Below are 61,916 nucleotides of genomic sequence, written 5' to 3'. Positions count from 1 at the left end.
TGCTCTGGGTGGACCTGCTCTGGCAGGGGGTTGGACTGGATGATCTCCAGAGGTCCCTTCCAACCCCATATCATTCTGTGATACTGAGTTTGTCAAATAATGTGTCCAGCCCAGGCAGTGGGTACAAGGATGGGAGACCCTTATGGAGCTTTTTTGTGAAGGGCGATGGGGGAGAAGAGCCTGTGAAAAGGAGATGGTGTTCACCACAGCATCTTTCTGGAGGAGGATTCCCCCCCACTGGGGCTGCACTGGGTGATGCTGGTACAGACCGTTACCGCATCTGGTTATACCTGTTCACCGACGTTGGTGGTGGATGTCCCTCCTTACGACATCAGGTAAGTTCTCCACGATAATGCTGTGTCTCCCGCCTGTCCCAGCGCAGGGCCGAGGGGGTGGTGGGGGCTCAGCCCTGGCTGGGGATGGAGGTGAGCACCCACTTGGCACCGCCGCCTGCCCCTTCCAGCAGAGAATGGGGCTGGAGCGGGAGGGGAGGTGGCACCGAGAGGTGTGGGTGCAGGTGTGAGGAGGAGTTTTAGTGGTTTTAGTGATCCTCATGTGGGGGTGACCAGCACGGAGTCCTTCAGCGCTCCCTGCCTGCCTGGTTGGTGTCCCGGTGCTGGGCTCAGAGCCCTGGGCACAGCGTGTGGCGACGCTCCGGGCTTCAAACAGCAGCAGCTCAGCCCCGCTGCTTCACCAGGCTCTTGGCGAGGCAGGAGAGGAATTTCGAATGCAGAAATTTTGGCTTTTTCATTTCTTCCTATCCCTAAGGGAGTACCTGCTGCTCCCGTACACCAGGGTTGGGGGTGCATGAAGGTCTCTGGTGGACGCCTGCATGGCCACCTTGGGCTGATCCCATTGCCCAAGCGAGCCCGTACCGTTCAGGGCACCCGGCCCAAGCCTCTCCCTGTATAAACTATCTATATAAACCGCTGTGGTGCAGCTTAGCCGAAGCTGTTCCTTTGCTTACATGTGACTTTGTCGCTAATCCTTGCAAAAAGCCTCGATCTGCGCGCGCTGGGTTTGCTTTTGAACGTTTGAATAAACGCCTGGAGCTTTCACGTGCTGTTTGAGCTTGACTGAAAGCCTTACTGGGAACAGACATCCTGCTGCCTCTGCCTACGGGTATTTATTTTGTGCCTCGAAAAGAATGTGCCCCTTGAGCTTCTTGGTCCTCCGGGGGTGTCTCTTGGACGGCTCTGTTTGGGGAGCTTGGGGTTGCCTCCCCTCCTCCCTGCCCAACTTTTCATTTGCTCCTTATTTGCTTGAAAGAATCTGTTTGCCTTTAGGGTTGCAACCCGTGGAGGTTCGCCAGCGCGGGACAACGCCGTCGCACCTTCTAACGCTGTCTCCCGAGCGGGCAAATAACTCGAGGGATGGCTATAAGGGAGGTTGTCCCCCGCCCCCTCACCGTGGTCCCCGCAGGGTGACAAGGCAGGAGCCAACTCAAGCACCTCTGAACTGCTTGGGTTTGCTTTTTCTGCTTGTTTATTATTTTTAGGGGAAGCAGATCGTTGGTCATGAGAAGTTATTTTTATAACTTTTTTTTTAAGCAGCTCTTTTTTGCTCCCTGAAGCCTTGCGGCCGTGGGCGGGAGGATGTTCTCTGCTGTGTGTGTGATGAGTTGCTGTGAGGAAGGTGTGCTCAGCGTGAGGGGTACTGCCTGGGACTGACCGGCACCATCCCACAGCCCTCACTGCTCTGCCAGTCCACCTTTGCCCAAAGAGCAGGATGTGCCCCAGAACCTCCCCAGCCTCACTCCGCGTCCTCCTAGAATCAGAATCACAGAATGGTTTGGGTTGGAAGGGACCTTAAAGACCATCTTGTTCCAACCTCTCTCCCTCCTCCCTGCAGGTGGGGGCTCGGGGGCTCCAGCACCGTGTCTTCCAGGAGCAGCAGCTGTTTCTGCAGCAGGGAGGAAAAGAGCAGGGTTTTGTGATATTATTATATTTTTATTATTATTTTTCCCCCCTCCTACCTTCTATGTCCGCTCATTGGCGTGGCACGCAGCCCCCAGTGCTCTGCAGGATGCTCAGGGAGGGATTTGTGCTTCTCCTCTTCCTTCTCCGCAAGTCCTTTGGGGATGCACAGTGGAATATTACGGGGCCGAAAGGGAAAGCAGGACGTGCTGGCAGGGGGGGTGCTGTGAGGGTGTCCTTTGGGAAGGATACGGGATGTGTGTGGGGTCAGGAATAACTTTCAGTGCAGGCTTTCTCTGGAAGCTTTCTGTCACCTCTAATCTCGTTGGAGCGCTCTGCCCGTGCGTTAGTTGGAAAATCCCCAGTTAAATTATTTAAGGAAATCTAATCTCAAACGCTTCCTACCCCATTCATAAACCAGCTGAGCAGTAAAAGCACACGGCGGAGACCTGGGGAGGAAGCAGATGGTACGCGTGGGGAAGGACCGGCCCTGTTTGCCCCACGGGAGGCTGAGGGCTCAGCTCCCCAGGGCTGGCGTAAGAGCGGTCTCACCTGTAGCCTTGCCTTATTTTGATCGTGTCATCCCTGCGGCAGTGGTACCTTCACAATAACTTCAAGGGCTTAAGTGGAGGGGGGAAAAAATAAAAAGTACTTTTTCCACCTATTTACAAGTGGAGTAACTGGTGCAGCAGCCTGCGAGGCAGCTCGGCTGTGCTGCGAGTCGGTGGCACCATAGAAATCGTGGCTCTGTCTTCTGCCACGGGGACAGTGTCGGGAAAAGGGTGATGCTGGGACCTGGGTGAAGGGGTTGAGCTGGACGGGGTGTCTTCTGGCTGGAGGAAACACGGCTTGGCTTTTACACTTCAAGAGGTTTCCTGGAGGCAGCAGTTCTGGCTCCTGCCGGTCAGGGCTCTATGTTTGAACACCCTCTGCATAAAACCAGTTGTGTGACCAGTTTCCCAGAGGCTCCCATGGGCTGCTTGGGCTCTTCTCCCAGCTGAGGTGTGCTGCCGCTCAGCCTGAGGGTGTTTGAACAAGCCTGAGGCTGGAGATGGGACGTGATTATTCTCCTTCAGTGAGTGGAGTATTTTTTCCAGCAGTCAAGTGCCAACTCTTCATCTCCGGGGCTGTGCTAGATCGGCTGTTCATGGGAATTCATTAACGAGCTCTACAAATAAGGATAAAAACCTTCTCGAGAGCTTTCCTGGCACTGGCAGGGCTCAGCCCTGGGCTGGCTCCACGTGCTGGTCGAGGTGTCCATGCCGCCTGCAGGAACGAGCCAAGAGATGCTGATGCACCTCTGGGATCGCGGTAAAACTCTGCAGAGCCAGCGATCTCTTGGGGGCAGCTGTTGAGAACACTGTTAAAGCGTCCCGTAAACTCCAAGCAAACCCCGAATTTGGATGGCGGAGAGGAGAGCAGGTGCGTGGGTGGGGAAGGCCATGGAGATGTCTCGCAGAGCCGCTGGTGGCTGCAGTGTCTCCATAGCAATCTCCCTTTATTGACTTAAAAACAAGGTTCCTGCTTCCCAGCTGCCGTTCTGCAGCGTGGCCGCTATGGGTCGAGCAGGGAGGGATGGGGCTGAGCATCGTGTCCGTGCACTTTCCCCTCATCCCCATTAAAGCACAGGCAATGACGTGTGTTGCTGGTGGGGTGGTGGCAGCCGAGGACGCTGTACCCTGACGCTGTACCTGGCCGGGAGGTTGGGCTGCTTCGTACCCGGGTCTGTTCCCAGCAAGGCCAGCGCTTGCTCTGTTTTAGAGGTGAGAGAGGCTGAGGCAGCAGGTCCTGGATCCGCATCGAACTCTTTGGCTGGGGAACCATCCGCTGTCCCACAAGACTCGTTTAATATCAGTAAGAGCCCGTCAGCACCTTGTCTTTGCTTCCCAGGGCTGTGGCTCATCCCTGCTGCCCCAGCTCATAGAATCATAGATTATATTAGGTTGGAAAGGACCTTAAAGCCCACCCAGTGCCACCCCCTGCCCTGGGCAGGGACACCTCCCACCACACCAGGCTGCTCCAAGCCCCCTCCAACCTGGCCTTGAACCCCTCCAGGGATGGGGCAGCCACAGCTTCTCTGGGCAACCTGGGCCAGGCTCTCACCACCCTCACAGCAAAGAAGTTCTTCCCCACATCTCATCTCCATCTCCCCTCTTTCAGTGTCAAACCCTTCCCCCTCCTCCTATGGCTCCCCTCCCTGATCCAGAGTCCCTCCCCAGCTTTCCTGGAGCCCCCTGAGGGACTGGAAGGGGCTCCAAGGTCTCCCTGGAGCCTTCTCTTCTCCAGGCTGAATCCCCCAACTCTCTCAGCCTGTCCTCCCAGCAGAGGGGCTCCAGCCCTCCCAGCATCTCTGGGGCCTCCTCTGGCCCCGCTCCAACAGGTCCATGTCCTTCTGATGTTGGCCCCAGAGCTGGAGGCAGCACTTTGGGGGGGTTGGGGGGCAGTCTCCCCAGAGCAAAGGGGTAGAATCCCCCCCCCCTTCAGCTGACCCTCATCAGGCAATTTCCAGGAATAAATACACTAAGCAGGCTGGACGGACAGACTGTGTGTCTTCTTCTTAACAGGCTTCTTGTGTGTGGCTGCAGCGTGTGGCAGGAGCTGGGGAGCATCGGGTGGGTGGCACCGTCTCCCTGCGGGAAGGCGCTCGGAATTCTTATTTATAACCAGGGTTTGCTGGGGAAGGGCCTGGCCTGAAGCAGGTGCCAGCAGAGGGAGCTGAGGCTGTTTCTCGTTTACAAAACCCTTCAGAGCTGCTGGATGTGGCTTTTTCAGGCTTGTGGACCTGGTGGGGACACCAGCTGGGTGTGAACTGTGTCCCCACACCTCTGGAGTAGTTGCCGTCCTGCACCGAGCACAGTGTGGGGCTGGGGAGGGGGTTGCACGTTTCTGGGTGCATGGGGTGTGTAGTCCATACTGGTCCCACTAGGCAGGGAGGTGGCATTGTGTCACCTGCCCTGTCACCGCCACTGCAGGGCTGGGGTGATGCTGCTGAGCTGGGCGGCACCGGCTGAGACGTCCTGAAGGCAGAGATGTCCCATCAGTGGGCACAAGGAAGGTGTTTGAATGCCAGTGGGTCCAGGTTTGGAGGGTGACGTGCTGCTGGGGAGCAAAGGGGGTCTGGGTGACACCACCTGGAGCCAAACGTTGCTCCCGTGGGGAGGCTTGGATGTGGCCCGCTGAAAAGGGGTTTCCCTGTTGTTGGGACCCTGTACCTGTCACGGTGCAGTGGGGACAGTAATTCTGTTGGCTGGGACCCTGCCTTGCCTCTCTCCGCCAGGACGAAGCAGCAGGTCCTGTGCCCCCTCTGGTCGCTCCCACCTACCCCCGTGTCTCCTCTGGCAGCGATGGGGAGTGGGGGACCCTGCTCTGCTCTCGCTGCCCACTCCAGGGTGATGCCTGGCTCTGTGGGAGAGAGGGGAGACCCAAACCTCGGGTTTGGGGTACCCCAGACCCTTTTTTAGCAGAGCTGTCCTGCAGAAGGGGTTGCAGCCTCTCCTGGGGCTGGTGAGGAGCAGCCCAGGCTCAGCAGGGTCTGTGCCCAAGCAAGTGGGCAAGAGGGGGAAAATAAGGGGGGAAAATACAGCGAGAACCTCACATTCCTCATTATCTAATCTGCCCCATTTTCCCTCCTCATTGTTTGCCGTGGCTGGGTTTCCTCAATTAATTCTGACAGCTGCAGGCTGGGCATGACGTCAACCTGCGGCAGCGAAGCCCAAAACCCCGGGGTGGCCTTGGAGGGGACCCCAGGCGGTGACACCGTGGACGAGCCCCTCTTTAAACCTCTCTTGTAGGTGACAGTGAGAGATGCCTGTGGACCAACACTCCCGAGTTCGACAGCAGAGAGGGTCTCTGTCCCTAGCGAGGCTTCGGGGATGTCCCTGTCCATGCTTGTGGGATGCTTGAACCCATCCCACCTTCACCTCCAGCGGCTCTGGGTGCTGCTCTAATTGCTGCTGTTAATAGCCCAGAGCAGTGCTCAGCTGGACTTTGCACGGAGGAGTGTTGGGCAATCATGGCCGGCTCCTGCCGCTGCCTTTCTGGCTACCTGGGCGAGTGCCCGTCGCGTCACCCGCCCCAGGGCACCGCAGGCAGTGAGGGGAGGTGGGGGGAAAAGGGGGCTTGGGCAGCGCTGGGCTCCTCCTTGCTCCCTCTGCTCCCTGGCAAAGGCCTCGTGCAGCGACTCGGACCTTCCCGTGGTGGGCAACGTAATGTCATCTCCCTTCCCCACCCTCTCCCTGGTGTCCCCCCACTGCTCCCCGGAGCCCCCCAAGCTTGGCAGGACTTGCAGCAGCCCCAGGTGGTCCATGGTGGGATGGGGAGAGGAGGAGGAGCTCTCCAAACCACGGCTTTTGGGGCATCCCGGTTTGTCCGTCTCGGAAAGGAAGGGGGTAAGCGAGGACTCGATGCTCCCCACGTCTGTCCCGAGCACGGACCCTCCTCCCGGGACCGGCCGTGCAGCCTGGCCCGCTCTGCCTTGCCCGCGGGGAGCAGGGCGGGAGGAAGCGGGTGACAGTGCCTGAGAAGCAGGTTTGTCAGAATTTTAAAGAGATCTAAATAAATAGCGATAAGGAAACAATTATTTAAAGAGCAAACAAATAGAAACTGCTAAATGCACTTTCTTTTCTTTTTTTTTTTTTTTTTTGCGGGTGAAGGGTGCAGGGCCGATGCCGTCAATTGCCGGGAGCAAGTCCCTGCGGGGGCTGGATCCTGTGGCCGGAGCTGGCCACGCTCAGTGGCCAGGATGGACTGGAGGAGCCACCCCGGGGTGGGCAGCGAGGGGAAGTGCCATCTGCTCAGCCCGCAGCTCCAGCCCCCTGGAAAGGAGCCTCGCTGGGACAAAGTTTGGGGTTTTCCCACCAGGAAAAAGGTTTTAGGGACCGCCTAAAAATGCCAAGCCTCAGGTGAGCCCATTCGTGATGGGCTCACGGTGTCAGAGCTGCGTGCCAGGTCAGCAGGACGTGGGACAGGGATGTGGAGGGGACATCTGCTGTGTGGATGCGTGAAAACCCGCTGGCGTTAGCTTGCTCAAAGAGACAAGCCTTGATTTGCCGCTGGTGCCAGGCAATCACTTCAGAGCAAGGACCTTTCTTGCACTTCCTACGTGGTGCTCTGGGTCCCGTTCATGTTTATAGACGGTACAATGATTTGAGGCCGGGCCAGGCTGGAGCTGGAGAGCTGTCCCCCCCCTTCTCAGCCTCATTGCAAGGTGCCTGCAGGGACCGGGATGCTGGTGGGGGACCCCATTCCCCTCGTGTCCCCAGCTGCACCAGCACCGCGTGCCCTGGAGACGCCGTTCCCCCCTCCGGGGCCGCGGCTGTCACTGTCAAGGCTTTGTTTCAAAGGGCAGCTTATTCCCATCCTTCCCCCCCCATGGCTTTTTTCATCAGCTTTTGGTTGGGGATTAGGCACGTGTTGACAGAACAAACATTTTGCTGCCCTCAAAATCCACCACCGAGGAGAGAAGCGACGTCCTCGCTCTGCCGAGCCAGCGCCGGGATGGGGAGAGCCCTTCAAGGGGAAAGCGGAACCATTTCGGGTCACGTCCCGCACCGGGGCTGGAGCCTGGCTCCCGCTCTCTTGCAGAGCATTAATCGCTCTCTGCTTTAATATCCCGTCCTGCGAAACCAGGGATGCCACCGAGGAATGCTGCCCGTCTCCAGCGGGGCTTTGGCGTGTGCTGACGGCCCAGGTCTGCTGAGAGCTCTGTGTCCCCCCCTGCCCATCTCCCAGTACCGGTCACAGTTTTTTTCCCTCCGAGCCAGGCTCTGGGAACCAAGATTCCTCGTGGGAGCTGCCGAGGATGCCCATGAACTGCCCCCAGGAGCTTGTGTTTGCCGGGGAAAAGCAAATTCCTCCAAGCTTCAAGGCCAGCCCAGTGCCTGGGAGGGGGTGAAGGCAAGACACGCTGCTGCCAACCCCTGTCCCAAACCACAGGAGCTTGTTTGGGGTCCTGCCCCCCCCCCCCCCCCCCCCTTTTTTTGCCTACCCGACCCCCCGCAGGGCCTGGCTCCCTGCTGAGCCCCCGGGATGGGGGTGCCTGACCCGGGCGATGCTCACCGGGAATGGCACGTTTCCTTCGGAGCCGGGTGACTCATGGCTGAGTCACAGCTCGCTCTGCGGCAGCTCGGCACAATCTTCATCCCCAGCCTTCCTCAGCCCCCTGGGATTTTCCCCGCTGTGGTGAGCAAGATGCCGGGGGACTGGGAGAGTTGGTGCCTTTGTCCCAGAGCCGTGGCTCTGTGTGATGCTGCGGGGCATGGAGCAGCCTCATCCCTTGAGGCGTCCCTGTCCCCTGAGCACGGGGGGCAGGGGGTTGTCCTCCCCTCTGCTCCCCTTGGGAGCAGCAAACCTGGCTCAGTGGGGTTAGGGCTTTGTGATCCCAAGAGTGATGGGAATGGGGTGGCTCTGGTCCCTGCTGACCCACCTGCCTTCCCTTCCCCATCCTGCCCGCTTACTTTGGGGCTGAGTTATGGATTTTAGGGTTATTTTTAGGGATTTCCCCCCTGGGACAAAGCCTTCTGGAGGCTCTCCTGGGATGGAGAGCCCAGGACCAAAGGGGAAACAGCGGCCAAGAACCTTTCCTGCTCTCCGGGGCATTGCGTGCTGCCCTGGCCCTCCTTGCCTTTGAGACCATTGGAGCTGCTCGTGCCTCCTGCTCCCACCCGGGAGGGGTTTCCCTGCCCCGGCAGCTCCCACGCTCTCCGGGACCGCCGCTCCCGTGGGGCCGTTATGCCCGAGGATCGTTTTGCATGCCGGGGGGAAACAGCAGATTGAAGGAGAAGAATGAATTTGCATTTCTTAATGGCAACCGGTGTGGGAAACAAAAGCCGCCGAGGGTTTCGCTGCCGCTCGGCCCTGCCACGGGTGCTGTGTGAAAAGACAACATCCCGTCTGCTGGCACGGGGCCCTGCCCGTCTCACCTGGCTGCCTGTGTGTGCCTGGGAACCGCCGCCACCAAATGTCCCCGAGCCCCTGGCACGGGGAGGGGGTGCTGGCCCCCAACACCCAGCCACACCGGCTGATGGTAAGAAAACGGGGTTACGGTGCTTGTGTGGGTTATTTTGGGGGGTTTCTCCCATCCTGGCTGGGATTTGGGGGGTCTGTGTGCCAATGTAGCAGCCGTGGGGCTGGTACATGGAGAGCCCGGAGCAGGAGCCATCCCCACACATGGGTTTCCCCCCAGTTCTGCATCCCAAATCGATGGTTACGGTGGCAGGAGGTGGCCGTGACCTTTCCTCATCCTCCCGCTGCCAGGGCTCACCCTGCCACCGAGCCCGGCGCACCCATGCCACCCTCAGCCCTCTCTTCCTGGCACCCGCAGCCATTTCCAGGTTTTTAATCCCGAGAGACAAAAGCGGGAGTTTAAGGCCACCGGAGGAAGAAAAGAGCAGGGCTTTGAGCAGGGAACAGCAAACACGCCGGTGGATCCCACTGCTTCCAGCCCGGCCCGGCACCCTGCGACGTCCCTGCCTGCGTCACCCGGGGTTGGCACTGGAACCATCCCCGTGGGGTGCCCGGGGAGGGAGGGGAGCAGGGAACGGGTGCTGCAGGCAGGGGGAGAGGCAGGGCAGGCAGGATGGTGAGTTTGGGTGATGAGCTGGTGGTCCAGGAGCTGGACTCGGGCTGAGAGTCCAGGGTTGCGCCAGCATCACGCTTGTGTCTTCATCCCCCACCTGGTTTGTCCTCCCTGGCGTGGTCGGATGGAAGGAACAGGGCTGTGGCACCCCAGAGCCAAACCTCGGCACCTCCTGCTGCTGTGGGGGTGTGAAGGAGCCTTTGCATGAGGCCAGGTGAGCACCAACACCTCCGTGCTCAGCCGAGGGGTGGCTCTGGGACCTCTCATGCCATCCGTGCAGTGCAGACCCCTGCCCCTCCACCCCTGGATGGAGCTGGGTTCTTCAACACCTCCCATTTGCACCCTCGAGGGCTGCCCTGAAATGCAGGTGACACTGTTTGCGTCACGGTGCCATTAACCCTCTTGCTGCTGCTTTTCTTCTATTTTTTTATTATTTTTTTTTTTGCTCAGGTCTCCCTGCCGTGGCACGGGGACACCAGGAGCCGCCTCGTGCAGAAGGGACGGAGCAGCAGCCGTGGACGGGAGCCCCGGCTCTTTTATCAGGGTGGGCCCCGCAGGCGGGTGCCAGCGGCAATAACCGCGGCTGTTTGCCCCGAGCACACACGCGTCCCCCGTAAATCGGGTTTATGGCAGCATCTGTGAGATGGGGAAGCCTGGAAAAGGCGGCCTGAGGAGGTAATAAAGAGGAGCGGCCCCGCTTGGCCCCGGGGCTGCTCGGGAAATGGGTGTATTTGACTGGGGGGAGGAGGAATCGAAGGGGATTCGGTTGGTCTCTGCTCTGGAGCAACCTCGGTGGTTCGAGGGCTCTGAAGATGCTCCCTGGTAGATCCGCACAGGGTCACTGCGTAAATCAAAAGCCTGCCAGCTTCTCCGTGCACGCCTGAGAGTTCTTTCCCTTGCACTCTCTGGCCCTTTGGTTAACTTTGGGGTTGCAGTTCTGCTGGAAACCTGCGGACTCCCTGCCCCAGGTCCCCTACAAGGGTAGTTTGGCCGATCTCCAGCTTACTCCTGGACACAGGAGGGTTTTCTTGGTCCCTCTTTGCGGTGGGGCACCAGGAGCCGGCGCCTGGCTCCTTCTTCCCGTGGTGGCAGCTATTTGTGCCCTTCTGCAGGGGGTCCCTGGGGGCGATCCCAGGGAAGCATGAGCAGCAGCTCAGCTGGATGCCAATGTCACGCTTCCTGATGTTTTCTCCAGTTTGGTGGCACGGGAACACTGTGCAGACACACCAGCTGTGGGACCTGTGACCAGAGGATGCTGCTCCGCACCGACACCTCTCACCAGAGCATCTCCAAAGCTCGTGTGCCAAAATCAGCCTGCCCGGAACACCTTCCCGGAGAGCAGGACACGCAGTGGGACCGGTGAGCTGTGCAGGAGCAAGGGGGAGTCTCCAAGGGTGGGCACTGAGTCAGGACTGCAAAGCAGACGGGAGCTGGGATGGAAAACACGGCTGGTATTCCCACCTTCTGCCAAGCCCGCTGCCCTTTCTGGGGACAGAGGAGCTGGCAGGTGGTGGGCGAGATACGTCTGAGACCCGCAGCCTCCCTGCTCCGCTCCTGCCATCCAGACTCTTTCTAGGATCGCAGGGAGCACTCCAGGCTCTTGACCTTCCCTGCATGCGTTAGCTTGAAATAACACGGGAGTGAGAGTGATAAACCCTCTCGGTGCAGGCCGGGAGGAAGCGAATTGCTGTTAGCAAACAGGCAGCAAAGAGCAATTAAGATTACGGGCGGCAGGAGGGGAGTGAGCAGCCGCCGCTTCCCGCTGGGACCTCCCTCCTCACCGGTGGCTTCAACCCTGGGATCCCAGGCTGTCCCTCATCCTGAGCAGGGACTCCCTGTGTCCTGGTGCTTTCCCGGTGGTTATGGGTTAATTTGGAGGCTGGTTTCTGCCTTGGTCTCAGCCCAGCACTGGAAGCATCCTCCAGTGGGAGCCCCTGCGGGTACCGGGGCAGGGGTGATGGTGCTGGGGAGGTGGAAGCCCAAAGGATGCTCGGATCACCTGGAGCATCCCTCCTCGTCACACCACCAGCCGGGAGCTGTGATGTGCTTCTAGGGACAAAAATACCCTAGATCTGGTGTGGGCTGGGGCGCTGAGCGCTGCAGACGTGGCTCCCATGGGTTCGCAGCTGCAGGACTGAGCTGTTAAAGGAATCTCAACCATTTCACAGAATCATGGAATCAGGGAATTGTCAGAGTTGGAAGGGACCTCTAGAGATCATCTAGTCCAACTCCTCTGCTAAAGCAGGGTTGCCCAGAGCACATCACTCGGGACGGCATCAAGGAAGGTCTTGAAGATCTCCAGAGAAGGAGACTCCACGACCTCCCTGGGCAGCCTGTTCCAGGGCTCTGCCACCCTCACCGGAAAGAAGTTTCTCCTCATATTTGAGTGGAACTTCCCATGTTCCAGCCTGTGCCCGTTTCCAGTCTCCTCGGGTAGCAGAAAAGCCTGAGAGTGCCCATCCTGCAGCCTGGGAGCGGGGATTCATCTCCTCTCTGAGCATCGCCCAAGGGCACGGACACGGGGTGCAGGATGAGGCTTCTCGGAGGGACCAAAGCTTGTGGGGTTGCTTTTCATGGTGACCGCTGCTGTCCCCAAAGGCCACGTGGGAGCCGGAGCAGAGGAAACCTCGCTGCTGCGGGGGACCAGGAAACGCTGCTCACCTCGAGGACAAGTCAGCCTCGGTGGCCTCTGTGGTTTTTGCAGTGACATCAAGTGCCTTCAATAGTTTTATTATATATTATATGGCTGCTTATCTATTATTCTTGTGATGGAGCCAGAGATTAGCTGCAGGCAAGTGGGCAGAGAGATTCTTCCAGGCTGATTCATGAGCAGTTTCTCCATCCCTCCCCTCGGGCCCTGTTCCCAATGGTTGAAGTTTCAGCTGTGGCAAAAGGCACCGGAATCGGAGCCGATGGGTTGATAGGGAGGACAAGGAAAAAGCATCAAAAACTGTGCACACGGGGCAGAAAAGCCAGACTTTATTTCCCCTCTTTTGTTGTTCCTCAGGTGTCGCAATCTCTTCTTTTCCTGGTTTGCATATGCAAGCAGAGCTGTGCCGAACGCCGATTGCGAAAGGCAGCGGGGAGAGCGTGGCAGGGCCGGTGACACCGGGCGGCCACAGCCACCAAACCTGCTTTGGGGAGGAAAGCAGAGATCTCGTTTTGAGGCCTTTTTGCCTGTTTTCACAGCTCCCTGTGCTGCCCTGGCGGTCGGTTCTCCCCCAGCACAGCAAAGCAAGTGGTGTTCCCTTTAATCTCTTTTGCTTATCGACATCTCCACTTAACTACTGCTAAGAGGAGCAGGGAAAGCTTTTTCAGACCCAGATATGAGTCTGGCAAGAGCTTCCCAGACAGACCGGGATGACCCGAGGCCGGGATGCTCTGGAGCAGGGACACAGCACCAGGCACTGCCAGCGCATCCCCTCTGCCTGGTGACCCCCTGCTCTCGCCCCGTGTCCCCGATCACCCTCTCCTCCGCGTTGCTCCTGGCTCCTTCAGGTGCACTGTTTTGACGTTGGCTCTGGTAACTAGTAATTAAATCTAATAAATGAGGGAGACCTGGGGGTGATGTCAGAGCAAGGAGGTGCAAATCCACCTCGCACAACCCCTGCAAACCGTAACCTGCTCAGCAAACCTCCCCCCCGAGCCGGCAGCCAGACTGAGGGGCAGCAGCATGGAGCTGCCGCAGGGAAGTGCGGGATCATAGAATCGTGGAGTGGTTTGGGTTGGAAGGGAACTTAAAGCCCACCCAGTGCCACCCCCTGCCCTGGGCAGGGACACCTCCCACCACACCAGGCTGCTCCAAGCCCCCTCCAACCTGGCCTTGAACCCCTCCAGGGATGGGGCAGCCACAGCTTCTCTGGGCAACCTGGGCCAGGCTCTCACCACCCTCACAGCAAAGAAGTTCTTCCCCACATCTCAGCTCAATCTCCCCTCTTTCAGTGTCAAACCCTTCCCCCTCCTCCTATGGCTCCCCTCCCTGATCCAGAGTCCCTCCCCAGCTTTCCTGGAGCCCCTTTAGGGACTGGAAGGGTCTCCAAGGTCTCCCTGGAGCCTTCTCTTCTCCAGGATGGCCATGGCAACTCCCAGCAAGGCTCGTGTGTGCCTAGGTATAGATGTTATATATGGTTTTATTCTGTATTTTAAGTTTCCACAGTCGAGGTGCCTCTTTCCATGCTATGATAAAGGTATCTGTGCATGGAGGGCTGTGGCCTCAGCTCCGGGGCTGTGCTGGGATGCTCCTGCCCCTGTTTCCCACGTGGGGATGCTGGGATGGGACACGGGAGCAGGTTTGGGTGCTGTGCACCAGCCCCTGAGCCAGGCAGAGGCACGGCATGGTGCCCGCTGTTCCTGGCTTCCCAAGGGGCTCTGGCTGGGACCCGGCGTCGTGGGTCAAACACACACAAGAGCAAGCCGGGGGGGCTGGAGGCTGGCAGCCCAACCTGCTGCAGCTCTCTGGGGCTTTGCAATGGGCTCTGGGTGGCCGGGACCCCCCTCCTGGCTGTGCCATATCCCCATCCCACATGCCCACCCCACAGCAAAGCCTGACCGGGGGCTGGTGGCTTCCCCACCACAGCCACTCATCCCCGCGTCCTCCCCAGCCCGCATCTCCCCCAACTTGCTACCACGTCTTACAGGCCCGGCTGTGTTTACCAAAACAGGGGAGAAAAGCTCCCCTCGGACGGCAGGAGCCCTAATCTGGGGGGAACAGTTTCCCCACCGATAAGATAACATTGAGGCTTTTCAGAAGGGAGGCAGAAAATCCTGGTGCTGCCGATAGCGTGGTGAAGCCCTTTGCCAACGCGCTGGGCGGGCCGGGGAAGCCATAACGCTGGGGTCGCCTTCCTGGGGGGGGGGTATTTTCCCTCCCGGCAAACATTTCCGACGGAGGGCTTATCGGCTGTGCCGTGCCGCTGCCGCGCACCGGCCCCGGGTTCAGGGCAGCTGAGGGATGCTGGCTCCGCCGTGACACTTTCTATGGGCCGGGGATGCAAAGCCCAGGCGTGATGGCCACTCGGCTGCCAGGATGCGGTGACGTGGGTCCGACCCGGGTTGTACCATGGGTGTTTGTGGCCGGGGTTTTGTCTGACGTGGGTTTTTAGGGCATGGGGGAGTTTTGTTTCAGCAGCGCTACGTGCGCAGGAGAACCTTGTGAACTGCCCTGAGTTCTTCACGTGTTAAAAAAAAATGACAGTAAATACCAACTCGGTGTCTGTCTCGGTCAAAACAGCTTTTTCCTGCTTATGCCGGTGGGGACAACCCAGGCCCGGAGCGCTGCACGTTCCGGCCGTGCCCCTGGTGCCCCGTCCTGCCCACAGGCAGCAGCAACGTGGACCCTGGGGAGGAGACAGTGCCATATCCCTAGTGTGAGGGGTGGCTTGGTTGGTGTGAGGGTCTCCTTTTGTCCTCCACGGGCTCCGAGCATCCTTGCTCGCAGTCTCCGTCGCAAGCCCCACGTTGCTGCAGCACTTGTGTTGGGGATGCTCCCAGGGAATCAGTTGGGGATGCTCCCGGGGTATCAGTTGAGGATGCTCCTGGGGTATCAGCTGGGGATGCTCCTGGCCCCAGAAGAGCCCAGCCCGTGCTGGGGGAGCGATGTCGTGCTGCAGGGTCCAGTCAGGAGCTCTCATATCCAACAGGTCTGTGCTGCAGAGACGAGGAAGAGCCTTCGGTTTCGCCTCCTGCGGTGTCCCCATCTCTTGGGTGGGTGTCCTGGACGAAGGTGTGAAGGGGTTAATGGTGCCCAGATTTGCCCCACTCCCCTGCAAGGGCCCATTTGGGTCCCGGCCTCGACCCACCCCTCAAGGGTTAACCTCAGCTCGGGCTATTCAAACACCTCCAGCTGAGGTAAGCACCCAGCTTGTTTGTTCAGGTAAATAAGGAAGGAATTAGATATAATGGGCAAAGGAGGCATTCGGTGAGCACCTTGCACTCGGCTTGGCTGCCGGCTTCACTCTCACATTCCTCGGCACGGCCGCTGGCTGGCTTCATCCCTCCAGCTCCCTCGCAGCCGCTTGGGGTCCCCTGTCCTCATCCCTGTCCCCGTCCCACTGGTGCCCACCGAGAGCCGATGCGGCTCAGCCCGGCCGCCCTGCTGCCACGGGGGTGGCGTTGAGCCGGGCAGGGTGCTGCTGACCACCCTCCCTGCCGGTGCCGGGGCACCTCGCTTCGAGTCATGCTCGCCCCGGCCACCGTGCCGAGCCACGCGGGGACAGCTCTTCCCACCCTACGCCAGGACCCATGCGGTTTCTGAGCCACCCGAGCACCCTGAAGGTAAGCCACGTGCTCCTGTCGTGACCCTCCTTGGCTGCCTCATGCTCCACCAGCACCCACCTTCCTCTCTCCTGAGGCTCCTACGGCCCTTTTTGGCACCGATTTGGGGTGGACACGGTGCCATCCCCTGTCTGTGAGCATCCCACCCCACAGGTCCTCGCACCTCCAGGTGCCGTTAGGGCCAAACAGGGACAGGTTGTTCCCCAGCGTGAGGTTCTTGGCACTTCTCAGGGTGGTGTCACCTGAAATATAATGGGATTTACCAACTTACGTCTTCGCAACCCCCTCCTGCTCGGGTGAGGAAGGTGGGAAAGGAGACAGGGCTCCTGGGGATGTCTCCTCCTGAGCCCACCCAGTCCCAGCAGGGACACTGGGGAGGGTCCTACGAGCCTCTCCATGGTGGGAGGCAGGGGACGATGTCCTTTGGGGCACCGTGTGACCGATAATAATTCAGGGCCCTTTATAGAGCGTCCTGGGTGGCCATCCAGGAGCTGCCAGCTCAGGGGTGTCTCTGTGAAGCACATTGAACCCCTTTACTGAACCTGCACCGTCTCAGCGCTGCTCTGCTTTTCCGCTGGGTGGTTTGTTGGGTTTTTTTGTTGTTTGTTTTTGGTTTTTGGTTTTTGGTTTTTTTTTGTGCCAGTGCTAAAGGCACGTTGGCTCTAGGTTTGATTTTTGTGGTTCTGCTCGGTTAGTGAAACACAAACGCCGCTCGGCTGCCAAATCCCCCACAATACGGGCTTTCTCATGGGCAGGGAGCTGGCGGGAGAGGAAGGTGCCGCTATAAATAGGGGCTCCCTGGCCCTGCATGGGGAACACCAAGCTCCGCTGCTCACCTGGGGGACACCGAGCACCGGGGCTTTGCTCAGGCCACCCGGTTCTGCCTGTCCCCCCCCTGCCCCGCTGCTGTTTGCCTCCCTGTGCCGACGGAGAGGGCAGCCTGACCCGGGGCGTGGGGACCCGTGGGGACGCTTGGTCCCCGTGCCAGCACCCATGCAGGTAATGGCAGGAGGAGTTGAGGAGGGGGGGGGTGTCTTGGTGGTGTTGGGAGGGGTCTTGGTGGTGTTGGGAGAAGGCTGGTGTGGGGAGCTGGGGGTCCAGGACCCCCTGGGATGGGCTGCATCCCTCCTGGGCATACATCCAACATGAGCCCTGGGCTTGCACTGGCCCCAACCCCATCACCACGTGGGTACCAGAGCCAGACCCCCGGGCTTGTCACATCCCCAGCCCCCCAAGCGCCGTCCCAAGCTCCTGCCCTGTCTGTGGGGGAGATTTTGGCCAATCCCTCCTCCCTCCACCCAGAGATAAAGAGGTGCGTGGCACAGGCAGGGTTTGGCAGCCAGGAGGGACGTGGCACAGTGAGGTTGGCAGGGTGGGTGGGACAGGCTGGCAGGACCCCAAATTGTCAGCAGCCTCTGAGCACCCGGCTCGTGCAGGGACCTCGTGGTCCCTTCACCTGCTTAATCTGTGCCCCATAAAATGTCTCGTGTCTCCTCCTGGCCACTAGCCTTCTGTCTCCATTGCCACTCTGTGCCCCGGTGCGGGTGACTGGCCCCTCCTGAAGGACTGAGGTGGAGAGCTGAGCCCAGGGAGGTGGTCAGGGCAAGAGGTGCCAAATCAGACCAGAAAACAGGGAAAAACCATCCCAAACCCAACCCTAGATGGGCTTTTGGGCAGAGCGGATTGCTGGGCACGTGGGGTCCCCATCCTCTCCCACCCCTGGGGTCCCAGTTTGCTGTGCTGAGCCACATGGGGTGGGCGAAGCTGAAAGGATCGGATAAAGACAAATCCATGGGGCTGTTCCAGGAAGTCTGGGACAGCTCTGGGTCCCACACATCTCTGGTTCAGCACAGCACATCCCTGTCCCTATCCCCAGCCTGGGGGCTGGAGGTGACCCCGGAGCCTGGGCCACCACCCCGGCTGCCCGGGAAGAGCTTTCGGAAGCACCCGGGGATTTGGGAGACATCCAGGGTGCCGCGGGCAGCACCTCCTCCCGCAGCGGGCCAAGCTCCGCCGGTCCCACGGAGCTTCCCAAGCCATGCTCCGGCACAACCTGTTTAACCGCAGATTTAAATTTAATTAACGAACCCATTGTTTGAGAGTAGTGAATGGGTGGATTTCTTATTTTTTTATTTTTTCTTGCTCCCAGGGGCTGATCCCAGCTCTCCCCCATTGCTGGTCCTGGTGTTGCTACCTTGAGTAACGGTGGGTTGCCTTTGCCAGGAGAGCTCGGGGTGACACAGGAGGTCCTTGTCCCCATCCTCATCCCCCTGGGCTCTGGCATACGCTGCTTCCCTGGGGTCCGGATAGGGCTGAGCTACTGCAATCCCATGGTGCTGAGCTGTGACCCTGCACCACCCAAAGCCCTGGGCTTGCTTCTGGCCCCGTGCCACAGGAGCCCTGTCCCAGCCCCACCGCCCTGGGCTTTCTGCTCGATGGGAACGTCTGGGTTCATTTTCTCAGCTGCTGTTGGGGCCATTTGGGGACGGGCTGTCGTGGTGCCCCTTGGCAGCCACCACTGCCTTTTCGTCCTTGTGCCACCATGGGGAATGAGCCCTTGCACCGGCAGCTTGTCCCTTTGCCACAGCATCCCTGAGGTGCTGTTGCATCCCCACGGTGCTGGCGAGAGCGGGGAGCAGGGACACCTCACCCCTGTCCCACCTGGTCGGGGTGTCCCCTCCCTATCCGTGGGTAACACCGGGGAGTGACGCAGGGTCACTCATTGTTTTGGGGCTCAGGGATGGCAGGTACCTCCCGGTGGTGCCCCAGTGGTGGAGCTGTGTTGTGGGCATGGAGGAACCCTCAGGGAGACTCGATGGCTCCATCCCGGTTTGGGATCTGCTCTACACCAGCGCCTTGCCTGCCCATGATGGGGTTGCAGACAGCACCGTGGGGTCGGGAGGGGTGGGTGAGGGTGCCGGGGCAGGGGTGGGTGTCCTGCAGGCAGCACCCCACTCTGCCTGGCACCCCAGGGATGGCACCGCTCACGCTCGGAGCCTCCCCACGGGCTGCTGAGTCCCCGACACCGCACCAGTCTAGTGGGAGATGTCCCTGCTCAGGGCCGGGGGCTGGAGCTGGATGATCTTTAAGGTCCCATCCTATGATTCTGTGACCTTGGCCCCTGTGTGTCTATGGAGGCAAAACCCTGGGGGCCTGGCGGGCTTTTATAACTTGGTGGCAGCTGTTTAAAGTGCTGTAAGGGCAAATTCCCTGATGGCTTCCCTTTTGCGGGATGAGCACGATGCTCCGTTGGTGTGGCTTTGCCATGGGTGAGCTCTGGTGTGAAGCCCATGGGACCAGGGCCGTAGTCAGTGCCATCAGTGGGCACAAGCCAGGGAGCGTTTGCCAGGGCTGATGCAATTACCAGCACAGCCCTATTTATCTCGGATGGGGAACATGAAGGTTTTTGGGGTGCTCCCCATGAGCATCTCGGTGCACCTCAGGCTGGCCCTCCAGCTCTCCTTTTCTAGGGAAAAGCGATAAGGGGGAGGAGAGGGAAAGAGCTGCCCAAAGTGGCTTCTCAGAGCAAACAGGTCCCCACCCAGCCCGGCCGCCTGCGTGCCAGAGCCGGAGAAAGTCAAACAAAGGCCCCCGCCCTGAGAGTACAGCACCGTTTGGCAGGTGATTGCTCAGGCTTTTGGGGCCACTTGCCCAAGGGATTGGGTCCTTCTGGTCCGGACCGGGAGGAGGTGGACAGGATGGGGATGGGGCCATCCAACCCGCCGTGTGCCCAGGGATGGCTCCACAACCCGGAGGCGGGATGGATGGAGGATGCACCACGACCCCAGAGCATCCCGGAGGTGTTGGGGATGAGACCCCTGTCCCCTCCTCAGAAAGCCCCCAGGGCCAGCACCGTGCAGTGAGCTGGAGCCGCACAAGCTGTTACCGCTTCCCTTTGTGCCGGGAGCAGCGTGAGGCTGGATTTAGGGCTGATCTCCTAAAGCTCTTCTTTTAATCCAGAGCAAATCAAGGAGAGGTTTGGAAGCCGGCGCCATCTCTCAGGGAAACTGTTTGGGTGGCACGGGCACCCCTTTTACCCTCCTCCTCCTCGCTTCAGTGCCACCAAAAACCCTTGGGGACGTGGGCTCCAGCTCCCAACCCTGCAATCCCGACGGGTCCCTGTGGGGTCAGGCTGGTGTGGGTGCTGTTTGGGCAACCATGGTTCCTCCATGCATTTTTCCAAGTTTTTTTTGGGCTTTGCCAAGGCTTAAATGATGGGCAGAGCTTCCTGGCGCTGCAGGTGATGCGGAGCTTCAAAAACCGTATTCTGAGGACATCAAAATCCTCAGTGAGTGCATTAAACTCATCCCCACCGGTCTCACTGCGGTTAACGGGGCCACAGCGCGCGGCTATTAATGGTGTTTAATTAACGCCTCGGGAGCAGAGCGTGGAGCTGCGCAGCGTTTGGCAGGGCAGAGCCGGGGGACGGTAACACGCCGTCCTGGGCACTTGCGTCCCTCCTACACCAAGCAGCCCCGTCTGCTCGGGACCTGATGGCGTGTTTTCCTTTTCAGTCTTTTAAACCATTCCTCCCCCCACCCCCCAGCTGGGATTTAGAGCAAACAGGGTCCCCCTTTCCCTGGCCACTGTCCCCCGTTCCCCTTTGGGGGCTGCCTGGTTTCCTTAGGGGTGGTTGAGGTTGGTTCAGGCTTTGCACACTCCTTTTTTTTTTTATTGCAGGTTCTGTTGCAAAAGCTGCTACTTTTTCCCTTTTTAAATCACCAATTTGGGTTGGGTTTTGGTTTTTCTTTTTCTGATAAAAAGCAATGCTGGAGGCAGGCAAGGAGCCTGGCAGTGCCCTGGCCGTGCCCGTCGCCAGCCTCTCCCCTGGCAGGGGCTTTCTCTTCCCAAAGCCTCCCATGGCTCTTGGGGAGGTTTCTGCACGGATGGAGTCGTTCCCTGGTGTTGCCATGGAAATTCAGCAGGCTCATCCTCTTCTCCACGGCCTCCAGGACTCCCCACGTACCAGAGACAGATGGGGATGGGGTGATTTTGGGTAGCTTTTCCTTGCGTGAGGGTAAAAGGAAGGTTCTCATCTGGGGGTTGGCAGCAGCAGCCAAGAGCTGGGTGCTGCGGTGCTGGGCTCGGTCCCCAGCCTGGGAGAGCCGGGTTTGGGTACCATCACTGCTGGGGCATCCTCGGGTGAAAGCAGCAGGTGATGTTTCCCATCCACAGAAACGTGCCCGTGGGGTTCAGGCATCTCACAGCCCTTCGTGGCCATGGGCCACCCTCCATGGGTGCCTTGGAGCCCCTCCAACGTGCCCCGCTGCCTCCTGCAAGGGTGCTCAGCCCCGGCTGGGACTGAACTGCTGCCAACCCGGTGAGCAATTCAGAGGAGGACCCTAAAAGTCCATGGTGGTGGGGACCCACTCGCCCCCCGGGCTCCTTCTCCCTGCCGGCTGCTGCGTCTGGTCCTCCCAAAATCAGGAGAGCCCCCCCAGCCCCATGGCTGACCCTGAGCCCGCATTCATCCGGGGGCTCGTAGGGCACCGTGGGTCTCTTTGGAGGTTTTTTTTCCCCCTCTAACAGGCTTAGTTCCTCCCTTTGTGCCTGACCGCTGGGTGGGAAGGCAGGGATCGGTGCCGGGGTGAGCCTCCCCTCTTCTCCTCTCCTCTCCTTCTCTCCTGGCAGGTTGGGAGCTGAGCAGAGGGATGGGCAGCACCAGCCCCGGACTGACCAGTCTGCCCCACAGCCGCCTGGCCCGGCCGGACCCTGCCCTGCTGCCCCCCCCGCGGGACCCTGACACCCGGAGCTGGGGCTGCCCGGAGAGCCCCAGCCCCCCCGCCACCCCCGAGCAGCCCCTGCCTACGTTCTGCCTGCACTACTTCGACATGCTCTACTCGGAGGACATCGCCTGGGCCACCAAGGGCATGGGGGAACCATCCCAAAGCGGTGCCCAGGGGGGGCGAGGGGAGGCGCAGAAGGAGCCGGAGCAATGTCCCATCATCGACAGCCAGGGCTTGGGGTTGGGGACCGAGGGGGGGGACCTTCAGGCCAGCCTGCACCTGGAGGAGCACTCGCTGGAGCAAGTGCAGAGCATGGTGGTGGGCGAAGTGCTGAAGGACATCGAGACGGCCTGCAAGCTCCTCAACATCGCCGCAGGTTGGTGACCCCCCCCCAGCCCTCCCCGGGGGGCAGCGGGTAGGGTCGGCCCCACCGTGGGGTGCAGCGAGGGAGGGCTGTGCCAATGTGGGGGCTAAAGCCACGATGCGGGGACTAATGCCATGCTGCAGATTGGGGTTTGCAACCAGGAGCTGGGGTTTGGGGGAGCGTGGATGCTGCTGCCTGGCTCCCCCCGGGTATCACTCCAGGGCAGGGCTGGTCGGTAACACTCAGGAATGCCAAAAATTACCCCTTTGCCCTTGCTGGCTCCGAGTTAAGCTGAGGCAGGGTTAGCAGGGCTTCACTCAGAGCCCTGTGCCGGGTGTGAGGTGCCGGTGTGACCCGGCCGGTGCCACAGAGCCAGGGAGGTGCAGGGACACAGTGACCTGATGCTGAGCCCATCCTCTCCCCAGAGGTTGGGGGTTCCTTCCCCTCCCGGGGCATCATTATCGAGGTGCTTTTCAGACCTCTTGGGGAGGGTGTGCAGTAGAAAGGAGCAAATGGCATGACTTTTATTATCCTTTTCTCTATCCCGTTTTTCCTGGGACATTGGGAACAGGCAGATGAGTGTGTAGGGTTGGGGACAGCCTGGGGCCAGCTGGTGTCACCCATGCTGGGCATGGGGATGGGTGCGAGGGGAGTAGAACAGCCCAGGACTGAGTTCTGTGGGGTATTGGTGCCATGGGGCATCTCTGGGGGATTCTCCTTGGGGCATCGCTGCCGTGACACAAGCAGCCTCGGGATGTGCTTAGGTTCTTGCAGGCTCTGCCACCCACTCCCTTGAAGCACTTGGTGTCACCTGGGGTGGTGCAGGGAGCAAGCGGGGCTCCAAAAGGCTGGATGAGGCTTCCCAAAGGAAAAAGGAGGTGGCAAGGGGACAGTGTGTCCCTGGGTACCAGGGCAGACTGGGAGCAGGGTGCTCCCACGCTGGTGGGTGATGTTCAGCAGGGCAGGAGGCACCGTGTTCTTGGGGCTGCTGTGGGGTGAGCTGAGTTTCCCCGGGCTTTGCCCCCATTGTCACTGGCCGGGCTCACCCTCTGCCTCCAGACCCCACGGACTGGAGCCCCGGCAACGTGCAGAAGTGGATCCTGTGGACGGAGCACCAGTACCGGCTGCCACAGATCGGGAAGTCCTTCCAGGAGCTGTCGGGAAAGGATTTGTGTGCCATGTCCGAGGAGCAGTTCTGCCAGCGCTCGCCCACCTGCGGTGACATCCTGCATGCCCACCTCGACATCTGGAAGTCTGGTAGGTGCGGGGGACCGGGAGGGTGGGCGATGCTGTGCAGCAGGAGATACCTCTCTGACCACCCGCTCCTCCCTTCCAGCCGCCTGGATGAAGGAGAAAGCTGCCCCGGGGGACGTCAGGTATTGCGGTGAGTTCTGCACGGGCTCAGCTCCACTGGTCTCGCTTCTGCCTCAGACAGGTCTGGGGTGTTTGAGAGCTTGCTCTCTGCTTAATTGCAATTATCCGGTGCCTTGGAGTGGTTGCAGCAGCATCCATGTGGCTGCACTCCTGCCCCAGAGCAGCCCCTGGGCTGTCTACAAGGTGCAGCGAAGGGAAAATGGTCATGAGACCCTCGCCAACCCCATCCCACACCCCGTGCATCCCAGCAGGGTTGCACAAGGGCAGGACCGAGCTGTTTTCCCAGCTCCAGGATGGGGAGGAGAAAATGGCACTTCCAGACCCAGTGTGCCTTGACTGAGTCTCCAGAGACCCACAGGCATTGAGCTGGGATTTCCTGGATGAGGACTCTTGTGGGTCCCTGGGGCAGTAGAAAGAAGCGAGGCCTCTTTCCCCAGCCCCATCTCACCCATCCCCATCCCTTCCCGTGGCAGGAGGCGATGCCGGCTGGGCAGACAGCGAGGTGGACTCATCCTGCGCCGGCCAACCCATCCACCTCTGGCAGTTCCTCAAGGAGCTGCTGCTGAAACCCCACAACTACGGCCGCTTCATCCGCTGGCTCAACAAGGAGAAAGGTGGGTGGGTGGGTGCTCTGGTGGCCCTGGGGTGGGTGCTGGCAGGGATGGGGGAGGGGGGGAGCAGGCGAGGCTGTAACCCCCTCCTGTGTCCCGCTCCCCTCCCAGGCATCTTCAAGATCGAGGACTCGGCACAAGTGGCCCGTCTGTGGGGCATCCGGAAGAACCGCCCGGCCATGAACTACGACAAGCTGAGCCGCTCCATCCGGCAGTATTACAAGAAAGGCATCATCCGGAAACCCGACATCTCCCAGCGCCTCGTCTACCAGTTTGTCCACCCGGTCTGAGCGGCGGCAGAGGGACAGGCTGAGCCCCGGGAGGGACAGGGGACCTTCACCGCCTCCCTCTGCCTCCCAGCCACAGAAACCATCTTCCAGCGCTAAGGACCACGGCTGGGGTGCTGAGAGGCTCAATCCCCCCCAGAACCTGCTGGCAACAGACTGTGGGACCCCCTTCACCCTTCAGCCTCGGAGGGGAGGGACGAGCCCCCAGCTGAGGGACCACCACCCTCACCTCCTGCGAGTGCTCGCATTGGGGGGTGGACGCGGACTTTGGGGCTGGCGGAGAAGGTGTGGGGTTGACTGGGGTGAGATAAAAGCAGATGGATCTATGGGTGTCACAAGGGCTCCCCACAGCCTCGGTGTCCTTCGAGCAGGGATCAAAGGTGGGTGCATGGTCACCCAGGGGAGGAGCTGGGGGGACACAGGTGTCCTGCCCGCAGGTCTCTTTCCCCCTGGCACGTTGTCCTCTCACCCCATGGCTCCAGGGCATCGTCAGGACACAGGGGCCAAGGGCACATCCCAGTGGGAGACCTCAATACCCCCATGGCACCATGCTCCAGGGCTGCTTTGGGGTGCGAGGGGAAGGGGATGACATCGTTGGGGTCCTTCCAGACAGTTCCTGTCCCCATGCCACCACCGGCCTGGCTGTGGGACCGGCTGCCCTCGGTGCCCATCAGGAGCGACCCTCTGCACTGGATTTGCCCCAACAAGCAGCTTCTGGCCCTCAGCCCTGTCCAGGGTGGGGGGCGGTGTGGCCTGGGGGGGGGGGGGGCTCTGCTGCACCCCAACCCTCAGCTGCAAAGAAAGGGGCTGCCCCAATTTCAGGCGCAGGGGACAGTGGCTGGGGTCATCCCTCCCTCTCTCCCTCCCGGGCGGGCACTGGCTGCGGGTGGCTTCACCCCGGCCATTGTTCGGGGAGGACAAAGCCCAGGCACGTGAGCAGGGACAATGGCACCCGAAGGGACAATGGCACCCGCAGGGACAATGGCACCCACAGCTGTTCCTCAGCTGGGCTCTCTCTGACCCGATCTGTGCGAGAGCAGCCTGGCACCAGTGGCACCGAAGCACCCAGGGGTGCTGCCAACCGCGGGAGCTGGGTAACTGGGGACCACGGGCATCCCCTTGGGGTGGGTGCATCTCCCCTCTTTGCTTCCTGCTCGGCTTATCCCCTCCGCAGGGATTTGGGGCTGAAAACAGGCGTTTTGCAAAGGGAGTGGCTGTAAAACGTGGGTGCGGGGCCGTGCACACTGGGGCATCCCTGCAGGTGTGAGGGGTCCCCCAAGCCGGGTCCCCCATCCTTGGACATCGGGCCACCCAGCGCCCCCTGAAGCCCCAAGGTCCTTGGCCCTGGCACCGGGCACTTCCCTTGATTTGGATTTTGTTTGGACTGCCTGATTCCTGAGTTTGGGAAAAGGGAGATGGCAGCTCTGCCGCTTCCCTCTGGATGGTAAATCTGAAACGCAACGCGCTGAGCCCGGACTGGGACGGAAAACTGGGGATTGCCTAAACTGGACAGTTCACGAGAGTCTGAGTTACCTGGTGATGTTCATCTTTTATATTATAATTTTTTTTTTTTTTTTATTTGTTTATTTGCTTTTTGGTTTTGGCTGGCGGCAAGTTGTGGTTTAGGTTCAAATGATGAGGGTAGACAGGCAGCCTGGGTACCCACGAGATGCTTTGTGGGAGGAAAAAAACCCACCTGGTTGTTGGTCTCTTTGTTTTTAACTTAAAATAGCTGCCTGTAACAGCTCCTGCCTTTTTCTTTTCGTTCTGCCTGTGTCGTACTGTTTACACGGCAGAGGAACGGACGCGCTTCGGCCAGCCTTGTAATCATCCCGGCTGGAGGGAGGAGAGGAGCAGGAGAAAAACTGCCTTGACCTCTGGAGATGGGAGGCGCGGGGGGGGGGGGGGGGGGGGGGGAGAAAGGGGGGGAAAAAAAGCAGCAAAATGTGTCTTGTGATTGCCTGTGTGCGACCGACGCTCCGGCAGCCGGCGTGGGGAGAGGTCAGAGTTTCCCTCAAGAGCTCCAGCCCTTAAATAAGGGAAAATAAATCCCTTTTCTCCGCACTCTCCCCATCAGGATTCCAGGGAGTGACCCCCACACCCCGGCAGGTCCCGATCCCTCCGCCCCGTTCCCCTCGGTCGCTGCCCTCGCCAGGGAGGGCAGAGGGGTTGGGTGACCTGCAGGTTGGTTTTCCCAAGGTTTCAAGGCTTGTCGGCAGCCTGGGAGGGGGGGGTCTCTATCCCCTTGGCCAGCACCCACTTGCCGTGCTGGGGCTTTCCCGTCTCCCCCTTCCCAGGGCACGGGGGCCACTGCTTTTGCTGGTGCTGGGAATGGCCCCAAAACTACTCAATCTTGAATCTCCCCCTGTGGGTTTCACACAGCTTTTCCTAGCGCGTTGGCACAGGGGTCCCCAAAATCAATGGCTGCTCCCCGCCTCCTTCCCTCCCCTCCCCTCTTTTCCCCCAGGACCCCAGCAATGCATCCGAGCCCCCCCATCCCACTGCACCCCAAAGCCTCGTGGTGGGGGTGTCCCTACCTGGGGGTGCAGTGGCTGCGACTGTGGGTCCCCAGGGTGCAGAGGGCTCAAGCACCCGCTGCCAAAGGGGGGGGGCATAACCCCAACAGCCACCTCCACGGGGGACGAGACCGGCGCACGGAGCCAAACGAGGACCCAGACCCGGAGGAGGCTTAACAGAGCTCGGTTATTTTCGTTTGCTGCTTTTTGTTGTTGTATCCACGGTAATACAATCACGATATATATATATATATTATATATATACTTCTTAAATTACACAATCAATGTACAAAAAACCGGGGTGCATTGCTGAGACAGGTGGTCGGTTGGGTTTTTTTCTGACTTTTTTTTTTGTGGGTTTTTTGTTTGTTGTTTTTTTTTTTTCTCCTGTTTGCATTTCTGGCAGGGGATGCGCGGCCGGGTGGCTCTCGCCCACCGTGCCCAGCACATGGTGCATCTCCTGCCTCCGCGAGAACACTTGATCCCTGGGGCCAAAAAATTCACGAACCCACGGAGGGGGCAGGAGAGGAGAGGGAGGAGCGTGCGGGAAGACGACGGCATCGATGCTGCTAAGGGTGATGGTGTGGAAAAAAATGAGAGATGATCTGTAGGGAAAAGCTTGGGGTGGCCAATGTGCCCGGGTTGGGGTGACCGTGCTGGGTGGCAGCACCCGTGGGTGCTGAGGGGCTCCCGTCCACACCATGGCCATTTGCAGAGCCCAAGTGCAGGAGGGGTAGAGCCCCCTGGGGAGAAGCAAAGGGCAAAGCCTGCGGCCGTTCCCCTGCTTTGGTGTGTCTTGTTTTCGGATGTCTTCTCCAGGCAGCTGCTTTGATGCCCAGGCTGGGATCTGCTGCCTGCCCCGAGCCCTCCTCATCCTCCGGCTGGTGGCAGCTCCCACGAGCTCCGTGCAAGGCTGGACATTGCTTATCCCCCATCCCTGCTCTGCTCCTGCTTCTCTTCAGGAAGGGGACAGATGGGGACTGTCCCCAGCAGGATCCAAGCTGGTCCCCGCTATCCCAGGCTGGATGTGAAGGTGCTTCCAGCAGCATTGGGCTGCGGTGGGTCCTTCTCCAAACAGTGGTGGATTTTAGGGCCATCTCACCTGGATCTGGTGATCGTTGGTGACTGCCCTTGTGGGAGGGCGATGCTGCTCCCTGCAGCACACGTGGGGCATTGACTCGGGAGCCTCCATCCACTCCAGAAACATTGGCAGCCTGGGTGCAAAGAGGAGGAAGCTGAGAAGATACCACCAAGCACCACGGCAGGGCTGGTCCCACCTCACCCGGGCATCTCAGCCAGCCACCAGCTCTGCCTGTGAGCAGGGACCTGCCTGCAGATGGGGCCGGGTAGCTGTGGCTCAGGAGGGGACGCTCGTCCCCTCCTTCGGGGAGGGAGGATGAACTGGGGAGAAGAACATGGAAACACCAAAAAAAAAAAATGGAGTCTGCCTCCATTCCCTCTCATTTTCTGGGGGTGAATTTGATTGGTCCCAGGAGCTCCAATGCCATGCATTTTGGAACAGTTCCAGCCAATCAGAAGGCGGCTCATGATTTCAGTATCTTTAAAAGCCAACCAATCAGGAGCTCTCACTGGTTGGGCTTCAAGATCTTGAGGTATCGGCTTTTCGCTCGGAAAAAAAATCAACTAACGTAGACGAACAGACAACGTCATCTTTCGCTTCACGTTATCTTAGAAGAAGAAGAAGAAAGCGACTATGCAAAATACTCTTCGGAGACAACTCTTAAAAAAATAAAAGCTTGGTCGGAAAATATGTCTGAATCTCTAACTGTGAGGAGTGAAGGACCAGACGGCAAAATGGCTGGTTGGCTGGTGGAGAGATGGAGACAACGGAGGGTGGATTTATCTGCCGACGGCGACGAGGAGCACACCACAAGATTTAGATTGCCTCCACGTAGTTGGCGGGGTAGAGACCTAGCTGCCCGTTGTCCAAGCGCCCTTTGCACCATCCTTGCTCATCTTCTTCACCGAGTTTGGTTAGTTCATCACCTGGAGAGGAAGGTGGGAAGGGGAGAGCTCATTGCAGGTGTTGGAGCCTCTTCTGTCCCCTAATTTCTCCCCTGGATGGAGCTGCTGGGGGTTCCTATGGCTGATCCTGAGCACGCAGGTTAGTAGGGTAGAAAAGGCAAGCGGTGACCCATGAGACCTCACATGTCCTGACCCACCATCTCTCTGGTCCCACCTGGGTTTGGACTCGGCTTCTGCCTTCCCCTTTCTGCCAGTTCAACATTTTGTAGGGCTGGGTTAACCCACAAATTATTTGAGGGATTTTACACCAAAAAGCAGAGCAGTGTGGGACCCGCCGCTCCAGCAGCCCAGCCGAGCCAGCACCGGTGATGGACCGTACCTGCTTTGAAGCTGAGCTCGTCCTGCTCCTGCCCGTCGTAGTCGTACAGAGCCCGCACCCGCACGCCCTTCCCCGCCGACTCCTCGTCGAAGGGGTTGGTGCCGCCGTTGGCCTCGCTGGTGTTGAAGGAGTTGCTGCCTTCATCGTCGGACCACTCGGCGCTGTAGGTTTGCCCACGGTCATGGCTGCTCACGCTGGGGTAGGGGGGAAGGAGGGAGAGGGGCCGTCAGAGCCGTTGGGGGGATGGTAGGGTGGCAGGCACCACGTGGCACCAACATCTGGGAGGATGCTCCATCTGGGAGGATGTTGGGAAAGCTCCCAACATTATGGAGAAGTGGGGGTTGCAGTGAGCAGTACCCGCAGCTAACGACATGTCCGGCAAGACATGGAGGGAGGACAGAAGAGTAGTGGCTGTCACCGAGGACACCCCATGTCCCCACAGCATTGGCAATGTTTACACAGGCAAATGCTGTGCCTTTTCTGTGGCTTCTCCACTCCTCACTGGCTCTCACCTCCCACGCTCGCCCGCCGATGCCCCCGTCTCGCCCGTGCTGCTGGTGTTGGTCAGGGTCACCCCCTCACCCTTCTTCTGCTTCTCCTTCCGCGTTATCGTGTGCGTCAGGTCCGGGTTCCACTCCTGCAAGCACAAAGCAACCGGTCCCTGAGCACCCAGCCGCCCCGTGGGGCTGCCAGCACCCCAGTTGGTGTGCCCAGCCTCACCTCAAACTGGGGCCAGTTCATGGCCATCCCGGGGCCGCTGGTGCTGCGGAACCACCGGAGATCCTCCTGTGCGTCCGAGAGGCGGATGGTCTGCTCCAGCTCCCGGTAGACGTTGGCGTAGCTGCAGGGAGAGACACGGATCGGGGTGCTGTGGGTGGGTGTGAACCCCAGCGGGGTGGGACGGGGACAAGCCCAGGTTGTGTCACCTCCTACGAGACACTGGGGGGCGCCAGGCTCCCGCACAGCCCTATGCCACCCTGGTACCTCTTAGTGACCATCTTGTTGGCAAGAAACCCCTCTCCCTTGTGTAGCAGGGGCTGGGTTAGCCTGGAAGCACCCGGTCCCTCCAGGGCTTGGTTTGCTTTCCAGGCAGCACAAGGAGACCTTGCATGGACACTTTCTGCCCAGCCAGCCCAGGAGACACCTACCTGCTGCTCTCGGCCAGGTTCAAGTGCCTCTTGATGTCCAAGAGCACTTCCTTGAGGAAGTTGAGCCTCTTCTCCTCAAACTGCTGGCACTGCTCGAAGACCTGCTCCATGCTCTCGATGTACTGCGGGGTGCACTTGTTCAGCTCGTCCAGCACCTTCTCGTACTTCTCCTGAGTCTGCAAAGGAGCAGGAGGGTACCTTGGTTATACCTCGAGCACCTCTGAGGCCCTTTCTGGGTGCTGAGAGGGTCTGGCTTGGGGCCCACCATGTTGGGGAGCCCAGATTGAGCCAAGAGCCTCTGTGGGTGAAATCAGTGTGGTTGCCAGAGAGATTTTGCCCCAGTAAGAGGGGTAAATCTCAGCCCTGCTCACGCTCCCCTGAGCCCTGCCTACAAGTCTTCACCCTTCTACAAGAGGGTAGGGATGGGAAAATGGGAATGAATCAGAGGGAAAACTGAGTGATGCCCATTTCCACCCATTTTCCCTGCCTCGTGAGCCCAGAGCAGTGCAGCAGTTTGCACCTTTTGCACGTCTTGCTTGCACTTCTCTACTTTGTCCTGGAGCTTCTTCTGCTGCTCAGGGGTGTTGGACTGCTCTGCCTTGCTGTTGGCTTCCCGGGTCATGGCCAGCTTCTCCTCCTTGCATGCCAGGTGGTAGGCTTTCTTGGCTGTCTCCAGCTGTGGAGAGAAAAGACATTAGAGCAGCAGTCCCAGCCCCCTGCCCATCCCTCTGCCTGCAGGAATGTGCCACTCAGCTCTCCCAGCCTGAACCGGGCACCCAGAGTCGAAGCTGGGAGATGGCGTGAGTGTCCCAGGACACACTGTGCTTCTCCTCTCACCTCCTTGAGCTTCTTGGCCCAGGGCTTTTGGGCTTTCCGGAAGCCATCCTCAGCCTCCTTGGCCTCCTTGAAGCCTCCCATGATCTGCTTGTGGTAGGCATCCTTCTGCCAGTTCTTGACCTTCTCGAAGTCGTCGTTCAGCAGGCTGTTCTTCACCTCCTGGTGCAGCTCGCTCACCTTGTCCGCCTCCGTCATGATGGCACCCCATGCCTTCTCCAGGCTGCCATACTGGGGACCTGCAGGGCAGAGGGGACAGCTGAGTGTCTCTCCACAGCCCTTACCCCCTCCACCTCTAACACGTGAGGTTGTGATGGTGCATGGGGATCCATGGGACCAAGGAGCCCTGGGGAGACCCTCCCCTTGGGGAAGCCATGATACCTTTCTCGATGAGCTGCCTCCACCGCTTGGACCAGTCGGTGAGCTGCTGGGCATAGGACTTCTCGATCTTGGCCCGCTCGTGCACACAGTTCATGAGGTCATTGCAGAGACGGTGCCCATCATCGATCCGCTTCACCGTGCGCTTGTAGTTCCCCACCTGGGAAGGGGACGGGGATGGGGACAGGGGACAGGCAGGTGTGAGACCTGCATCTGGGCTACGTGGCTCAGCCCCAGCTGGCCCAAGGTGGGGACTGGGGGAGCACCGGGCACTTTGGGGGTGTAGGGATGGAGCTTTTGCTTTGTGGCTGCTCAAACCCAGCTTCTTTCGTCCCGTCCCCCCCCCATTGCTCTGTGCCCCTTGGGAATAGCTGAGGTTGAGACAGCCAGCTGGGACAGCCGAGCCACCGCTGAAGGGATGCCCACAGGCAGGGCTTGCTGCGGGAGGGGAGAGCACCGCTGTCCCCCCCCCAGCCCGAGGGACACCCTGGGATGTGGTGACGGCAGCGGGGGCCCCATGGGAGGGGAGGACGGCTGGGACTCACCTCCCAGAAGCTGTCGGTTGTTTCCTCCGCGGCTGCTGCCGACTCGTCGTAGGACCCCGACATGGCTCCCGGCGCTGCCTCGGGCGTCAGTGCGGGCGCTGGGTGGCTCTCGGGCAAACACCAGCCTCATGCACTGAGGGGAGAAGACGGGGGAGTTATGGAGGGGGTGAGCAGGGGCCCCCCATCCCTCCTGCCTGCAGCACTGCGGGGTGAGCATCCGGCTGCAGGGGATGGGGATGGTGCCCGTTCCAGCTCCAGACCCACAGATCCCTCCAGTGCCCCCCATGTGCCACCCCAAGGTGCCATCCAATCCCCCCACCCCGAAGCCAGCTGAGCTGGGAGGGAGAATGTCGGGGAGTAGCACGGAGGGGGGCTCACCGGGTGGGAGCCTGGCTCAGCACCCTGCGTCCCCAGGGAGCCGTGAGGCGAGGGGCAGTGGTGGGGCCGAGGGGGGTGATGCGCCGCCTGAAGAAATTCTCGTCCTGATATTCCACCCTAATCCGTCCTGATCTTCAGAAAAACGGCATCCCCGGAGCATCACGTGGCTCCACTGCACGGCTTAACCCTTTGCCGCTTTGCTGAGAGCCGAGAGCCACTGCTGGGGATGGGGACTGGTGGGTGGCATCAAATGGGGATGGAGAGGGGACCGTGGTGGCCATGAGCATCCTCATCACGCCCATCCTGCCCCAGCTGTGGTCAGTGCTCCCGTGGGGAAGCACAGGGCCTGTCCCACATGGCATCTGCCACCGGGATGGGGACAAAGTGGCCGTGAACTGCCCTGGTTTCCTCCTGCCACGTCCCCAAAAGGGCTGTGGGAGTGGGATGTGGCCGTTATCCCCGTGCAGCATCACTTCTCCTGGGGAGATAGAGCAGCTACAGGGAGACCTGGCTGCCTGCATCCTACCCCACGCCTGGGAGAGAGCGATGGGGTGGGAGGGCAGGGCTGGGGGGTGTGTGTGTGTGTGTGTGTCCTGGTACCCCAGTACCCACCCGTGGGGAGCAGTCAGTGTGTGCCCACACTCTCCAGCTGTGTGCACAGCTGGCCCTGAGGAGCCTGTGGGCTGGGACAGTGCCCGGCCCCGGGAGGATGGGGGGCTGAAACGGTTACTGGAGCATGGCGCAGGGCTCGCTGTGCTGGAACTAACAGGGCCTGGCAGGGATTTAGTGATATAACCAGGGAGGCACCAATCCCCGCCGCCCTCCCCAGCCGGTTAAAAATAAACGCGTGACTGTCCCTCGCTCAGCCGCCGAGTCGCAGATGGATGGGGGACCGCGGCGGAGCACGGCGCAGCCAGCACCGTCCCCCCGCAGTGCCCGCGCCTGCCTGGCACCCACGGCATCACCACCGCCCTCCCCACCCGGGAAAACGCCTGACCCGAATGCCCACGGGCTGCCCTGGTGCACCCGCAGCGGGGGCAGAGCACTGGGTGGCACAACCCCTAGGGGACCTCGCAGGGTGCCATGTGTGGCTGCCCCCCCTACAAGCCCTGGGCACAGTGCAGTGCCCAGCGCCGGGGTCTCTGCTCGTGCCTCTGGGCTCTGGCTCTATGTTTTGTTGCAGAGAGCAAGGGCATCCTCGGGGTGGTAGCCCCAGCCCTGCCCAAGGCAGGGGCAGAGACCCCAGGGAGGGAGCACACCCACTGCCAGAGGTACCCTGGCATCCACGGGCACGTGATCTGGCCCCAGCCACCCCCACCAAGCCACCAGCAGCCGAGGACATGGGACACTGCGGGACGTGGCTTCCGCAGCTCCTGCTCCTCGCTGTTACCTGGTCTGAGCCGCAGCCTGGGGATTATTTTTGGCTCTGCATCACTTCCCAGCTAACGCCGCCGCCTTGTTGCTGCTCTCCTGCCACGCACGACCATCCTTCAACGCCCACGCAGGCGCCAGCCCCGCGCCTGCCGCCCCACACCCGCCGGCGCAGCCCATCGCTTCGCATCAAGGCGGCTGGCGGTGATGCCCGGCACCCGCAGTGCCGGCGGCCGAGCCGCGGCGTGGCGAGCTGCCAGCCCCGGCCACGCGCTGCCGCTTGGGCACCCTCGGCCCAGGGGGCTCCGCTTTGCGCCCCTCCAGCCCCACGTTGCCACAAAGCTGCCAGGGAGAAGCTGCAGAGTGGCATCCAGCGACGGCGGAGTTTGTCCCAGCTCCTGCCCCCGCGTGCCCTTGGGCTGCACCCGCAGCAGCCGCCCCCCCTGCATCTCTCTCCCCATCAGCCCGCTCGGCGCTGAGCACTGCTGCAGCTCATCTCACCCACAGGGCAGCTCCTGCCGCTGCCAGCTTTTGCGGGGGGGTTCTCTGCCCTCCGTGGGGGCTGGGGACGCGGCCACCGACCCCGCGCAGGCAGGAGGCTGCTGCAATGCAGAGAGAGCTGGCGCTGCCGACACTGCGGGCACAGGCAGCTGCCCGTTCTCCCACAGCTGGCCGTGCCCTGTCCCCACGCGGGCAGAGACAGCCCGGTTTTGCTGTCCCCTGCCCCTGGCAGAGGGGCTGCAGAGCTTTGGGCCAGCGCTGCTCCATCATCATCCGCACTGCCTGCATCCCTCCCGCGGCTCCCCAGGGCCTGGGAAGGGCGAGAGGGACAATGCGGGTCCCACAGGGTGACCAGCCGGGTCCCTGTGTCTCCCCGTTCTTTTTGCCTTTGCTGTGACACCCCCATTAAATGTGCGACCCCCCAGTGAAGTGGCCTCGGGGTGTGCTGTCGGATGGGGGTGCCCTATCCTGGGCTCTGGGGTCCCCCGGCGGGGTGCCAGGCACCAGCCCCGGGGAGAAGCCGTGTGCGGGTGGCAGGTTGCTCTGCCTCCAGGTGCTGGCCCCAGCACCTCCGCTGCAGCCAAAAAGCGGGTGATGGGGACGTGGTACAGGGAACAGGCAGCTGCCCGCACCCTGCCTGCTTGCGCATCGGCTGAGCCCCCTGGGGACCAGGAGGGGCTGCAGAGGCCCCCGGTGCGGGTTCTCCTGCTGCAAAGAGCCCTTTGCCAAGGCAGGATGGTGACGGACGCACTGCAAGGAGGGGAGCGGAGCACAGAGTGAGCCCGTGTCCTGTCCCCATCCTGCCCCGGGGGCAGGGGGTTCGGTGTGAGCCCTGTTGCGGAGGCGAGCACTAACAAGGCCGGGAGGGTAGTGGGTGACTAATTATTGGTGAAAGCATCCAGGGAAGGGGGAAGCCATGCTGGCAGCTGCGGACAATCTGCAGAAATCAGAGCAGAGGGGGAGCTCCCCGACACCAAACCCAAGCACAAACTGATGCAATGCACGACGTTTCCCTGGTGCAAACCCCTTCCGCAGCCGCAGCACCCCGACACGGAGCCACAGCACCCCAACATGGAGCCGCAGCACCCCAACATGGAGCCACAGCACCCTGACAGGGAGCCAGAGCATCCCGATACAGAGCCACAGCATCCCGACATGGAACCATAGCATCCCGATGCGGATCCGCAGCACAGCCTGGCTGGTGACGCTCAAGCCGAGGGCACTGGGGACCTTTGCTTGCTCCGCACATGAGCTGGGGACGGGACGGTAATTTCCTGCACGCTGTTGCCTTGTAGTTACCCGAGGGCTCCCGGCAGTAAAGCCCAAGCTCAGCAACTGGAAAGGACCCAAAGGTCTGAGCCGGTTTTATTGTAACTAAACGCCGGGACTGACCTGGCCTGTCAAATCTAACCGTGCATGGGGCTGCAATATGAAGTAGCTGCTATATTTTGGCTCCTTTTGTAAGCACACGAGGCCGAGGGTGAGTGCAGGGGTTTAGAGGGAGGGAGTCAGGCTGGGGTTCAGATTTTTAGCCACGGGGAAGCTCATTTGCTTTCTCATCTCGGCACGGGGCTGGTCGAGGGTCTGTCGGGGGTGCAGCACCAAATGCCATCGTGACGCACCACTGCTATTGCCACATGAAAGCCACTCCTGGCAAAGACTAGAAATGGCTGAGGAAGCCCAGGGGAGCCGGGCAGCAGCATCTCCCACCGCACCGCGGCAGCTCCAGGGCTGCCGTGCTGCTGCATCGGCCACCGGTGGTACCCAACCTCGGCACCGCATCCACCGCGGGCATCAAGGCCCATGTGCTGCTCCTGCTATGGCCAAGTATGGGGGGGCAAGTTGCCCCCAGCGTGATGGCAGGTCCTCAGGCAAAGCTGGTGACGCCAATGTGTTTCACAAGAGGCTTTGCAGCTGCAGGAGCTGCCGTCTTTGCTGCTGAGCTCCAATCCGGCCAGTTTGCTGCAGCTTTCCCACCGGCGCAGGGCAAATCTGTGGGGCTGGGGCAGGGAAACGCTGCCGTGGGGTGGCGAGGGTGGCAGTCCTGGGAGCGAGGGGGTGCAGAGGGGTTTGGCTGTGGCGTGGCTGCACCGTCCCCCCTCTCCGGAGCCGATGTGGACTTTGCGAGGAAACGGTTAAGTGGGTGCTGCTGATTCACGCTGGCAGAGGTCTCTGCAGCGAGGAGGCAGGAGTGGAGCTGGGGCTCAGGGCTGAGCAGCCTGGAGGGACATGAGCAGCCTGAACGCATGTCCTCCCCTCTCGTTATCAAACTGAGCCCCACGGGCAGGCGGGAGGAGAGCCTGGACCCTTCCCAAGCCACCAGCTCCATGCAAACAGGGTGCAAAGAGCTAGTGTCAGGGCCGCATCCTGCATCCCCCAGGAAAACCCCTCCGGCTGCAACGAGTAGAGTCGGAGCCCCGGGGCAAAGAGCCAGACTGTGGCCAGACGTGGAAGGGACGGCTCTTCCCTGCACACCGAGTGCTTCTCCGTGGGGTTTGGGCCAGGGCAGCGCCGTGGGGCTGGCTTGGACCCGGTGCACGTGGTTTCTCGAGCAGTGCACGAGGTGGCTGCGAGGGCAGAAGGTCCCCGGAGGTGGCACGTAGGTAATGATGGGAAACTTCTGCTGGGAGCCACTTTTCCAATGAATCCTGTGCGGGATGCCCCTGTGGCAGCCTCCTTGCTTCAGTTAAAGTCATCTGCATCGACCCCGGAGGGGTCTGAGGATTGGGGGGGGTCCAGCTGCCACAGGGACTCACTGGGCCCCACCAGGTCAGGGCTTGGAGGCTCCCCAAAACCAGAGCATTTGCAAAGGAGGTTCAATGATCCAGGAATGTTACTGGGAGCCATGTGTCCCGCATGCAGACAGGATGGCCACCTCGCTGGCCAGGGTGGGGGCCACGTGCCATAGGTTGCAGTAGCCAGGGGGAGATGCGTTTGCTCCAAGCCCTGGCAGCAAAAAGGCTTTGCATTTTGTGTGGGCTCTGCAGGAACCTTCACCTTCCTCCTGCACCCCCCAAAGTTACCCCTCTCAGAGCGCGGGACGCCCGTCAAAGTCTGCTTAGGGATTTTAACAGCCTTATGCAAAGATTTCTGGAAATATGCATGGCATTTGCAGATAACGCGAGTGTTTCTCTCCAGGGGAGCTCGCAGCCCGGCTCAGGTACAGCGGATGTGCCAGGAATGTGGATGGGCACCACATCACGGCAGAGGTGCGGAGGCAGGATTGTCAACCCCGTGCACGTGCTCGGGCCTGGGGAAGGGAGACGGGGCTGAGCCTCCGCTGATGGGGTTTCGACTTGTCTTCCAGCCCTGCAGCGTTTCTCACGCTGCCGCCCGAGCCTGACGCTGGAAACGAGGATGCTCGGACCCTCGAGCAGGGCTTTTTGTGGTTCCAGGAGCGGGGTTTAGGCAGAAATCCAAATATGAGGTTTGCAATCAAACCAAGAAGTAGCCAACGACGGCGGTGGAGGATACGGCGGTGCCGTCCCCTCGCTTCCACGTCAGGGAGCGGGGGGGGGGGGAACCGGAGCGTCACGCGCTGGCACAAGGAGGGGTCCCGTCCCCTCTACCTCAGCGGGACAGACACAGTGACAGGAGGTGAACGGGGCTGGCGGGAGCGGGGCTTTGGGGATGGGGAGCGGGATTTTAGCTGCCTGTGGTGGGGGAAGGAGACTTTGAGCCAGAGGGGGCTCAGAGGAGGGATAGGAAATTAGAGGGATGGAGGGGGGCACCAAGGGGGGAGCTGGGGTGACGACGGCAAGAGGGGTTTCAGTGGCAGGGTGAGGTGCACAGCTGGGGAGGGGGACAGCAATGACATGGACAGCACAAGTGTCCCCCTCATCATTTGCAGCTGGGGAAACTGAGGCACTAACGCAAGAGTGCAGCAGCGTCGCAGAGGGGGTGTCGCTTGCCCCAGCACCCCATCGGACGCACAGGGAGGGGGTGAAGGTCATGTCCGTCCCCCCCCCAGTGTCCCCATGCAGAAGGGATCAGGGGACACCGTGTCCTGCCGGGGGGGTGCAAACCCACGCCATACTGCGTAGTCCTCGCACAGCAACCCCCCTCCCTGTCCCCCCATCCCCGCAAGGGACCCAAGCATCCCCCCCTCATCACCCCTCGCCCCCCTATCCCCACCCGCGCAAAGGCCCCCATGCAGCCCCATCTCCCAAGGGGGAACCCGGGCATTAACTGCCCCTTCAAGGGCTACCCCCCGCTTACCTGGGCCGGGCGGCGGGGGCCGGGGCGGGGGGGGCCCGGGGGCTCCGGCGGGACGGGCGGGCTGCGCTGCGCTGCGCTCCGCACCCAGCCGGGCAGCAGCGGCGGCGGCGGCGGCGGCGGCGCGCACGGCCGCGGGAGCGCGCCCTGCCTGCAACCGCCCGTTGCCATGGCAACCGAGGGATGGAGCCGCTGCCTGCAAAGGTTGCAAAAATCACCCAGGGAGGATGGGGGGGGATATGGACCTGCTCCCCCCTCTCCCCCCCCCCCCCCCCCGCTCCCCCTCTTCTTTCATCCTTGGCCCGTGTGTCTGCACCCACCCCGGGTTGCGACGCCTCTGCCAGCCCCTGCCACCCCACCGCTGCCGTCAGGGGGGCTGTGCTGGGACCCTCGCCCAGGGCAGGGACCCCAGGCTCCTGTCCTGGTGCCAGGAGGGTGCTCAGCACCCCCCGGATGGGACTACATGGGGTGCTGTGGCCTGGGGCATGGGGATGGGGCAGGCAGTGGGGTGCCAGCAGCCTGCAGCCGGGTGCGTGTGGGTGTCTGGCCCCAGTGTCACTGCCTGTCACTGTGGGGCTCTGTTAGTGCCACAAATGGGCTCCTTCCCCCTTAGGCTGCGCTGCTGGGAGGCTCTTTGGGGAGCTGAGTGAGGATACCCCCGGGGTTCCTCATCCTGCTGCTCCCTGGGGTCCTTGTCCCTCCGGCACAGGACGGGACAGAGCAATGTGCTCCCCCCTTGACTCCCCCGGGCGCTCTGCCACCTCCGCGGGCCCCAGGAAAGGGACTCAGGGAGGGTTTTAAGGGCTGAGCTGCGGCTCTTGCAGAAACAAACACCCCAAAACGCCTTTGGAGAGGCAGCCGGTGCCGCCTCCTTGCCAAATGTGCCAGCTGGGAACAGGCTGGCAGGAGAAGCAGAAACGGTCCTTCCTACCCAGCTGGGCTGGGGAAAAGGGGGCTGGGGAAGGGGGTGACGGGGGCTGTACCCCACTAAGGCTTCCCTGAGGCCAGAGAGCCGGGCAGCTCCCTCCCCTCTGCCATCTGCCTCCTGCCGAGCCCTGGGGATTGTGCCGGGGGTCACCCAAGGCTTATCACAGGATGCGGGTCCCAGGGGGCAGCAGGAGGCTGGAGCCCTCCCACGCCATGGATGGGGCTGCGGGGGAGGATGCGGGTGGGGGTGACGACAGGCTCTCCCCCTTTCGACCGCCCGAACGCGCCTGCATTTCCCCCAGCTCGCGGGCAATGTCGGGGAAATTAAAAGCCAGCAGGAGACGAGCGCTTCCAGCCGAGTAACCGAAGCCGCCCGCAGAAGCTGCAGTAATGAGGCTGCCAGGCTGCTGCCGCCGGGATCGGGTTGCCCGGAGAATGCGACCCGGTCCCGGGGGGGCTCCGCCGGGCCTCCAACGCCGGCTCAGCTTTCCCCTAACAAGCGCCTTCGACTGCTTAATGAAGCTCGGCGGGGTTCTCCATCCCGCCTGCCTTCCGGCTCCTTCCAGCTTCGTGCCATCCGAGCGTGTCTTCCCACCTCACAGACAGAAAGGCCCCCAAAATATTTCATGCCCGGCTGCAGCAGGCAAGACCCAAGTGATCTAACTCTCCCTGATCCCGACACGGGGATGGACTGAGGGTGCCGATTAACTGGGCATCATCCTTGCATGCAATGAGTTGGCAGTTCTCAGCGCAGGGTCGCTGCATGGGGCTGTCCCAGCTCCCTTCTGCCCCAGCAGCATCCACGCTGCAGAGGAGCAAATGTTCTTGGCATAAAGAACCGGGTGACAAACGCTCTCCAAGAGGGTGACGGGGGGCACCTCAATGACTTGGGGGGGGTTCCCAGTGCTAGCAGCCTGGGATGTGGTCAGATGCGGTCCATTCAGGGAGCACCAACCCACATCTTCCCTGGCAGCTTGGGCTGCTCCATGCTGGTAGCAAGCAGGAATGCTGCCACCACGGCACGAGGCTCCCACGATGAGTGTCAGCCAGTTCCTTCACCAAAAACTCGGCCGCGACAAACTTTTCCCTGGCTCTCGCAATCCCACCGCTTACTATTTCCCGCGGTAAGTCATTTCCCCTCCTGTAAAATGAGTTTCCTTGCGGGAAGCAGCAACCAATATTGGCAGGAAATAAGCCCTGATTTATCGAGCCACTTGCCGCTCTGAAATTAGGGCTCTTCGAGCGCCACGGCAAACCGAGGAGCAGAGTAAATTAGCCCACACCGTGCCACAGTGGCTGTCAGCAGCCTGCCTGCGCAGCGAGCCGGTGCGGGCAGGAGAGGAGGGAAATGCCACCAGCTATCAGCCGCTCTGCCCATCACCTGGCCACCAGTGCCAGCCTTTGCACGAATAAGGGGGGGCGGGGGGAGATTTTCAAGCCCAGCTCCCCCTCTGCCTCCCGAGCAAGGAAAGGAAAATGCATTTCCTAAATCATGGCAGAGCCCCCCCCATTATGGTGCTCTCTGCTGAGCGGGCTGGCACCGGGAGCAATGGGAGAGCCCCTGGCCCATGGGCACTGCAGGGAAGGCTGCTTGGGGATGGGGGCAGAGGGGGGTCCGGGCACCCCGCTTATCACAAACCCATCCCTAGCCTCTCACTGTCCCTTCCCACTTAATACCGGGGCAGAGAGGAGTGTGAACTGGGGCTTGGGGGGGCTGGATGGGGCTGGTACCCCCCGTGCTCGCCCCATGCCCAGGCAGCCCCTGCGGCAGATGTGCCGCCAGTCCCAGGAGCCCCCTCGGGCTTGCTGGGGAGAATGCAAGCGTGGGGCTATTTTGCATCTCTAATTAGCAGCGGAGGATAATTGGCCGCTCTGCTGCAATTACGCAGAAAGGCAGCCATTGTGGAGGGCCCCAGCGTGGGGCAGGTGCTGCCAGAAACCCGGCTCCCACCGAAACAATCCCCTTCTTGTCTGCTCATAGCCAGCCCTGGGGGCATCCTCCGAGCCCTTCCGGGGAAGGGGCCAGGCATGGGACATAAAGGCTCCATTTTTCCTGGGAAACCGCATGGAGCTCGGTGCAGGCAGCTGCCTGGGAGGAGCCCTTACGTATCCCCCACGGCCACAGCGATGGCGGTGCTGGGGACTTGCTGCCTCCTTCCCCCCATGCTGGGCCATGCCGAGGGCAGCCGGACACCGGCTGGGACCCTCCGGGAAGCCACCAGCTGGACACAGCCTCTCCTCCTCTGCAGAAGCATGGCAGGGTCCTGTGTTTGCCTCCAAGGTGTTGCCCAGCTCCATCCCAGCCCCAGCAGCATCGCCTCCCAGCACAGCCAAGGGGACCAACAGGGTTGGGGACACAGGATTTCCAGCAAGGGGGATCCCACATAGGGCCAAACCCAGGCTTTGGCTCGATGCAGGAGGTGGCCCCGGTGCAGAGGCACTTTGCCGGTGTGGCTGTTCCCTTCCCTTCCCCTTCTCGCCCTGCCCCTAATCATCACTAATCGATGCCTGCCAGCCGTCCGGGCTTGCCTTCCTCAATCCTTTTACAGTTAAATCCCGTCCTGCTGCAGGCCCTTCGGCAGCTGCGCACCCTGGGCAGAGGTGGGAGAGGAGGGGGCCAGCGCCAGCTGGGGGGGTCCGGATCGGTGCAGAGCCCAGGGCAGGGTCAGCACCATCAGCAACGGGCCAAGCCGGTGGCTGATCAATTCCCGAGTCTACTTTGGGCTCCTGCAAAGGCAAAGAACATTTCTAAGAGGTGGGAAGGACCTGCGGGGCTTTGGATGGGGTTTCGGTGCGATGGGAGCCGCAGTGTGGCACTTGTTTTGAGGCTGGCGGTGCAGTCCCCTGGCTGGGCCAGCTCTGCTGCAGCAATGGCCTTGCTCCGAATATTTGGCTTAGGGATGAGGTTTGCCCAGGGAAGGCGGTGCGGGGGCCGAGAGAAGCGGGAGCAGCCCCAGAGGCTGCCGGGGAAGCTCTAATCCGTTTAGCAAAGCGCTTGTTTTGCCATTTCCAAGGCAGGCGCAGGAGCAGCCAAGAGGAGGTGCAGGCAGAGGCGGGGAGTGCGGCAGGACGAGGAGGGCAAGGGCAGCTCTCCTGTTCCATGGGACGAGCCGGGAGACGTGTTTCTCCCCGGGGGTGCTGTGATTGTCACAGAATTCCCGGAGAGGAAGAAACGGGGCGATGCGATGGTAGCGAAGTCCCAGGATGGCAACGGGCAGCTCCAGGCACCTCACGACGTGCCACATCCCTCAGCCCTTCCTGCCCCAGGGCTGCACCAGCCTCCAGCCCGAAAGGCTCAGCCACAACCCCCGGGTGGATATGAGCCTCCCCCAGGTGGATATGAGCCTCCCCCAGCCCCGTGCACCCCCAGGGACCCCGCTGCTCCCTCCGGAGTCCCTAGGGTGGGCAGGGGTCCCTTGGACCACCCCGCTCACCCTCACGCAGCCCCCAAATTACAGCCCCATTGCCCCGTGTACCTCCAGAGCTCCCACCCTGGGGGCAAATGTGGGCTGGGGGGGGTGAGCGTTGGTCTCTGCCTGCAGCTGGGAAGGCAGAGCCCCCCGGCAACCCCCGGGGCTCAGCCTAAGCCGCCTTGCAGAGCCTCAGCTCCCAGCCAGCTGCTTGGGCGCTGCAGTGCCCGGCCGTGCCCCTGCGGCTGAGGGGATTAGGGAGCTCTGGGGGGGCTCTGCCCCACAGCACCCGGGAGCCAGTGCAGGCTGAGCCCCTTGAACCACAGGGCTTGGAGCAAGAGCCTGTGTTTGTCACCAGGTAAGACGACGCCAAACGTATCCCAGGGAGGTGGGGGGGGGGGGGAGGAGAGGGGCATGGTTGCTGCCAGCCCCCCAACTGCAGGCTGTCCTGGCTGGGGTCCCAGACCTCCATCATGCATCCACAAGGGGCTGGAGGGACCCCACACCCAGAACTGAGAGCAGATGATCCATCACCAGTGCCAGCCCCCAGCCTGGCAGGGTGTGTGTGTGGCCCTGGGGCATCCCTGGGCCCGTGGTCAGCGTGTGGAGCCAGTAGCCCCCCACCCCGGGAGCCCCCCAGAGCCCTGCGTGCCGTGAGTGGGCTATGGGGACGATGGCCACAAGAGCCGGGCCATGCATGGGCTGGTGTGGGCTGCATCCCACCAGCCCCACGGTGCCGCGTCTCGTGAACCCACAGAAGCTCAGATACCCACCCAGACCCCTACCCAGACCCCCGCCTGTTGCTGCCGCTTCCACCAGACCCCAGCTCCCCCGGGAGGCGCAGGCAGCAGAGCAGGGACCTGCGGGAGCCACACTCCCCTCCCACCCTGCCAGAGACACCACGAGGCCAGGAAAAACAGGTGACCCCAAAACTGGGGGGGAACCTGAGGCAGATGGCGAGCCCCACTTGGCACAACCCAGCAAAAGTTTGGAAATGGCTTAAAAATGGGTCAGGGACCTGCTTTACCCAAGTGGGTTTCATTTCCCAGCAAGCAGCCACCAGCATGGGGGGGGGAACCCCATTTCAAACCCACCAGCCAAGACCACCGAGGGGACTTGGGGTGCCCTTGGAGTGACAGCACCGTTGCAAGTCCCGGGCATCCCACCCGCCATCTGGGGACACAGGCACCGTCACCTGCCATATGCCGGCAACCCTTGTCACAGCAAGCCCCCAGCCAACCCACCGACGCCAACCTCCCGCCTCGTCGGGAGCCACGTCGACCCTAAATCCATCCGGGAGCCGCATGGCGGTACCTTTGGGACGTGGGGGACGCCGGCGGGGAGCGGGGCCGGCTGCCTCTCGCCGGGGCTGGCTCTGCGCATCGGCAGGAAGGTCACGGCAGATGGGGAGGAGGGAGGTAAAGATCAGCACGGGGATTAGGGAAGCATATTTAGCCAACCAATGGCCGCCCCGGCGTAACGACTCCTTGGCCGCACAAGGTGAAAACACGACTGCGGAGACGGATGGGAATAAGCCGGGTGGCCTCGGCAGTGGCGGTGGCTGGGGGTCCCCAGCCTCCCTGTCCCCCTGCATCCCCTCCCATCCCTTTCTCCTTCCCTCTCTCCTTCCCCTTTCCCTTTCTATCCCCTTTACCATCCCCTTCCCTTTCCCATCCCCTTCCCTCTCCTCTCCCCACTCAGCAGCAGATCTGGGGGTGCCATGTGGCCAAGCCCCCCCAGGATTTGGGGTCTCTGAGGGGGGAGTGGTGGGGGGCAGCAGGGACATCTCCTCTCCACCAGCCGTGGGACCCTGCTGCCATCACTCCTGGGGTGTTTCACCAGGGCAGGAGCAGCCCTGGTCAGGGGGGACAGACGACACTGCACTGGGTGGCCCTAAGGGGACACAACTCCTGTCCCCCTCATTGCGCACTGCCCGGGGCCACCATGTCCCCCACCCCGGACCATGAGGCTGGGGGCGGGGGGGGGGCTGCAGGCGGGGGAGGGGGGCTGTGGGTGGCCCCTCACCTCCTGACAGGGCATTTTGGGGCGCAAAGGGGACTTTGTGTGCCTCCAGCGCGCCCCGAGGGGAGAGAGACCCCCCGCCCCCCGAAATGGCCGCCGGTGCCCGGCGCGGAGCAGCTGCCCCTCGGGTGGGGAAAGCAGGCCGTGCTTGGGAGAACTGGGGGGGTGGCTCTTCGCCCCCCGCCGGGGTGCGACCAGAAAGTGTCGCACGACCGCGGACCCCGCGGAGCCACCGGTGACAATTCCCATCAGGCACTCCAGCGGGCAGCTCCGTTCTGGGGCTGGAAGGGCCCTTCGCGGTCCGTTCAGGCAGCGCCGCAGCCACCCGCGCCTCCAGAGAGGGGCCTTTGGGAGGCCGGAAGCAGCGGCGCGGCGCAGGCGCCCTCCTTTCCGCTCTTGGGCCCGTCGCCGCCGCCACGGTGAGGCCGCGCTCCGGGCTCGCATCGGCCTCGCATCCGCGCCATCCCGGGGCGGCGACAGGGGCCGCTGCTCGGCAGCGACGGGGAGACACGGCCCGCCCTCCCGCGGGGGGATTTCCGCGATGAGGCGGGATCTAGGCCCGAGTTTGCAGGGCGGGGGGCGCTAGGCCGCGGGGGGGTCCGGTTACCGGAGGGTACAGGCCTTGGGGCTGGGGGGCCCTGAGGTGGGACGGCTGCTCCAGGCTCTCCCCACCCAGGCTGCAGGACGGGCCGCGGCGGGAGCCCCGTGGAGTTCTAGCGGTGGCAGCGGGGCCTTCCGCCTCGGGAGGCTCCCATGGTGGAGGGCCTCCACCGGCCCCGGGGCGCCGAGCCCCCGCCGGACCGGGGCTGCGGCTGGCGAGGGTGCCCCGCTGCTCAGCGAGAGAGTGAGAGGTTTCCTGCACTCTCGAGTTAAGCGTGTATTAACAACAGAAGCACAGGTGGAAGAGCCGGAACAGGCCTGACCCTCAGCTGGGTCTTTCCCCGCCCGCCTCAGCCCTTGTCTCGGCCAACAGCAGGTGGTTCACGGTCTTTAATACGGTGGTGTGATCTAATGTTAAAGAGTAAAAATTGGGACTGCTCGGTTTTCCTTCACAGGAAAACAGGGGGAAGGGATTCCTGCCCAACAGCTCAGGGGTTGAAACGTAGCTGAAGAAGTTCTTACAGGAGACGCTGATCTGTGGGGGTTTATTTAGACTTTTCATACAGTGTTGTTATTTCATTACTTCTGGTAGACTCCCAAGCACACTTGTCTTAAATCAGCAGTATTTACTGTCTGCTCCTTACCTGTTGTTTAGATGTTGATGCCCAAGAAGAACCGAATTGCCATCTACGAACTCCTTTTTAAGGAGGGAGTGATGGTGGCCAAGAAAGATGTCCACATGCCGAAGCACCCCGAGCTTGTCGACAAGAATGTGCCCAACCTCCATGTCATGAAAGCGATGCAGGTACGGAGGCCAGGGCCGGGCATCGGGGCACACGAGATCCTTGTGTACCTGTAAATAAACATCGTCAGACATTATCAAATAAACATCATCAGATGTGTTGCTTTCGCTGTTTTATTCTCATTACAGTTGTTTTCCCATTTGCTGTTTCCTCTTTGGTTTATTGTTCCCCACAGACTCTAGAAGGTTATTCTTTTGTTGATGCCCATCTCTAGCTCGGTTTTTGAAGCTGATACCTCTGTGTGGGACAGCCTTGTATTTTCTCACAGTATAGGAACAATGCTGTAATTTTGTCCTGTGAACGTTTATATATAATTTCTAAATTTTTATTCCCTGCATGCCCCAATAAGCTCCTCTGTTCCTAAAATCATCTGATTGAGGGTCTTGATCAGAGATGTTGAACGATGATAAGGATCGTACGTGAAATAACTTGAGAATTCTCTCTCTAGTCTCTGAAATCCCGCGGTTATGTGAAAGAGCAGTTTGCGTGGAGGCATTTCTACTGGTATCTCACCAACGAGGGCATCCAGTACCTGCGGGATTACCTTCACCTGCCCCCTGAGATCGTCCCCGCGACCCTGCGCCGCAGCCGCCCGGAGACTGGCAGACCCCGGCCCAAAGGTAAGCGCTGGTTGAGCGGTGGCTGCCGAGGCAGCAGGAGGAAGCAGGGAAGGAGGTTAAGTGTGTTAGACAGCGCGGGTGTGGTGGGCGCGCAGCTGAACGTCAGCTTCCAGCGCAGGCTGGTGTGAGTTGCTGTGATTTTTTTGATGTATAAACATTAATAGACCAAGGAGGCATGTGTAGGTTTTATTGCTTGTGTGTTTGGGACTGGTCTGATGGCCACTGGCCTATTGAAAAGTTGGAGGGGGCTAGAGAAAGCTCGGAGACTGACTGGGAGAAAAACGCTTTGTGTGTGGGACAGCCTTCTCTGGTAACAGAAGTGCCTGGAGCTGCTGTGAGCAGATGTGCTGAAGCCACAGGCTGTGGACTGAGGTACCAGCGTGGCTGAGGTCTGAGATGAGGGTGTCTTTAGCTGTCAGGGCTTTTTGAAAATTGTTCTTGTCTTTTGGGAAGAGCCTGCAGTAATCACAGCAGTTCTCCCTCAGGAAGGGGAGAGCTAATCCCTAGTCCTGCAGGTACAGAGAACCTTGTCTCTGCCTGAGTTACCCTTCGAGTAACTGCCTGGGGGGCTGTTGTGTAAAAATTGAGTGGCCTTGGCTAGGATTGCTGAGATAAGGAACAAACCTGCCTGGGGATGTGGCACATGGGCACAGGATTTGATGACTGAAAGTGAAAGCTAAGCCTGGGCGCTGGATGTGCTTCAGCTGTGGTACCTGAGGTCAAGGTGGGTACCCGAAGTCCTGGCTTTATCATGTACACTTAACGAGCTGTTAGACAAGTCACATTATTAAAGCTACCTTCACTTTTAAAAAGGTTTATAACAAATACGTGTGGTATGTTGGGCTTGTGGTTCTGATTTTTTTTTTTTTTTCTTGGTGGGTATTTCATACCCTAAAGTGAAGAAGATGCTGGTTGTGCAAACAGATGTAACAGATCTGCTGCTGATGGTGACTTCTCAGATTGCCTGCAGCTGCCTCTGCGCAGGCACCTCCCTCCAAAAGAATCTGTAGACCCACCTGCAGGTGGCTGAAACGTATTTCCAGAAGGTATTCTTCTCTGGTTGCAAATAGCAATATTAAATAATACAGTTTAGGTTGCAGACCTGCCTGTTTAGTCCATACGAGGCAAAAGCTGCACTTTTTCCCTGTGGATCCTTGATACTGGTGTATGGATGGCTTGTGAGCTGTTTCAATATCCTTTGTGGTGGGCAAAGTCATAGAGTAGTACAGTACAAATAATGTCTTGAAGCCACTGTGCCCCTCAGTTCAGTTCTGGAAAGATTACTGCGTTCCAAGCTAAAAATTCAGAATAGGAAGGATGGTTACGTTGATGGTATGCATTTCAAAATGCTCTGCAAAATCCCTTTGGTTTGGTTTTCCTGGTTTCTTGTCCAGTAGCAGAGAAGAAACACCACAGTGTGGAACATGGATTGTAAAATTGCCCAGAAGATCTTTGGGGAGGTCAAAACTTCTGGATACTTAGAGAAAGGAGAGAGAAAGTTGCTGCAGCTGTGGTTGGCAGAACAGCATTGCTGGGTCTCTAGGGGAAGGAAATGTTTCTTCTCCCACAAGGCAGGAGGTGGTGGGTCTGTGCCTTGTGTGGAGCCGCCTCTTGTGTTTACCAAGAATAACGTAGTAGGATGTCATCCTGCCCTTAAAGCAGGACTTGCTCTGTGAAAGGGGAATCCTACCTGACAAAGCTTATTCTGGTAGATGGCAGGAGCCTGCTCTTCCTGCTTCTGAGCTACATCGTATCCTGTCCCCAAGGAGGGGACAGGACAGTGCAGAAGACACCGCACTGGGGACGGAGGCTGTGGGCACGGGGTGCTGAGGAGTTCACCTGCAACTCGTGCAGCTTGTTTCTTAGCCTAACAAAACTGCAGCATCATCTGCTTGAAAGGAAAGAATTGCATTGAAACTAGGAAGATGATGGTTTCTTTGATCTCTGAGCAGCTTTGGACGTTATCAAATTTACCCTTTGGATGTTGTGTTTATCCAGTGAGCTAAAGAAACTGCGTATCTAATGGGCGGATGGGGCTCACAGTTCCTGGCTAGAGTTTGCTCAGGGTTTCTGTGGTGAAGAAGCTTCACCTTGCAGCATCACTGCCCTTTTCAGTGCAGTGCCAGTGACCTCCACCAGTCTGCACCTTGGCAGGGTTAGCTGGTGGGGTTGCCCAAATTGGCTGTTTCTGGGCTGTTTCTCTGTGGATTACCTGCCTCAGGCTGCAGCAGAGGAGGAGTCGCAGAGGTGTGTGTGGATGGTGGTGCAGAATCCAGGCTTATGGGTCTTGCTTGACCTCTTGGGGTGTTGGGGGCCTTTTATGGTACTTCCATGCAGTGCTACCGATTTTCTCCAGTAAGGCTTGGTACACAAGCTGGAACAGTCTAAAGCAGGTTTTAGACTACTGCATATTTGATATTTGCAATCTGTTACAGATGTAATTGAACTGTTAGAAATTAAGGATGGGCAGATCTGAAGTTTAAAAAAACATAATCCATTGGCTAGGGGTTGTATTTTAATGGTTTAACCTGACAGAAAATAAGGACATAGAAGCACTGGGAGGATAAGTTAATCTGTGCACATTGTTGGGTAGTGTTTCTCTTTGTAGTAAAAGCATCTTTTGTAAGAACTGGGTTTTGTACGGGGAAAACTAGTGGCTATGGTGTATGTCAAGACTGTAGAAGTGCATGATTGGTGTTTCTTGCAGCGTGTGTGAGGCACTGTGGTGGGTCAAGCAGCAACTGCCCCTAAATGTGTCTCACTGCCTGGTGCCGAGGGAGTGTATTTTATCTTTGATGCTCAGGGGGAACCCCGTAAGAGGTTGGCAGTTCCACCACATCTGTTTCTTTCCTGCACGTGTTCTGTCTTGATATTAATCTGATGTTACATAGATAATCGGCTCTTAGTTTTATTAATCTACTCCATTGTGGAGGATTTGTGATACTGATAGGGTTAGCTGTATTTTAAGTTGGGATCAGAATGTCCTGCAGTTTGCGATTTAGCTATGAACAAGCTTGTTGGATGTGACAAATTCCCTGTATTTTTTATGTTATTTTTTTATTATTATCATTAACTTTTGGCTCGTTTCTTGATTCTTCTGGCTGTTGAGATGAAGATGACTGAGATGATGCTTTAAATGCATTTTTCACATTATTTAACTTCAACCCAAGCACAGTCTGGTGCACTTCAGCAGATTTTACCCTTAAAGTAAACTTTTCCTTATTGCACCACTTTTTTTGTTTAGATTTATAACGCTGAGCTGCCTGAGGTGTGCAGCTCTGCTGGTAGATCTAATGGAGGGCTTTTTTCCACCTTGAGATGGAGGGTCTCCCATGGAATGAGTTGGTTGTGTCCTGGGGGAGCAATGTATTTGATGGTGCTGTTTTCACTTTCAGGTCTGGAAGGTGAACGCCCCGCGCGTCTCACTCGGGGCGAAGCTGACAGGGACACGTACAGACGCAGCGCCGTGCCACGTGAGTGTCCCTTGTGTTGCTGTGGGAATATCAGGCCGACCTTGCTCTTTGTGCAGCTTATCTCTTTGGGAGGCTTGTCTTTAGTATTGGCCTCCTTTCAAGAAGAAAAGGGGAAAATCAGACTCCTGACGTAGCTTAGGCATTTATGCAACAGAATGCGTCTGTATTTGCTTATGGATATGATTCTTTTCTTGAATTTTCTCAAGCTGGACTGTGGGATTTTCTGTGGGGTGGGTTCAGTAACTCTCTAACAGTGTCAATAATAGCTATTTTACTAGGCTATATCTAGCCTCAGTTGTAGTCATGTTTGATTGTAAACCTGTGATTCCAAGCAGGCGGGCTGTACTTGGGGAGCGGATTCTTTGGTTGGTAATGGTTAGTAACTCATTCTTCTCTCTCTTCAGCTGGTGCTGACAAGAAGGCCGAGGCTGGTGCTGGAGCGGCCACTGAATTCCAGTTTGTGAGTATTTGCATTGGAGATTTGCTGCTTTTATTGAGGCTTTGATAGGGAGAAAGTGGATAGGTCGTATCTGCATGGTGCTGCTCAGGAATGCCAGCTGGGGTGAGGGATTTGGCTCTGGCTGTGTAAGAGGGGCTGGCAACCCTTACCCTTTATGCCCAGCTCCGCTTGCTGCATTCCTCTTGAGGAAACTATGTGGTGGCCTTGCTGCTGTGACGGGAAGTCAGTGACGCATTTGAGAAGCAAGTCGAGCTCTCTGGAGGAAATGCATGATTTTATACTTCCGAAATATAAGAGTTTTAGACACGATCCACAGAGTTGGCGGGGATGGGTTGGTCTTGTTCTTAGGCTCACTGATCTGGTTAACCTGTCTCAGATAGCTGGTCTCTAACAGATCAGTGTTAGGTTGTGCTCCCAGCTTTATTAAGCAGGGGACACTTATCAAAGTCATGCAAAGCTGAGGAAAGGCAGGTAGCTCTTTTATGATGTCAGTGGTTCCCGCTGCTGTGTATTTGCCACTGTCACTTGCTTAATACGGTGACTTCTAATGCTCTTCCTTTTCTGTTGCAGAGAGGTGGATTTGGTCGTGGACGTGGTCAGCCTCCTCAGTAGAACTTCCTGCTCATGTTTTGTGTATAATAAAATAGGTGAAAATGCCACCTGGGTTGCATCACCGCGTCTTATTTAAGTGCATAAATGTAGAGCTCACAGAGAGGTGACTCAAATCTTTGGCATGTGTAACAACTGTAGTGGAATAACTTGTGATTAGAAGCAGATTATAGGAAGGAACTTTGTAGATGTGGTGGTTACTGATGTAGGGTTTCCCTGGTTCGTAGAGGTGGTTCTTATGGAGGAATGAGGAGCAGAAGAGCTGCAGGCAGTTTTTCTACTCTGCTCAGGAAGACACTCATTTTTGGTGATTCCTAGTAATGGAGTAAATCTGAGCTGAGAGACAATTCCATTTTGCAGACAGAAAATTCAGCCAGTTCAGGTGTGTTGGCCTGAGCCCCTCTGTGAATTGGACACGGCCAGTGCAGGCAGGTGAGCAGTTTCTTTATCCCAGTTCTGAAAGCACTGGGTTAATTAGAGGTGGCTCAAGAAAGATGGGATATTTGTGACAGCACCTGCTGCTGAGCAGAGCCAGGGAGCACGGGGTCCCCTGCAGTGTGCAACCTACCAGTAGATGTCACCCGCCAACTAATAACAGGATGATGCTAATTAGGAATGGGTTTCTGTAGCCTGGTAAATGGTACCTTGTTCAGGGCAGCCTTAATATTACACAAGTGCTAGACACTAACCCAGGGAAAGGAGTTCCTTCCAGTCCTGGCTTGGGGTGAGGGAAATGGTCGGCATGAGAGTATTTCCTATTTATTGATTTTATTTCTGGGGGAGTTGGAACTGTAGGGAGAGACTAGACGTTTCAAATCTTTGTTATAACTGATCCATCTGCTTCCTTTGAAGTTTGTAGGTTGCAATTTAGCTAAACATAATCCAGACTAAACTTGTTCTTAATGGGAATGTACATTAAAGCAGCTCTTTCTTCAGCTTTGCTAGTGCTATTCTTGAACTTCTGGGTTGCCTGCGCTTGCTGGGGCTTTTTGTTCAAGTTTCTGCTTATTTTATCCTGCAGTGCAGTGGTAATGCTTCCACTTGCTGTTACGCGTTTCTAGTTGTGATTCTGTTTGGGAAGCAGCCCTTGTGTTCAGCAAAACGTTTAGCTTCATGGGAAATTAAGCAACTATTTCAAATCACTGTAGGACTCCGGTGTGTGGCAATTGGTATGAAGTGCTAAATGTTTTCTTCTGAAAGAACATTTGACTCATTAAAGGGAAGATCCAAATGAGCAAGTAAAGATTGCTTTTGGTTTGGGGTGAAGAACACTAATAGACTCTTGGGGAAGTATTTCCCGCATCTCCTCACCCACCAGTCCATCCCCAGCCTGGGACGGGAGCTCTGTGCGGAGGAGAATGGATCCATCCTCATCCTCTCAAAGCTTTTGAGTGCTCGGGGTGTGAGGCATAGCTGTCAACCGCGTCTGCTCTCTGGATGGTGCCTCTAGTGGGATCCACACCTGGAAAAGAGCCTTTTATTCAGCGAATACACAGTATCAGAAGACATTAAAGGCTTCTTGGCTTACCCTCCGGTTTCGACTGTCTCATGTTGTGGAGCGAAGGCCGGGCTGCTGATGCCAGACCAGAGTGGGCAGATGCTCTTGCCGCTTTGCTGGGTTTCCCTCCTGGGGGAGCACACAAACGGGGGCAGTGGGGCTGGGCCCTCCCCTGACACCCCTCCACCTGTTGTGCTGACAAGCTGCGTGTGTCCTTGCATCGGGGTGATGGTGACATTAGCCCTTCCTGGGCTGCAATTTGGGGGCTCACAGGCTGCCTGGTGGCATCGTTCCCTGAGGGTGGACTCTATAAGATAGCCCACACAAGGCCTGTGGCGAGTGAGGAGCATGGATAGTGGGGGGGTCTGTCAAGTGCCAACCCCCCCCCCCATGAGGTAGCTCTGTGCTGAGGCCCCCCCCAAGCTTGCAGAGGCTCCTCCCCTCACCCCCTTTGCCCTCAGGGACCCCGCCGTGGGGGTGCAGGGCCCCCGGCTTTGTGCCGCTCACGTCCGCGGGGTACAATGGGACCCCCGCAACCGCGCTCCGCCACTGGCGTAACCCGCCCCCCCCCTCTACCCCCGCCTTGCGCAAGACGGGCATTCACTCCCCGGCGTCTGCGCGCTTTGCGTAGAGCCGCTGTCAAAGCCGAGCCATGTGCGCTGGGGGCCGGCGCCGCCCCGGCGCCTTTTGCGTAACCGGCACGCAGCCTCCCGGCCGCTTAGGAACAGCCGCCTTATTCTGGAAAGCGGCCTGCGCCGCTGGCGCAAAGGGGCTCGCGGCGAGGCGGAGGGAGGAGGCGGAGGCGTGGTGACGCTGTCTGCGCGGGGCGGGGGGGGAGCGATTCTGGAAGCCGGGCTGCGCCGTCTGCGTGGCGGGCGCCCCGTGAAGCGGCAGGGGGCAGCCGCCGCCTCCCCCGCCCGGCGGCTCTACGCCGTTTGCGTAGCGTGCCCCAAGATGGCGTCGCGGTCGTCGTCGTCGGCGGTGGCCGGAGTGCTGGCAGCGGCGGCGGAGCGGCTGGAAGTGAAGGGAGGGATGGGTCGGGCGAAAGGCGGCAGCGCGTAGCGGGCGGCTCCCGGCCTGCGGGAGACAGAGCGGAGACCGAGAAAGAGACTGTCGCGGGGAGGCGGCCCCCCTCCGTGTCCCCCCTCCTTCCCCGTCCTTCCCCGCCCGCCCCTCACGGGAGCCCCGGCGGGTCCTTCCCGGCGCCGCCACCCTGCCCGCCCCCGCCGCCCTCTAGGCCGCGGGCCTCGCCGTCCTCCGGCCTCTTCCCTCCCCCCCCCCCCCCTTCCCCGCTCCCCTCAGCCCCAAGCCGCCCCCTCGGAGCGGAGGATGATGAAGCTCAAGTCCAACCAGACGCGCACTTACGACGGGGACGGCTACAAGAAGCGGGCGGCCTGCCTGTGCTTCCGCAGCGAGAGCGAGGAGGAGGTGAGGGAGGGCCCGGGGGGGGGCCGGGGAGGCCGTGGGGGACCCCCGCCAGAGCCACCCGGGTATGACTTGGTTGCAGGGGGGTTTATTTTTCTATATGCCATTAAGCGTCGCTGGGAAAGTTGGTGTTTCTTCCCCGTCCCGCCCCATTTTTTTATTTCCTCTCCACTAAACATGATAAAAATGCCCAGAATGAAATGCTGGTGGGGTGGTGGAACAGTCTGGTAAGGAGTGTTGTGGCACGGGATGGGGTTTGGCAGCAGAGGGGACCGACCACGCTGGCAGAACTTCAGTCCAGCACATCACATGAGATGGGAGAGGAAACCTGACCTTGGATTTATAAAAAGAAACTGGGATAAAAGGGGACTGATGGAGTGCCAGAAGTTGCTGTCCGGAGAGGCTGGGGAGGAAGTGGGAATTAAAGGTAGATTGGTTCGTTTTAAGAACGGCTGTGTTGCTAAGTGGTGGTATTGTCCGTGAAGTTAAAAAGAGAAACTTTACTCAGATGGGCAATTTTTCACTATTCTTGTTTAATATCTCCATAATGTGGGCTGGGGGTACTCAGGGCAAGCTGAGCTGCAGGTCTCTCATTGCTTCTTCTGGAGTCAGGCACACTTCATTTCATTTACTGGTTCCTGAGTGGCTGTGCTAAAGTCTTTGTTCTCCTGATTATCATATTTGTAGCTACAGGAAATCGGAAGGGAATGCAGGCAGTTCACTGGAGGAAAGTAAATTAGCATACTGTTCAGTTATTATTTAACATGGTGAAGGAGGCTTGACAAACCCTTTGTAGCTGTGCTGTCATGGTGAAGAGTGTCAACATTTCGAGCATAAATGGGCTGAAAAGAAAACAGTAGGTTTTGGTGAAGCATTTGTTGTAGTTGGTCCTTCCCACTGACTTTCAGGAAATTTATGCTACTTTGAACTACCTATGAAGAACATAATCATGTTGTGTAATGATACTGGGGCTAATCAGCATGGGAGGTTGAAGGCAGCTGAGTTTCCTGACGTGATTTTACACAATTTGTGAGGCGAGTGTGGCAATTCTTCTCAAGAGTTAGACGCTTGACCACGTTTGATTACATGGTTGAAAGTACAGCTACCAGATGCAGTCAGCTTTTGACTGGTACTTGGTCCTTATTTTACACCACCTCCATTTGTAGCATCATACAGGCTCCAGTTTACCCCATGGTGGTCTGTTGCATCTTCTGGCCGGTGGGAACCGGTGTCCTGAGCTCTTGCGGTGTTGGTGACGCAAAGGTTTGTTAACACGGCAGTTTCACAACACTGACCTGAGATGGTCGAAGAAGGAAAAGTAATCTCGTTGTAGAAGCATGGGAACTTGTGACAAATTTCTTTCATTGGAGGTTAAGCTGGTTAGGTTTGGTCAAGGTTGAGCTTTAAAGCCATTTTTATGCCAAAGTTGTGTCTGTGTCGTGGCTTGCAACAACTTTCAGTGGGTTGAAAAATCTCATTGAATTTAAACTGGTACAATTTGAGGCTTTAGTTCCTAGGTAGGACCTAGAGTAGAAAAATCTGTTGCCTGTTCCAAAGGCAGGAGCTGAGGGAGCTGTCTGCCTGTGCTAATTGTCCCTTGTCATCTCCATGGGGCTGGTTGCGAAGGCTGCAAGTGAAGCTCTGGAAAACTTTTTGTGTGTTGGGGGGAGGGAGGTTTTCACCTTGTTTTCGCACTTGGGCTTTGGTCGCTGTTGGTGTTTGGCCTTGTCTCTCATCTCCTCAGTAAAATCAGGTGCTGTGTTGTACTGTTCCATGACACATTAAGGAGCACTAATTGCTTTGTAAATGATGCAGCATGGGATGTAGATTGGTTTCCTCAGGTACGTGCATGTGTGTGCTTTTTTGTAAGTGAGCCACAGAAATAGGAGAGCAATGAATTACGGTTTTGGTTAATTCTCAGTTGGCCTTCTGAGGACATCACACAGCCTTTCAAACACTGCATTTATTTATGGTATCTGTGTATTTAATGCAGAGCTGAAACTGCATCCTGTGTTCTCTCTGTTACGTACCTACTGCAGTAGCTGGTCATTAAGTGGACTTTTCAAGAAATACATTTAGGAAAGTTATTATCAAGTCAGACCATGCTAAACACACCCCAGAATGGACTCCTTTCACAGATACTGCTCTTGATCTTAATCAAAAGGCCTAGAAGCCATTTAAATTATGCTTATATGTATTATTGAAATCAACAAGCAGGAAACCTTGATTTTTATTTCTCTTTCTAATGATTTCTTAGGTTAATTCACATTTGTTGGCGTTTATTTAAAGTTTAATTTGGGAGAAGTCTACTTCAATCAAAGACAACAAAGGTGTTATCTGTACACATTTAATTATATAGTTTAACACGGCTGTGAGACTTCTCCAAGAGAATGAGAGAAAACAAAAATAATACAATTTTTTTTTGTGCTACTGACATATTTTGTTATTGATTACTTCAATTTAAATGAAAATTGAGATCTATTTAAAAGGCCTCTCCAGGGAGGGGAAAAAAAACCCCAGAACCAAAGTATGTTAGTTAAAGATCTATTAAAAGCTTACTGTTTAAAAAGAAAAGAGAGGGCAAAAAAGCATGTTTTGATAAATAATTTAAACTTGCTGTATTAAAGTATTTTTTTCTAGGACTGGCTGTTTCTGGTTACTGTTTCTTTTAAGCGCTTAAGAAATAGTAGATCTTAGCTCTCGCGTTTCTTCTTCATTTCCTGCTATGGATTTAAAAAACAAAGTTTTCTCCCTTTTTGAACCCCTAATTTGTTCCTGAATTAAATGATGAACAAGCAGAAATACGAAAATTTCTGTTTACGCTTACAGAGGAGGCTACTCTATTTCTTTTTAGGTGTTTACCCCCTAACTCTTCAGTTCACTGATGTAGTTTTCCTTAAAATCTTAGCAATCAATGGAGGTTGCTAAAACAGCCTGTCTTTGGTTAGGCATTAAATTTGCAAATAAACAGCCTTAACATGATAATACTTTGTCTCTTTTTTAGTTTTTAAGTGATTTTTTTTTTTCCTCATGCTGCTTGAGTTTGCAGATTTTCTCTGTTACATTTGGAAGCTACTACTTTTGGACATGAAAGAAGCTCTGGAACGTTTTTGGAAAACCAAACGTTGGCTGAAAAGATGTCTTTTGTTACATATTCCTTTAAAAAGCAGTACAGGGAGAATTCATTTAAACCTGAATCTCAAATGGAGCAAAAAATACACTTCTTAATTGGGCTGGGTGGAAAAAAGCTGTATCTGTGTTGTTTCCTAAACAGTCACCCACCGCCGAGTGATGTCTCTTTGGGCAGGAGGGAGAACAGGGGAATCAACAGGATTAATTCAAAGAGAGTGTGAACAGACTTCAAAGGACCTTTCGGCAACCGAACGCCAGGACTCTGCTATTTTCATCTTTTCAAATGGAGTAAACTCCCTTGATATTTGCTGCTCCTGCAAAAATGGGGAAGGAGAGCGTGCGGATCAAGAGTCCCAAGTCTTGTGTTATCTCTAAAATCGCTCCTTTTATTGCTTGTGATGGCAGTGCCTCTCAATATTGCTGTTATGGTGTTATTTTTAAATAACGCAAGTATTTTTTGTGTGGACCGGCTGTTTGAATGAGGAAACGTTCCAGAAAATTTCACTAATGTCTTGCTATTAAGAAGCAGATGGAGGCCTGCTCAATGGCAGCGTCTCGGTGTTATATTTTAACAGAAATAAAAAGGGAACCCTTTGGCTTTAAGTCCCGCGCTGGTTGTAGCTACAGGTTTAAGCATGCCTGCATTGTATCTGGTGAAAGGACAAGCTGCTCATTAACAACTGGTATTTTTAAAGACTTTTTGGAGGAAATGCTTGGGGAAGAATAGGATCCGGGATTGGTCGTCTTTTCTTAATTGTGAATGAAGCCTAAATTGAGATGAGGAAACAGAACTTTCACACAGGGGCTGGTAAGCGCCCTGGCTCTGCCGCTCTCTGCGCTCGCCAAGCCAACGCGGTCACCCAAAGCTACGCTTATGTAGCCCCACAACAGCTTCGGTTGGGAAAGTAATTTGAATGCAAACTAACCTTTTTTCTTTTTTCTTGCTTTTCCTGGGTCAGTTTTAAACCGGGCTGTGACGTAATCCAGCAGTTCTCAAATTTGAACTGAAGGCTCCGTTGATGATCACACCATGTTCCTGGGCCATCCTTTGTGCCTTTGCTTCAATATAAAAATAATAATAGCTAAAACCACTTGCGAGTGCTTCACTGTTGGGACGTAAAGGGAGCCCAGCATCATGTGATCATCCTATTTTTCATGGAATATAGTCTCAGAACCTCTGTTCCGATGGCTTGGCTTGATTCTTTACATTCCCTTTGGCTACATAAAAGGGTTGTGGTTGAGACCAAGTAAAAGTTCTCCCTGGCTGATGCTAACACATCACTACATCTCCAGTAGGATATAGGCCAGTCTAGATACAGTTCTATTGCTTGTGCCTCTCTTGTCCCTCTCCACTGTGTCTGTAGCTAGTTTTCTCCAAGAGCGAGAGTAGAAACCTCCACAAAACCTACCGTTCCTCTTAAAAAGTGTTTTCTAGTCTTCTCATAAAGGCAGTTTTCATAAAAGATTTTACAAGCGATTCCATGATCTCTTGTAACAACTTTCCCAATCTACAAAAGAACGAAAAATGTTAAATTTTCACTTAATTTACTGCGAGCTTTGTAAGCTGTTGTGAAACTGAAGGATTGAGTCAATTTTGTTCTGCTGCAACTCAGGGAAAGTGATAAATATGGAAAGCGGGAGAAAGTGTGCTCCACCCCTAGGTTTTGTTGAGAAGGTCCCAACAGCGGTGGCCGCTGTCTCTGCTCCTCTGCACAACACTTCTCTGAAATCCCTTTCCTCTCGGATTCAGTTATTGCTTGACCAGAGGCTGTAGCTGGTTTTCCTGCCTTTCTCTCCTCACTCGTCGTGTCATGTCCCCCTGCTTTTTTTAAAATAAAAACTCATGATCAGGTCCCTGACTTGGTTCATCTCAACACCCATCAGACAAGTGTGGAGGCAGGTACAGGCAGTTGTGGGGTGTTGCCAGCTGGGACTGGTGGCAAAGGACCTAATCCTTCCATGGATGGTCTCCCAAGCTCTGGAAAAACAACTCTTCCCCTTCTCAGCCAAAGGGAAATGATTGTGTGCTTGGATTTTATCATTATGTATTGAAATGAGGAAAATTATCCTGGTGTGCATACCTCTGCGATGGGGTCACCCAGAAAAATTGAATAGAGCAAAATTAAGAAACTCTCAGTGCCACGTTACGCATCAGCGTTCAGATGCCTGTGTAGCATCCAGCAATGGGGAAATAGGTACTCGGGTTCTTTAAACAGCAGTTCTTTTTCATTTTAACTGGGAGACTGACTGCGCAGAGTGGTCAAGGCTCTTTCAAATTTGGAGTGTATTTATATCAGAATTTGTGTCTCTGTAGCTGTCTTTGTTGTGCAGTGGATAATGCACAGTAACTCTTTGTTCTCAGAAATTTCACGTTAACATGTGAAATTCAGAGGGATTCAATTACCTACTGGGTAGATTTTTTTTTTTTTTTTAAGATGCTTCAGATGGTTTGAATGTTATTTTCATTCGTATTGACTTGGGTGGTTACTTTTTCTTGTGTAAATACCATATATTGATGTTACGCGTAGAATTAACTACTTATATTTGAAAAGCTTCTCAAGAGTTTTCATGGCTGTGGGGTTTTTGCATGCTTTATTTTATGAATAGGACTTGTTAATCAAAACAGTAAGCGTATACATATGCAACTGCTGACATCCAGAGTCATTTGGTCTGTGTAAAAAAGACCAAAATACTCCCTTCATTTCTTTTTTTTTTTTTTTTTTAGAGAAAAAAAAAAAAAGGCAGTTTAAAAGCTAGCATTCCTTCTGGAAAAACTCTGCCTGGATGAGTTGTGTAAGTACCCAGTGGTCAACAAACTGGTTTTGACAGGCAGAAATGGGTTATCGGTTTTGGGGTCTCTCGCTGGGAGTGTCTCCCCTTATCAACCCTCCGCTTCTGAAACAAGCGGTGGCTGGTTCGGGCATTTTAGCTCTTTTCTCTGTCCTGGCCCTGCTATGAAAGGCAGGTCGCAGATAACTTTTGTGGTTATCTAAAACATAATTTTGATGGAGGGAGAGGGCTCTGGGCTGTGTGCTGTTCTCCGGTAAGAGTGAGCAGTCACTCTACAGTCACGAGAAAACTGTAGTAACAGTAATACGACCCTTGGTATTTTGAAGCCGGAGTGGCAGTGCAGTACGTGGTGATTTATTAGTGTTGTTCTAAAAAGCAGCTTAAAAACTGACAGGATTTTGTGTATTTTTTCCTCTATGGTTGTAGTACCGTAGGTGCGATCCAAATGCTTGAAACGACTTGAACTTCTTCCAGTTTGCCTCTTGCTCCTTTTTCAAGAGTTGTGCTTTACTTTTGTCAAGCTGTAGCGTGAGTCCTTTCCCCTTCTAGCTTTGTGCCACCAATTCCCTGCCTCCAGGTTCCAGGTACCACTTTGTGGGTTAAATCACATTTTCCCACGGAACAAGGTGCGGGCGCAAAAGTAACACTTGTCTGAGGAAATGTATAGTGTTGAGGAACAGTGAGGACATGCTGTTATGGTCAGGGGAGGGTTTTTCTGTGGCTTGTGTGTATTCTTGTCGTAGCTAAAGGCACCATCACGTTTAAAGCCGGCTGTAGCCTTGCTGACCACAGGCTGTACTTGCAGCTCCTATGTGCTAACTCCGTAACGTGCCCTGCATAGCAAGAGAGTGGGAGAAGCCCTTCTGTAAGCCTTGGCGTGTGTGTTTAAACCATCCTGCGTTAGCAGTTTGGCAAAATGCGTGTTTTGTTGTAGTGTAATTGAGGCCGTGTTTCTGCTGCTTAAATTAGATGAATTTTTGTGTGGCTTTGCTCACTATAGTGTTGGTTTTTTTTTTTTCCCCTCCTGCTCCTCTTGAACTCCGTTTAGCAGCGTATGTTGTTGTTAGTGTTTAAAGGTGGTTTGATGTGGTCGAACTGAGATCCCAGTTTTGTCAGATATAAAAGCATTAAGTAGAGTAACAATAATATATCGGGATTGTGAGAGCGTTGTGTTAACTTTGAGTAAAGCATAAAAGGTCTTTATTATGCTGGACACAGAGCTGCACCGGCTACAATATCCTGCCTGGTCATAGGGCAGAGTTGCTAGCACAGCTAAGCTCCAAACTCCTGAATACAGAGACTCTTATTAAATTGAAACTTTCAAACAAAGGCAGATTGTACAGGCGAAAATCATTGAAGTCAGCCATCTTCTCGGCCAGTCTCCCTACAGCCTCTTAGGAGATATGTGATATTTTCTCACAGTCCTAACTCTGATAAATAATGCTAAAGTGTGAAATGAGTTCAACCGTCGGGAGGTTTGTGCTTTAGTCGCTACGCAAAATACACGATTTTGTGGCTTAATATTGGGAGCAAACAGGAGAGAAAGCGCAGAGGCTGTTTCAGTAGCCAGTAGCTTATAGATTGGCTTTTGGCAGCAGAATGCTGGCTGGGCCAAAAAACCACATATTTAACATCTTGTCTCCTGTTTATTCTTAAGTCTGCCAGCTTGATTGTCCTTAGGCTGGCGCGCGTGGGTAGGACTGTCTTTTCCTGGAAGCCTGGAAGGTTCACAGCTCATTTTCTAATAACGTTGTAGCCCAGCTTCTAAT

General features: G+C 57.6%; 4 protein-coding genes across 5 annotated transcripts in view; 3 read left to right on the top strand and 1 right to left on the bottom strand.

The window, feature by feature from the left end:
- The first annotated feature begins 15,713 nt into the window (after positions 1-15,713).
- SPDEF (SAM pointed domain containing ETS transcription factor) lies at positions 15,714-24,461 on the top strand. The gene is made up of 6 exons (XM_074163459.1): positions 15,714-15,765; positions 21,397-21,867; positions 22,915-23,112; positions 23,192-23,239; positions 23,703-23,843; positions 23,952-24,461. The coding sequence occupies exons 2-6, from the start codon at positions 21,417-21,419 to the stop codon at positions 24,128-24,130; spliced, it is 1,017 nt and encodes a 338-aa protein (XP_074019560.1). The 5' UTR covers positions 15,714-15,765; positions 21,397-21,416; the 3' UTR covers positions 24,131-24,461.
- A 4,079-nt stretch (positions 24,462-28,540) lies between these two features.
- Positions 28,541-31,976, bottom strand: PACSIN1 (protein kinase C and casein kinase substrate in neurons 1). Of its 2 annotated transcripts, none has more exons than XM_074163173.1 (9): positions 31,914-31,976; positions 31,372-31,528; positions 30,994-31,229; positions 30,677-30,832; positions 30,157-30,332; positions 29,729-29,849; positions 29,521-29,645; positions 29,009-29,202; positions 28,541-28,650 (listed from the first exon to the last, which is right to left on the bottom strand). In XM_074163173.1, exons 1-9 carry the CDS (start codon positions 31,974-31,976, stop codon positions 28,541-28,543), a joined length of 1,338 nt encoding a protein of 445 aa, XP_074019274.1. The 2 variants fall into 2 exon arrangements, with proteins under 2 accessions (XP_074019274.1, XP_074019275.1); XM_074163174.1 differs by having other exon boundaries at positions 29,009-29,226; positions 29,551-29,645.
- A 13,102-nt stretch (positions 31,977-45,078) lies between these two features.
- RPS10 (ribosomal protein S10) lies at positions 45,079-52,828 on the top strand. Its single transcript, XM_074163116.1, has 6 exons — positions 45,079-45,156; positions 45,993-46,142; positions 46,589-46,760; positions 50,156-50,233; positions 50,638-50,693; positions 51,264-52,828. Exons 2-6 carry the CDS (start codon positions 45,993-45,995, stop codon positions 51,303-51,305), a joined length of 498 nt encoding a protein of 165 aa, XP_074019217.1. The 5' UTR covers positions 45,079-45,156; the 3' UTR covers positions 51,306-52,828.
- Positions 52,829-53,726: 898 nt separating this feature from the next.
- Positions 53,727-61,916, top strand: part of NUDT3 (nudix hydrolase 3) — a 25,040-nt gene continuing 16,850 nt past the window's right edge. The window contains exon 1 of the mRNA XM_074163115.1: positions 53,727-54,228. Within this exon, the coding sequence (XP_074019216.1) occupies positions 54,130-54,228 (99 nt within the window). The 5' untranslated portion in view covers positions 53,727-54,129. The remainder of the gene's footprint in view (positions 54,229-61,916) is intronic.

The sequence above is a fragment of the Numenius arquata genome, chromosome 24, assembly GCF_964106895.1.
Source record: "Numenius arquata chromosome 24, bNumArq3.hap1.1, whole genome shotgun sequence".
Lineage (NCBI taxonomy): Eukaryota > Metazoa > Chordata > Aves > Charadriiformes > Scolopacidae > Numenius > Numenius arquata.
This window is presented reverse-complemented; position numbering and strand designations above follow the sequence as displayed.

What these genes read in the sequence shown, in the direction of transcription:
- SPDEF (XM_074163459.1), top strand. Translation starts at nt 21,417, where the DNA reads ATGGGCAGCACCAGCCCCGGACTGACCAGTCTGCCCCACAGCCGCCTG. An exon ending in GCTCCTCAACATCGCCGCAG is followed by an intron (nt 21,868 to 22,914) that starts GTTGGTGACCCC and finishes CTCTGCCTCCAG; the next exon opens with ACCCCACGGACTGGAGCCCC. An exon ending in CCTCGACATCTGGAAGTCTG is followed by an intron (nt 23,113 to 23,191) that starts GTAGGTGCGGGG and finishes CCTCCCTTCCAG; the next exon opens with CCGCCTGGATGAAGGAGAAA.
- PACSIN1 (XM_074163173.1), bottom strand. Translation starts at nt 31,976, where the DNA reads ATGTCGGGGTCCTACGACGAGTCGGCAGCAGCCGCGGAGGAAACAACC. An exon ending in GAGGCAGCTCATCGAGAAAG is followed by an intron (nt 31,230 to 31,371) that starts GTATCATGGCTT and finishes TCTGCCCTGCAG; the next exon opens with GTCCCCAGTATGGCAGCCTG. An exon ending in GCAAGCAAGACGTGCAAAAG is followed by an intron (nt 30,333 to 30,676) that starts GTGCAAACTGCT and finishes GCTCCTTTGCAG; the next exon opens with ACTCAGGAGAAGTACGAGAA.
- RPS10 (XM_074163116.1), top strand. Translation starts at nt 45,993, where the DNA reads ATGTTGATGCCCAAGAAGAACCGAATTGCCATCTACGAACTCCTTTTT. An exon ending in ATGTCATGAAAGCGATGCAG is followed by an intron (nt 46,143 to 46,588) that starts GTACGGAGGCCA and finishes TTCTCTCTCTAG; the next exon opens with TCTCTGAAATCCCGCGGTTA. An exon ending in CAGACGCAGCGCCGTGCCAC is followed by an intron (nt 50,234 to 50,637) that starts GTGAGTGTCCCT and finishes CTCTCTCTTCAG; the next exon opens with CTGGTGCTGACAAGAAGGCC.